The sequence below is a fragment of the Artemia franciscana genome, unplaced genomic scaffold, assembly GCF_032884065.1.
Source record: "Artemia franciscana unplaced genomic scaffold, ASM3288406v1 Scaffold_838, whole genome shotgun sequence".
NCBI classification, from domain to species: Eukaryota; Metazoa; Arthropoda; class Branchiopoda; order Anostraca; family Artemiidae; genus Artemia; species Artemia franciscana.
Window position 1 is genome coordinate 149,609 of NW_027068367.1, and position 72,089 is coordinate 221,697.

The following is a 72,089-nucleotide window of genomic DNA, read 5'->3' on the forward strand; positions in this document are numbered from 1 at the left end:
ATTAAAAACAAAGAATGTGTAACTGCTATAAGTCACATAACAAATCAAAACCTAGATTGGCTACATTTTTCTAACATAGTCTCAGAGTGACAGAACATTTTATATTGTTAGTTTCTAAATTTTTCGGCGTAAACATGAGTGAAGGGACAGCTTAATACTTTCATTTATGAACAGAAAACTTAATAATTCTAAATGAGATCCTTGAGATTGGGTTTGAACAAAGACTTTTAAAATATGGACATAAACATAATAGGTAGAGCCCTAATCTTGGATATGGATCAATGTTTGATATGGTCATTTAGTTTAAGTCCTGTTCGTTTTGAATTTATTTTATTCTTTAATTGTTATGTATGGTCGCTTTGAATTTGAACTATTGCAAGACTTTATTTCTGGTGGTCAAAGAAAAGGCATTTCCCCCTAAAATAGGGTAAAATTTGTTGTATATGATCTAGCCCTATCCGTGGAAAACTCCTTACTTCTGAATCCCACTTGAAAAACAATGAAGTGATTTTTCCTGGATCTAGTCGAAAAATTAGCTCTTTTATAACTGAAAACACTATGTTGAAATTGTATTGTATTGTATCAGATTAACGACGCTTCTTGACTACTAAGGTCCCTGTGTCGGCCCTGCAGTGCATTGCTGCAGCATGATTCGATCACTTGGTCCCGTATTACCAAGCTAAGTTCAAACCCACTGCGCCACCACAGGACACTATGTTGAAATATTAGGTTTGTTATGTTTCTTTGAATTACAGGTATCATTGTGGAGTCGTTATGAGATTGCGTTGCAGAGCATTCCTTATTGAATTGCTGAATGTTAAACGAAGAACTCCAATGAAAGCTACCGTTCATGTAGCACATACTGACATTGTAATTCAAAGATGTACACCCCCTGTTGCTGAAAATGGAGAAATAACTCTTACCGTAATTTTTACTTGTTTCCTTATTGCTGTAATGTTTACTGAGTTCAGGCGTGAAAGGTGCGCATGGAATGGGTATTAATGAAAAATAGACGTTGATAATCAGTCACTGCTATAGCAGTAATTAGTAAAGAGTAGTGGGCCTTCCATGGATTATTTTTTCATGGCTCTGGAAACTATGTACGATACATTCCTAATTCAAGTCTATGAGTGAATTAGCTTTATTTTATTTAACGGCTGAATTCTCAGTCAGTGCTTGGAGACAGTTATACACTGTTGAAAATTGTACCCTATTGACCCCTGAAACGGTTTTTTTCACTTATTTGTCAATTTGAATCAGTAAAACCACAATATATAACATCATTTTCTATCTAACTAAATATCTTGAAGCTGCTTAACTTGTCCATCCTGGTGATTTATTCCATGATAAACGAAGACCACATCTTTAGAAAACAGTTCCTCGAAATATCATAACTACTTTCAGGTTGAAATGGTTTATTGCAAGCTCATACATTGAGAAAAAAAAAGGTATTAAAATAAAAAGTGAAGAAACAGGACGACTTCGTTTACAGGCCACTATATGCTAAAATTAGTAGTACTGCCAACATAAAAATGTCTCCAAATGGAGAAGAGGTGTTTGGTGCCAATGCCCCAGCAACTGTTGTCACTTGTAAGGGGTATTGCAGTAGATATTATCTGTCTGGTTGAAATATAACCTTATGAAGGGCCTTTTGTTGCTACAATATATCTAAAAATGGCAGCAGAAGAAGCTGATGTTAGCCTAAAAAGCATTCTGAAAAGTAGGCATTTAGAATCTGGACCGCTGACGCCATCGTTTATTGAAATTCTCATCGCATACCAACTGTACAAACCTTACAAAGATGTCACTACTGTTCTGCTTAAGTCAAAAAGGAAAAAAGAAACGGCACGGCAAGCGTGCAGTTAGAAGGGTCTGAGAACGTAGAGAGGGCCGTGCACTTTATAACGGTGATCACTGTATTCCAGTAATCAGTATAGTTCGTAATGACAGCGAAATAAAAAGGTCTGAGAATAAACTATATGAGACATGCTTAGTTTCTATAAATTCCTCAGAATGTAAACCTACATTACTAACATTGAAGCCCTACTACCGTGACGAAGCTTCGAACAACTTAGATTATCCCCTTCCTTAGCTAAAACCTGTCACTCTAAGTGCCAAAACGAATTTCCCAAGCCTAATTCTGTGCAATTCCAGATCACTGACGAATAAAGTGGACGAGTTAGAACTTGTCTTACGCATCAACTCGACACCACTAGCAATAATTAGGGAATGTTGGGATATTACTACTGGAACAGGCACTATAAAATGCTATCTGAGCTTCTTCAATACCAGGTGTGACAGAGACGACACACAACGTGGAGGTGGAGTAGGCATCTATTGCCGTGAAGACTTGCCATGCTAACAACTTAATAACTTTTCAGATTCCTGTCATGAAACAATCTGGCTGTGGTGCAGACCGAGAGGGTTACCAAGAACTTACTCGTGTGTCATTCTAGCGGCAGTATACTATCCTGAAGGTGCTCGCAACATATGTGAATTAGTGACGTTTCTGCACCATCGAGTTGACAACTTTCGGAATCAATTCTGTGATCCAGCTTTCATCGTAGCTAAAGACTTTAACTTAACCGACAAAAAGTGGATTTCACATGTGTTGGATCTAAAACAAGTGGTCGATGTTCCCACTCATGGAAGTGGAAGCATACTAGACCTCATACTAACGAATCTTGAGGTGTTTTATGAACCACCAGTTTTCCTGGTACCACTCGCTAGGTCAGACCACAACGTTTTCTGGTGGGAACCAAAGAGCAGAAATCATATACTGAAACCAAAAAAGGTTAAAGTAGTTTACAAACCCCTCAGTGAAAGCTCCATCCAAGAATTTGATAGGTGGATTGCTAACTTTGACTTCGATCCAATTTGTGTTATAACAAATATTAATGAAAAAAAAATGAAAAATTGATGAAAAAAAAGTCGAGACATTATACTCGATTCTGCAGCAAATTTACCATGATTTTTTTCCAGTTGAAGAACGCACGATATGTGAGAACGATGAGCTTTGCTCAGATACTAATTTAAAAAGAAATGATCAAAGAACGATGTGCACCCTCTGTTGCTGAAACTGGAGAAATAACGCTTGCCGTAATATTTTACTTGTTTCCTTATTGCTGTAATGTTTACTGAGTTCAGGGGTGAACGGTACTCGTGGAATGGATATTAATGAAAAACAGACGTTGAAAATCCATCACTGCTATAGCAGTAACTATGTAAAGAGTAGTGTGCCATCCATGTACTATTTTTCCATGGCTCTGGAAACTATGTGCGACGCATTCCTAATTCAAATCTATGAGTAAATCAACTATATTTTATTTAACTGCTGTTTTCTCACTCAGTGCATGGAGAAAAATATGCACTGTTGAAAATTTTATCCTATTGACCCCTGAAACAGTTTTATTCACCTATTTGTCGATTTGAGTCAGTAAAACCACAATATATAACATCATTTTCTATCTAGCTAAATATCTTTAAGTTGTTTAACCTGTCCATCCTGGTGATTTATACTATGATAAATGAAGACCACATCTCTTGAAAACAGTACTTCGAAATATGATGACTACTTTCTAGTCGAAAAGGTTTATGCAAAGTCATGCATTGAGAAAACAACAAAAAAGGTATTAAAATAAAAAGTGAAGAAACACGACGACTTTCTTTACAGGCCACTATATGCTAAAAGTTGTAATACTATGAGCATAAAAATGTATCCAAATGGAGAAGAGGTGTTTGGTGCCAATGCCCCAGCAAGTGTTGTCATTGTTAAGGGGCATCGCAGTAGATATTATCTGTCTGGTTGAAATCTAACCTTATGAGGGGCTATCTTGTTCCTATTTTCTGGTTTTTATTTAAGACCAAGGAAACTTCTGTTTTGCTTCGTGTTTACACTATTTATTAAGCGAGAAAATTATGATTTCTGTTTTTTTCTTATGAAATATTAGAGTCAATTTGTAATCTTTACATGAACTTTTCCTCTCAGGTTTGTGAAGTAAATACTGTAATAAGTTTTTAAATTTGGTGTCGGGATTCTTGTACTAACAGCCAAATTATGGATCTATCTATAAAAGCTGTTACATGGGATGAACTTCGTTGGGGAAATTTAGTGAATTTTGGAGATTATTGTTGAAAGGAGTTATACCAAGTGGTGTCAACTGGGTGGCTGGAAGAGAAAACATTTGCCCTCCGCTTATCTCCCTTGGATGTTTTCTCCTCAACGCTAGGTTTTGAAAAATGTATTTTGAGGTATTTTCATTGAAAAAAAAGATTTTTTTTTTGTAATTCCATTGAAAAAAAAAACTGAAAAAATGACAAATTTGCCCTCTTATATACTTTGTCCTCCTCTCCTATATTTTTGCCAATTACCACCAGAGGTTTATCCCCTTTTCAATCAAAATTTATAAGGTAGTGTAGGTATTACTAATTGATCTACTTTCATAGTGTGCTCTAAAAGACAAACCATTATACCGTAGAAAGAAAAGTCAGTTGATGCAATTTATAATCTTTCTGTTTAGTTTGCAGCTAAGTTAGTCAAGTAAGAAGGATGAAAATTTATGCATAATAATTTTTAAACCCATGAGAACAGACGTAGGCCATTTGAAAAGACTGAAGGTCTAAAGCCATTGTGAAGGTCAAGGAAGCTGAGAAAGGGGACAAAAATTCGAAACAAAACAAGAGCTAAGAGCTCATATAGCACTTGTGACGAGGCAAAAAGAGCTAAGAGCCAAGAGATCATATGGTATGAGCTCTAACAAAATTCTATGAATCAATAGATTGATTTTAAAAGGAAAATAAGAGGCTTAATGCCGGTCAGGATTAAAATAAGAGCTCTGAGTCACGATGTCCTTCTAAATATCGAAATTCATTAAGATCTGATCACCCACTCGTAAGTTATAAATACCTAATTTTTCCTCTCCCTTTAGCCCCCCAGAAGGTCGAATCTGGGAAAACGACTTTATCAAGTCAAATTGTGCAGCTCCCTGACACGCCTACCAATTTTCATCGTCCTAGTACGTTCAGAAGCACCAAACTCGCCAAATCACTGAACCCCTCCCCCCAACTCCCCCAAAGAGAGTGAATCCAGTACGATTCTGTTAATCACTTATCAAGGAAATTTGTTTATTCTCTCCACCAAGCTTCATCCCGATTCCTCCACTCCAAGTGTTTTTCCAAGATTTCCCCCTCCAACTCCCCCCAATGTCAAAAGATCTTGTCGGGATTTGAAATAAGAGCTCTGAGACATGAATTCCTTCTAAAAATCAAATTTCATTAAGATCATCTATTCGTAGATTAAAACACCCCAATTTTCACGTTTTCCAAAAATTCCGGTTTCCCCCTCCAACTTCCCCCAATGTCACAGGATCTGGTCGGAATTTAAAATTAGAACTTTAAAGCACAAGATCCTTCTATATGTCAAATTTCATTAAGATCTGGTCACCATTTCGTAAGTTACAAATACCTCAATTTTCAAAATTACCCCCCCCCCCCCAATTCCACCAAAGAGAGCAGATCCGGTCAGGTTATGTCAGTCACGTATCTTAGACAGGTTTCTATTCTTCCCATCCAGTTTCATCCTGAACTCAACGCTTTAAGTATTTTCTAAGATTTCCGGTCCCCCCTAACTGCCCCCCCCCCAAATTACACTTGATCCGGTTAAGATTTAAAATAAGAGATCTGAGTTACGAGGTCCTTCTAAATATGAAGTTTCATGAAGATCCGATCATTCCTTCGTAAGTTAAAAATACGTCATTTTTTCTTATTTTTCAGAATTAACCCCCCCCCCCCAATAGACCGGATCCGTTCCAATTATTTAAATCACGTATGTAAGACTTCTGATTATTTTCCCCTCCAAGTTTCATCCCGATCCCTCCTATCTAAGCGTTTTCCATGATTTTAGGATCCCCCACCCCAAACTTCCCCCAATGTCTCCAGATCCGTTTAGGATTTAAAATAACTGCTTTGAGACAGGATATCCTTCTAAATTTCAAATTTCATTGAGATCCGATCACCCGTTCGTAAGTTAAAAATACCTCATTTTTTCTAATTTTTCAGAATTAACCCCTCCCCCAACTACCCCAAAGAGAGCGGATCCGTTCAGTTTATGTCATTCATGTATCCAGGACTTTTGCTTATTTTTCCTACCAAGTTTCATCTCGATCCCTCCACTCTAAGTGTTTTCCAAGTTTTAGGTTTCCCCCCTCCCAACTCCCCCCCAATATCACCAGATCCGGTCGGGTTTAAAATAAGAGCTCTGAACCACGATATCCTTCTAAATATCAAATTTCATTGAGATCCGATCACTCGTTCGTAAGTTAAAAATACCTTATTTTTCCTAATTTTTCAGAAATAACCCCCCTCCCCAACTACCCCAAAGAGAGCAGATCCGTTCCGTTTATGTCAATCATGTATCTAGGACATGTGTTTATTTTTCCCACCAAGTTTCATCCCGATCCCTCCACTCTAAGTGTTTTTCAAGTTTTTGGTTTCCCCCTCCCAACTCCCCCCCCCCCCATTTTCCCCAGATCCGGTCAAGCTTTAAAATAAGAGCTCTAAGACACGATGTCCTTCTAAACGTCAAATTTCATTGAGATCTGATCACCCGTTCGTAAGTTAAAAATACCTCATTTTTCCTAATTTTTCAGAATTCCCCCCCCAACTACCCCAAAGAGAGCGGATTCGTTCCGATTATGTCAATCATGTATCTGGGACTCGTGCCTATTTTTCCCATTAAGTTTCATCCCGATCCGTCCACTCTAAGTGTTTTCCAAGATTTTAGGTTCCCCCCTTCAACTCCCCCCAATGTCATCAGATCCGGTCGGGATTTAAAATAAGAGCTCTGAGACTCAATATCATTCCGAACATCAAATTTCATTAAGATCGGATCAACAGTTCGTAAGTTAAAAATACTTCAATTTTTCTATTTTTTTCGAATTAATCGGACCCCACTCCCCCCCCCCCCAGATGGTCGAATCGGGAAAATGACTATTTCTAATTTAATTTGGTCTGGTCCCTGATATGCCTGCCAAATTCCATCGTCCTAGCTTACCTGGAAAAGCCTAAAGTAGCAAAACCGGGACCGACAGACAGACAGACAGACCGACAGAATTGGCGATTGCTATACGTCACTTTGTTAATACCAAGTGTCATAGAAAGGTCTTTACAGATGTTGCAGTTTGAATTGAAACACGTAGATGTTATACTTGATATTATATTTTGCCTCCTTACTTATTTTGTTATTTAGATGCTTTTGTTTTAGGTGATACCTGATGTAGACAATCCGATAGTGACTCCTTCAGTCTCCGTTGAAAGTGATTCCGTCTAGATTATAGTAACCTGTATTACTCAATTCGAAAGTGTCTGATTGTTCAATCTAGGGAAATGTTTATTCTATGCAAGCAACATGTTTTTAATTTATATCTTTTGTTTCCATAGAAAAGTGATAAGCCAAACTTTTCTAAAAGTCTCTCAAATGAAGATATCATTGGGCATGAAACTAATGAGTGTATTTGAGATTTTTACAGTTTTATAGACAGAGGAACACATGGTATCTGAAGCTGTTCAGTTGGGCATTTTTTTGGGGGGAGAGGGGGTTTGAATTTGGTTGACATCACTTTGGTATTTAAGTTACCGCGAACGTCCGAAATTGATGAATGTCACATTCACTGGGGAATAAAAGTGAGTAAGGTTGAACTAGATTGGGTTGGGTTAGATTAGGTTTTTAGTCCATTTCTGAGATTGATAATCTAATTTAACCTAACCTAACTTTTACCATTAAAGTTCACATAAGACTGAAAAAGCTGATTCGTAAAGCTATTTGAATCCAAGCAGAGAAAAAGGAATTTCGGAATTCACCGGTGAATGTCGACATTAACCAGATTTCAGACATTCACAGTAACATATATGTTATTTTTTAATTTGTTGCCCGCTTACAATGAAATGAAGAAAAGTTGAGTACATAGTAAACAAAAAATGATAACATTTTTAACACTAAAGTCTTTAAATACGGTTCGCAATCGTAAAAATTGTAGTACAAAAAAGTATGTAGTTATTTAAATTACACTCAATTTTCGTTTAAAATGGAATAAAATCTAAGAACTTTACCTCGAATAATGTAAATGAATTCATTTGTTATTTACTTTAACATATTATTGACATAATTTTGTACAACTATTACATAAACTACTTTGTTTTTCAAATACCTTCAATCCCAAAAGCAAAAGATGTATCAGACACTTTTTAAAATAATTTATTCGCTGGCACTCCATTGGAGTCCATGAACTCAATGAAAGTCAACATGGGATCCACTAAGGCTCCAGTACTGCATATATGTCTATGCATAATTAAATAAAAATGGGTAAACTTTATTCTATTTTCATTTCATTTTAATCATGAGTTTTCCCTTTATTCTATTTTGATGACATCTTAATTATATATGTAACTATATATTGTACATGGAGTTTCAAAGGATCCCATGCTGACTTTCATTGAGCTCATGAATCCTGGAGTACAAGCGGATAAATTATTTTTAAAATGTGTCTGATAAACCTTTTATTTTTGGACTTGTTGGAGTATAAGAAACGCAATAGCTTATTTAGTAGTAAAATGTAATACTTTTTTGTATTGTTCGATACATTATTATTTTTAAACAAGCTCTGAAAACTATGAAAATTATTGTTTGTAATTTTTTAATTGCTATGAAATAATATTCGTGAATAGAACCTAAAATAATTTCAGTAAAGACATAATTGTGTAGCCATATTTCTACTGTAGTTTTATTAAACAAGCAAATTGAAATAAAAAAATAATATCATATGGCCATTGAGCATGGGTACGAGGATATTTGCTAAATTTGGCTGTGATATACATTTCGCCTGTGATTTAAAAGTAGCCTAGCATGTAGTAAATTCATACCGTTATTTCAGTGAGCAACTATTATCAAAGTAAATTTTTGCTTTATAGCCTAATATTTATTCAGTTTGTTTTACTGCGTCTGTTTGCTATTACCTCCCTGTTTTTTGTTATGCTATAAGATTTACTCTGTTTTATTTTATTTTAATTCTAAAAATTTCAAACAAATAACTGTTTTACTCAGAATAGATAGAATCAAAATGGCTAAGAACTTGGTAGATTCAAGTATTAAAAACTTTCTGAAAATTCATTAAGTTACAAAGAAAAATGATAAAATTTAGTTGATTAAAGAATCAAAAGCATAAAAAATAGATACTTAATTTGGTTATAAGTGTGGGTTTTATAACCTTACAGCCTCTCTTACTTACTGAAATGTGTTTCAATGCATTTCTGTTTAAAATACAATAGGAGTGTGTATGTATCTTTTTTTGCTTTGTAATCTAATATTTACTCTAGTACCCACGTCTGATTGCTATCCCCTTGTCCCCTCTTTTCTTGTTATACCATAAGGTTTATTCTGTTTTGACTTATTTTAATTCTGAAAATTTGAAACAAATAGCTGTTTTACTCAGAACGTGTAGAATCAGGGTTGTTAAATCAAATGCTAAATTCAAGCATTAAAAACTTCCTGAAAATTTATCGAATGTTTAAAATAAAATATGAAATTTAATTGATTAAAGAATTAAAAAATAAAATATAGATGCTTGATTGGGTTGTAAGTGTGGGTTTTACAACCCCATTGTTTCTCTTACTTGTTGAAAGGTGTTTCAACCCATTTATGGGTAAAATATGTGTCTTTTCAATGTATCCTTTAAAGTCGTATCTTGTTTATTCTTTTTCGTATTTGTGTTACGTAACTTTGATATAGTTTTTCGTTATTTTATTAGGTAATAACTGTTGTGAATGGCAACATGTGAATGACATTAATTTCCGTCTTGTTCAATTGGTAGAAACCAAAATAATTTGCGTCAAATATGCTTCTGTCAAACGTTTAAAATACATATGTCTGGTCAAAACCACGCTATAAAATTGCATCTGATTTATTTGGTTTTATTCAATTGATATAAAAAAGAAAGTGCCTGTCAAATGTCTTTTGACAGTGTCTCTATTTCTGTCAAAGTGCACCCTATGAAATTGTGCCTTGTTTAATTGGCTTTGGTCGGTTGATGAACACCAAGAAAATCTCTATAAAATATGTATCTAACAACCTGTTTTTTGTTTCTGTTCAAACGTTTCGTTTAACGCTGTACCTTTTTATTTGGCTTCTTTTTCGTATTTGTGGCAGATATTTTTAATAGGTATAGAATCTCCCATCATTTTTGTTGATAATAATCGTTTATTCAAAGGGCAAAAGTCTCCATGTAGTTTAATTGATAGAAAAAAAAATGTCTGTCAAATATATTACAAGTTTTACCCATTTTTAATTGTTGAAGTACCAAGGACATCAAAGTGAAAAAAATTTGCCCTTGCCCTTATTTGTCGTTTTTGACAGGGGCATTTTTTGTCCTTTAAACCTGTTTTAAGTACTTGTTTACGAAACCATGTGTGGGTTTCGTACCTGAAAATCACAATTTCCTAAGATTTTTCTTTTGGCTGTTTCAATATTACAATGTTTTCAGGGCATTGCGACATTTTTATCAGGGTTGCCTCGTTGAACCGTGATAACAAGTAAGTGAAACTTCTTCGTTAAATTTGACAACATTTTTTGCCCATAGAAATCCAAAAATTAACAGCTTGTTGTTTCCTAAAGACACCTACATTTTCAAAGGAAAGCTATGCATTCTTAAGCTGTTTGATTCCATATGTTTTTACCTTATTTTTGCTAATTCACCCCCATTAACTTTTTTTTTTAATTTGGCACCCGCCACCATCAAATAACTACATATGGGAGTCTTTTTGATTAAAAAATTGAATTCTCGGTTTTCCTGTTTCCATATTATGTTGTGAGCCTTCACTTTTAATTCAAACAATCCAAATTCCATTTTACAGTCCTTGACACTTCAATTAAATAATACTTTTTTAAAATAAAATTCTAATCAAATTAACATTTTAAATAAATATATTTTTTAATTGAATTGTTAATTTTAATTAAACTGTAATCAAAATTAACAATTTTATCGTGATTAATCAAAATAAATACTTTTGTTTTATTGAGGGTTTTTGGTGCACATGCTGTGTTTTCTCTTTAGAGCGTTTTCTCTTTTACTGTGTTTTCTCCTTTTCTCTTTTACATGCTGTGTCTACTCTTTTACATGGTTGAATGGATAATGTTATTTAAATTACGTCAAAATTGCTTGCAAGATGGAGTTTAAAATCTAATAATTAGTTTATTCAAGTTAGTATTTTTCTGGGTAATGGTTCATTCGTTTAGCAGAAATAATGAATTTTTTTTATTGGTAATTTGTTTTGCAGTTTTAGAAAGTATTTCGGTTATTCATTACGCATTAAATATTTTCTTAGTATTGTATTGTTTTTGTTAGTTATGTAAAAACGGCTACTTGCTTGAAATGTTCCTAATCTTCTTAGTTCTATGCTAGTCAGAGTGGGGTTTTTATATCTGGGTGGTAAAAGGAATCCTTAATTTTCAACCGAGCGATTTACTTGGCAATTTGCCAAATGTCTTCAAATTAACAAGAAAGAAACTTGAAAACAATATGTGCTGTTGGTGTTGGTTATGGTATATTTATTGTCATATGGAGGGAGAATTTTTTTCTTCTGTTTTCTTTCTAGCTTAGTGCAAAGAGGATGGGTAATTTATAAGAGTAGAAACTGGTGCTAGTGTCAAGAAAAACAAAATCGATACCGCCTTCTAGTGTTTTAAGTTTCTTGGCATTTATTCAAACTTTGTACATGTGTTTTTTTTTCCAGAAACTTTAATAAGGCACTGATTACTACTCAAATTTTCTAATGACACTAATTACGTTGAGTATTAGGGGACCTATCTTGGATCCAACTTGACAGTTTTTTAAGTAAGCCGATTATTTTTCTCTAGCTTGTTCTTGGATTTTAACTTATTGTATCGTGGACTTGAGTTATTCGAAAAAGGCGATTACCCGTTTTTTTTTTAATTTACTTGTTATTTTTATACCATATTTTGAGCCAGAATTATTTTTTATTTTTGTGTGATTAATTGAAAACAGCGAGATTTCTTGTCGTAGCATTTTTTTTTTACAATTAAGGTCTCTGATTCTCCGTGGTTGACCCAAATTGCAACATGGAGGATCTAGTACCTTAATGAAAATTTCAAGACTTAATTAGAGGAAGATAAACATTCTGGGATTAATGATGGCGGCAAAATGGTGGGAATAATTCAACTTAGCCTCTCCTCAGCGAGATAAGTTGAATTGAATCACGCACCCGTGCTTTGGAGTCTCGCTGGATTTAACATTTAAATTGTTACATTAACCAGTGGAAATACGATTTAAAAATCAAGCCGAAGTCCAAGTTTTCTTATCCAAGACAAAAATCTATTCCCTGCTAAAAGTAGGTTTTAAGTTAGGCGTTCAGTTTAAGTTAGGTCATGTTATATCGTTTGGTAATGATTATATATATATATATATATATATATATATATATATATATATATATATATATATATATATATATATATATATATATATATATATATATACGCTAATCACTTGCCACAGAAATGCTAGTCACTCCTTTTTTTTGAAAGGGAATAGATAAAGTTCAATAGCTTCCCACGGAAGTATTCCATCTATGTTTCTCAAATGAATGTGATAGAATCTATTAGTTAATCGAACAGAACTTTGACGGCTACAAACCTCATCCTAAACAGCTCAAAAACCTACTTGACATAAAACGATTGTGGTCCATCTTGAACGAGTCTATACATTTTTGGCCCTTTACCAGCAGCGAATGGAACGGTACTCTGATTTGATACTATTTGTGTCAAAAAGTTTTTTTTTCACATATGTTTCTCAAATACAGCTTGCTTCCGTATTTCTCTGCCGCATCGCCTAATTATGTTCTTTAAATTGTCATTTTGTTTCTACCTTTCCCTCCTTTTAGATTGTTTCTTTTCCCTTTTATTCTATATTTTGTTTAGTATTCTTTTTTGTCATACTATATGTTTTTCTTATGTTTGTTTTATTAGCTTTTTTTATTCATTGTTACTCCACGTATTATACTATTGCATAGTATGAGCGAAAAATAAATAGTAATATTAGTCACATTGCCTGCCTTATTAGTCTATCATTAGGATTTGAATTCTATTTCGCAACAAGAGCTAAGAGCTCATATGGGACTTGTGACGAGGCAAGAAGAGCTAAGAGCCAAGAGATCATATGGTATGGGCCTTAGCAAAATTCTATGAATCAATAGATTGATTTAAAAGGAAAATAAGAGGCTTAATGCCGGTCAGGATTTAAAATAAGAGCTCTGAGTCACGATGTCCTTCTTAATATCAAAATTCATTAAGATACGATCACCCACTTGTATGTTATAAATACCTAATTTTTTCTAATTTTTCCTCTCCTTTCAGCCCCCCAGATAGTCGAATCTTGGAAAACGACTTTATCAAGTCAATTTGTGCAGCTCCCTGACACACCCATCAATTTTCAACATCCTAGCACGTCAAGAAGCACCATACTCGCCAAATCAATGAACCCCTCCCCCCAACTCCCCCAAAGAGAGCGAGTCCAGTACGGTTCCGTCAATCACGTATCAAGGACATTTGCTTATTCTATCCACCAAGCTTCATTCCGATTCCTCCAATCTGTTTTTCAATATTTCCCCCTCCAACTCCCCCCAATGTCAAAAGATTTGGTCGGGATTTGAAACAAGAGCTCTGAGACATGGATTCCTTCTAAATATCTAATTTCATTAAGATCCGATCACCTATTCGTAAAATAAAAGTACCCCAATTTTCACGTTTTCCAAGAATTCAGGTTTCCCTCTCCAACTCCCCCCAATGTCACAGGATCTGGTCGGGATTTAAAATTACAGCTTTAAAGTCCAAGACTCTTCTAAATATCAAATTTCATTAAGATCTGGTCACCCTTTCGTAAGTTAAAAATACCTCAATTTTCAAATTCCCCCCCCACTCCACCAGAGAGAGCAGATCCGGTCCAATTATGTCAGTCACGTGTCTTAAACAGGTTCTTATTCTTCCCATCAAGTTTCATCCTAATCTCACCGCTTTAAGTATTTTCTAAGATTTCCAGTTGCCCTCAACTGCCCCCCCACCAATTACGCTGGATCCGGTTGAGATTTAAAATAAGAGATCTGATACACGAGGTCCTTCTAAATATGAAGTTTTATGAAGATCCGATCATTCCTTCGTAAGTTAAAAATACTCCATTTTTTCTAATTTTTCAGAATTAAAAATAGAGCGGATCCGTTCCAATTATGTAAATCACGTATCAAAGACTTGTGCTTATTTTTCCCACCAAGTTTCCTCCCGATCCCTCCACTCTTAGTGTTTTCCAAGTTTTAGGTTTCCCCCTCCTAACCCCCCCCCCCAATGTCACCAGATCCGGTCGGTATTTAAAATAACAGCTCTGAGACACGATATCCTTCCAAACATCAAATTTCATTGAGATCCGATCACCCGCTCGTAAGTTAAAAATACCTCATTTTTTCTAATTTTTCAGAATTATCCCCCCCCCAACTACCCCAAAGAGAGCGGATCCGTTCCAATTACGTCAATCATGTATCTAGTACTTGTGCTTATTTTTTTCACCAAGTTTCATCCCGATCCCTTCACTCAAGGTGTTTTCCAAGTTTTAGGTTTCCCCTTCCCAGCTCGCCCCCAATGTCACCATATCCGGTCGGGATTTAAAAGTAGAGCTCTGAGACACAATATCATTCCAAACATCAAATTTCATTAAGATCTCACCACCCGCTCATAAGTTAAAAATACCTCATTTTTTAATTTTTCAGAATTACCCCCCCCCCCCCCCCTACCACGTTGGGGATCGGTTCCGGAATGTCAATCATGTATCTAGGACTTGTGCTTATTTTTCCCACCAAGTTTCATCCCGATCCCTCCACTCTAAGTTTTTTTCAAGATTTTAGGTTTCCCCCTCCCATATCCCCCCCAATGTCACCAGATCCAGTCGGGATTTAAAATAACAGCTCTGAGACACGATATCCTTCCAAACATCAAATTTCATTAAGATCTGATCAACAGTTCGTAAGTTAAAAATACTTAAATTTATATTTTTCCGAATTAACCGGCCCCTCACTCCCCCCCCCCCCCAGAAGGTCAAATTGGGAAAACGACTTTCTAATTTAAGCTGGTCCCGTCCCTGATACGCCTGCCAAATTTCATCGTCCTAGCTTACCTGGAAGTGCCTAAAGTGGCAAAACCGGGACCGACAGACAGACAGACCGACAGAATTGGCGATTGCTATATGTCACTTGGTTAATACCAAGTGCCATAAAAATATACAACCACAAAAATGCAGAAGATCCGGAAGCTTATGCTTGTCCAAGGAACATATGATCAAAATAAAACCAACCATATAAGTTGCATAAAACACGGAAAGAAAAAACAAATGAAAGGAAAAGTTGTGCGGTTTAGCGACAATAAAAATAAATAAATAGCAAATAATAATAAATAAACAATTAATTAATGAGGGGAGTTCCTTTTTTGGCACCCCTACGTTCCTCTCTGCAAAGCTTAATGATCTCAGGGGTGTTCCACACTTACTCCAACTTAATGAAAAACATAAAAAAAAATATACAATAAAAAAATTTAATTACCCCTACTTTCATACAATTAGTGTTCTGATGTTCGCATTGTTAAGTCAGGCAGCCTTTTAGCCCTGAGACACACTTGGCGTTTTCTACAAACCGTTTATTAGAGAAAGCAACATAAAACAAGGATTATAAGGTTCTTATCCGGCTGTTGAGCTAATGCTCGGATTCTACCAGCATGGGTTCCGCTTCAGTTCTCTTCAATTGAGAGGATATCTCCTGTTCACCCAGACCACTTGTAGACTGTTCACTTGTTGAAACGTGAATGTATTCCTCTCCAGTTCCTTCAATCCTTCGCTTGTAGAGTGCCTCTTCTATAAGTTTTGATCTTAACTGAATGGCCTTTTCTTCCAATTTCTTAAATCCTTCTGCCTTTTCACGTAGAGTATTGAAATGACATTCTATCAACTCATAAGCCGCTTTCTTAGACCAATCGGCTCGAGACTATAAAATAGGCCAACACTTAAAAAATCTTATATTGTATATAAATATATCTCGTCTACATGTATTATATCTGTAATAAATCTATAAATATCTTTTGCATACAAAAAAATATGAAGAGAAGCAATGTGCAAACGATGAAGTAGGTATGAGAAAAAAGAAAAATTCTACTTAGTTTTTATTTAAGTAAACACTCATCAGAATAGATTAAGGCGACGGAGGAGCGTGTGCAGCTGTGTTGGACAAAAAGCAAATCAAAAGAGTAATTGAATGCAATAAAGACCAGAGTCGCTCAATATTATACGTATATATAATAATATATCAATCATATCGTCAGCATATATAATGAATAAAATATATTAATGCATATATAAAGACAAAATACATTAAATGAAAAAATAATCTGATGTTAGGATTGCATACCCCAAAAAGCAACAAAAATTAGTTGCATAAAGGACCGTAAAACTGGTGCAAAAAATTAGCAGGGCATGAATACAGAAAAGAGCCTTTGCTAAATTAAAAAAAGAAAAAAAAAAATTAAAAATACAGATTAATTACTCGTTCTAATGATAGTTAGTTTCATTAAAGCTAGACATAGTTGATTTTAAAAAAAAAACACAAGACACCAAAAAGAGTCATTCATATACAGTTACTTATTAATTACATCGTCAGTGTATATGACAAATACTTTTAAAGAAAACAAAGCCCCTACTTTCAGACATAAACACTCCAAAAGCAATAAAAAGTCAATTATATGAATGAGCAAGAAAAAGATACAAAAAAATAAGCAAGGTATGAATAAAGAAAAGAGCTTTTGCTGAATTACAAAAAAAAAAAAAAATTACAAAATTTGTTTATGAATAATAAAAAGAAAAGAAAAAAAAGGTGCATATTAATTATTCATGCTAATGAAAATGGGCTTCATTAAAGCTAGGCATAGTCGATTTCTTTTTCTTTTTTTTAAAGGAAGACACAAAAAAATAGTCATTCATGCACAGTTATTGATTAATTATATAGTTAGTGTTTGTGACAAGTACTTTTAAAGAAAATGAAGCCCAGATTTTCAGACGTAAACACTCCAAAAGCGACAAAAAGTTAACTGTATGAACGAACGAGAAAAAGGTAGAAAAATAAGCAGAACGTGAATAAAGAAAAGAGTTTTTGCTGTGAATTATCAGTAACGAATTCAAACGAAATAAGCTAATAAATTAAATTTAAAAATATCAAGAAAATATGATTGAATTAAAAATAAAGACACAAATAAATAAGCCCGAAATCGTCTGGACACAAAGATAAAGGCAGTAGAACATCGTACGGATGCTGCAAACACAAGGGAGTAACAGATCAGGAGGGACAGTGACCAATTATAGGAAATATTGAATTTCTCCTAATTTGACATATAAGGAGGGCGACATGTTTTAAATAGAGAGATACAATGCCAATGGGATTCAGCTGGGGTGACAGCTTTGCTAAAGCTTGTTACACGCTTATAGAATGCAAGTCTAATATGTTTCTCTCTAATTCTTACTTGTATTATGTTAAATCCTAGTAAAGGGGTGTATACCCCATTTCTTTAATAACATTATCAGATTCTTTCAAGCATGATTGCCAGAGCATCGCGGCGAAGTGATTCGGACATCTTTTTGGCCCACCTTCCTTAATTGCGGGGTAAGGGTTCAATAGCCAGACGAAATTTCGAGCTCAAAACACTCGGCGCTTCTACTTGATTTGCAACTAAACAAATGAACCAACCACCATGTTCTGTTTGCAGTCAAAATGTAACGAAAAGCAGCGGCGGTGCAAAATGCACGAAATGCCATAAGTGGTGCCATCTGACGTGCGGAAAGACAAAATACTCACGTGAACTGGCAAGCATCTTTGTTTGCCCTAGCTGCAAGCCTGCGAATACAAGCTCACCTGCATCGGGAGTCAAAACCCGATCGAACCCAGAAGTAGCCCCTAGTCCAAATCTACCGCCGAAAAACAACTCAACTCCGATCAGCACAAACAACGATATGCCAACAACATTCAGAGGCAAAAACAACATCTCGGATCAGAGCTTGGGACAGGGAAAGGCCACCTTACCTGAAGCGGTCGAGCTCAGCGCTGCAAATGAACTATGCAGCTACTGTCATCTACAGACAGAAAATTCCACGGCCATCAAATGCTTTTTCTGTGGTGAATACGAGCACGCGGGATGTAGACAATTAAACGCCGATCTATTCCTAACAATTAAGAGCCTAGATCCTGATTCACGTCTTTTCAAATACGAATGCGAGAGCTGCAACAAAAGAAACGTATCGTTCCTGCAGCTAAAACTGAGGGAAGCGTTCCAGTTAAATGCACCCAGTCCTTCGCTCCCAGCTCCTGTTCCAACGGAAAGCACCATCCAAAGCTATGATACTACTGTTGATGTGATACTGAAGGCTGATAAGGAAAAACAACTTAGAGAAGGAAAACGGACAAATGTTGCGATCTTTGGTCTCCCGGAGTCAGAAGACACCTCTGACAAAGACTTGGTGATTAACCTAACTACAGAGAATGATTTGGGAGCTCACCTGCAGGACGACGACATTCGTGAGGTCGTACGCGTGGGAAGTCAAATAAATGGCAGTAAGCCACGCGTCTTAGTAGTCAAACTGAAGGACTCAATCGACACAATCAAGAAGCGACAGAAGATTCTCAGCGCAGCCCCAAATCTAAGAAAATCGACCAACGAACTTGTAAAAAACCAGGTCTACATAAACCCTGATCGAACACCAATGCAAAGGGCACAACTGGCACAACAGCGTCGAGCAAAGTCGAGCCAAGGTCAGCAAGCACAGCAACACTCTAATGTTACTGGAAGCACCAATTCCAGGTCCAACGGGAACCAGAGAATGAGACAACAAGCGAGACCATCAAATGGTCCCAGCCAACGACAGCCCCAAAATTGACGAGAAAAAGGCCCAAGCCATACAAATGAATCCAAAAAAAAAATAAAATGCCTCTATTTCAACGCTGACTCTCTCTTAAACAAAATGGAGGAAGCAAAGCAGGTTATCAAACTGGAAAATCCGGATATTGTGGCAATAGTAGAAGTTAAACCAAAAAACTACAGATACTTACCTACCGTCACAGAGCTCAGTATCGAAGATTATTATCTGTATGAACAAAATCTGGAAGAGAATACAGGTAGAGGGATAGTCTGCTATTGTCGAAAAGGCATCAACGTGCATCCAATATCGAGGTCAACCGACACGATTGAGCCCAAAGAAAGTCTGTGGATCTGCATTAAGTCTAAAACGACCAGCGACACTGTCCTTGGGATCTGTTATCGTAGCCCCAACAACACTGACACATCCGACGAAGCTCTGTTCTCGCAAATAGCAGCATTCGCTAAGAACACCAACCAAAAGCTTGCTATTATAGGAGATTTCAATCTCCCTAAGATAGACTGGAATAGGCGATACACCACGGAATCTACCGCAAGCTTGACGAGTAAATTCCTGGACGTTATTAACGAACACTTTTTAGAGCAGCTAATATCTGAGCCAACAAGGATGCGGGGATCTGACACACCAAGTATCCTCGACTTGTTACTAGTAAGCGATGGAGACCTGGTATCAGATATTAAGCAGTTGTCACCAATCGGTAAATCGAATCACTCGGTAATTGTGTTTAGCTTGGAAACGGAGGTTTTGAGGACACGTGTGGCACTGAAACGTAACTACTACAAGGGAGATTACGTTGCTATGAGAAGAGAGCTTTCGGATGTCAACTGGACTGAAGAATTTAGTGGGTTGGAGTCGTTAGACACCATTTACACAAGGTTCACTAAGATTGTAGCCTCAATGGAAGAACAATTTATTCCTATGCACAATAAATACACCCGTGTTGCATTACCTAAAGCCAATATTGAACTGATTAAAGCAAAACAAAAAGCATGGAGAGACTACAAAAGTAATCGACTAAGTAACGACCGAGAGAAAACATTCAAGAGGCTCCGCAACAGGGTTCGAAAAGCAACAAGAAGAGAAGGAAAGCTTAGAGAACGTAAATTAGCTTTCTCCTTGAAAGAAAACCCAAAAATTTTCTGGAAATACGTTAACAGCAAAAGGAAAAACAAAGGTGGAGTCTCATCTCTTTACGATCCCGTGAAACAAAAGCTGGTACACGACCCCATGGACAAGGCAAATTTTCTCAACAACCAGTTCTCTTCTGTTTTTACTCAGGAACCTGAGAACGAAGACCACTTTAGCCGCGAGGAACCAATTCAGGGTACAAACGAATTGATAAGACCGATAGAGATCAAACATAGCGATGTTCTAAAAAAAAACTCAGAGAACTTAACCCAAGCAAGTCCACAGGCCCAGACAATCTACATCCAAAACTGCTCAAAGAACTTGCAACGGTAATAACAGAGCCACTAGTCTACATTTACAGAAAGTCTCTTGAACTCGGTGAGCTTCCCACTATTTGGAAAAAAGCTATTGTCGTCCCAATATACAAAGGTGGGAAACGAGAAGACCCATCAAACTACAGACCGATAAGCCTCACTTGTATTACGTGTAAAGTACTTGAGTCTCTCATTGCAGACCACACCCTAGAACACTTAAAACGAGAAAAAATACTTACCGAAAAGCAGTTTGGTTTTCTTAAGGAACGATCTGCAGAGATCCAACTGCTTTGTGCCACAGATGATTGGAAGAAAAACATCGACAAGGGGTTCCAGATTGATCTCATATACTTGGATCTCAAGAAAGCCTTTGACAAAGTTCCCCATAACCGTCTCGTCAAGAAGCTCAGGAAATACGGTATCTAATCATCCGGGTCCTCATTCAGTCTTCTTCAATGGATTACGGACTTCTTAACTGACAGAAAGCAAGTTGTGTGCGTAGAAGGTTGTCTCAGCAATGTCGAAGAAGAAGTTCTTAGCGGAGTACCCCAGGGGTCAATTCTCGGCCCCCTTCTGTTTAATCTCTACATCAACGACCTAGTTGAGGGCATCAAATCTGACATCCTTCTCTACGCGGACGACACAAAGCTCTATCGCGTCATCTCGTCATGTGAAGACATTCACCACCTGCAGGCGGATCTCCAACGAATCGATGACTGGATGAGGAAGTGGATCATGGAAATCAATACCCAGAAAAGTCATATCCTCACTCTGGGTCCACAAAACTTTTCGTCCTCATACTTTCTTGGTTCCGCTGCACTCACTCTTAGTAGAGAAGAAAGAGACCTAGGCATCTTAGTGGATTCTGAACTGAACTTCAGTAGCCACTATGAAGCTGTCGTCAAGAAGGCTTCCAAAGTTGCTGGTATGATCAGAAGAAACTTCTCGTGCGAGGACGACAAAATGCTTGCTACGCTCTATAAGTCCCTTGTCCGCCCGATTCTTGAGTATGGACATTGTTCTACAAGACCATACTACAACAAGGACATAGATGCTCTCGAAAATGTTCAGAGGAGGATAACTAAATTCTCTCCCAGGTTACGCTTCCTTCCCTACGAAGAGCGGCTTAGAAAGCTTGAAATCCCAACCCTCGCATATAGATTCCATCGCGGTGATCTTATTGAAATGTACAAGCTCTGCAATGGAGCCTATGATAACGTACCAGCCCAGAGAATCGTGCAGTTCAATAAAAATCATCTCCGAGGACATCAGTACAAAGTGAGTATGGAACGTTTTTACAAGGACATGGGCCGATGGACTTTCGGCAACCGAGTTGTTCAGCATTGGAACAACTTACCAGAAAGAGTAATCTGCTCCACAAACCTACGGACATTCAAGAAGGAAGTTGATGAATATTATTCAAGTGACATTTTCTCCTTATGCAAATTTAGAAGAAATGCAAATTAAGATTTTGTTTTGTAGAGGCTTAACGGCCTGCCATCAAATTTGCGAATATATATATATATATATATGATTGTGTCAGCCTTACCATATTAGTTAAACCGCTTGCTTTTCTTTAATAATAATGAAATTTCACTTATAGCCATTACAAGAACAAGCTTTGATCTTTTATTTCTGAAATTGTGAATGATAAATACTGATTTTCAATTATAATGAAAGAGCTTAAAGTAATTAAATTAAATTCTCTTCTTTTTTTAATAAACTCTTAGTTTTTTTATACCTTTGCTGTCTTGCTTATTTATAACGATGTTAGGATTTTTCAAGATTTTGTCAAGGTATCTCTCTCACTTGGTTCAATTCCTTCATTCGAGGCTTATTTAGAGGTGGTTGGGCCTTATGGCTGAGTATGGACACGGAAGCATCGCCATGAAACCCTTCTCCCCCTTACAAGTGAGATAAGATAATTGTGAGACTTTTTAGGGGTTTTTCAAACCTCAAATTGAGTGAGGTTGAGCAACACTATTTTTTTTTATTCCTTAATCTATCTTTTCGTTGGTTGACAGCAACATAATGCTGTTTTTTAAAGGGTGTTTAACTTCTAAACGGGTTTGTCTCTGGCGGTCGATGTATTTGTTTAAAACTTACTATGCAAACAAGAACGCCACTTCCTGGTTCAAATCTACAGATGCCAGCACCGATAAGAACTTGAAAATCCTTATGTATACGATATTTCTTTGCACTGAAAAGATAAATGAAGTAACTGCAGAGAAGTAAACAGCCGTAACTGCAGAGAAGTAAACAGCCAGGCGTATAATTTCAATAGTTTTAAGTTAGATTCCAAAATTATTAAACTTGAAATATTTATAAACATAAAGTTGTATATCTTTAGTTATAAGCATAAAGTTACTACAAATTTCATAGTACAACGAAGCCTCCATAAAAAGAAACCTTAATATATTAAGGTTTTTTCATTCCCCCTTGAATTTACAAAATCTCTACAATAAAGGATGTATCCAGGATTTAATTTATGTGGGGGAATTTACAAAAAAGACCTTTACAAAACTTGTGAAATTTGTTTATATCCATTTTTGTTTATTTTTTTACAGGTCGGATGGGGTTTAAACGAGAGGAAGAGGGATTCGAACTCGGTAGCCCCCTCCCTTTTGGATGTTACCTTAACTGCAATGTTTTACACCTTTCAATTCACCTCTAGATATAAAAGTTATAAAAAGTTTTGCACATTGAAGAAATTTCTTCAAAACAAGCCATTTATCAACAACCCAGTAATTCCATCAACCTCTATCGGATGATGATATGAAGTCACATAAACAAGTAGAAAACCATTTTAAAACTTTTTAAAAGTAAAGTTTATTTTTTTAGATATTTTGGACTAATATTACACAAATAGTCAAATAAAGAGTCAAATAAAGAGTTTTCAGTAGTATTCTTTACCTCTTTTACTTTATATTTCTTGTGCTCAGGTAGTAATTTATTTTGTTTTTATAAAATTCTTGGTTTTATTTGACTTATCAAGTCTTTAATTTACAGGTAATCAGAAAAGTATTATTGAAATTTTTTACGAGATATTTATATGAAATATTTATTTAGAATTTTTTTTCTAATATTTTATTCGAAGTAATTTTTTATTAAAGAAGAGATACTTCGTTTCTTTACGTCTCCTGGGACGTATAAAATAACATAGAAAGAAGATTTTAGTTCTCACGATTTATCGACGCTATTTATTGAAGTCTGTGAAAAAACTTGATACATATCGAAATCCTCGATATAACAAATTTTTCTTTTCACCCGAGAGACTCGAAACATCGAAGTTCCTTTGTATATATTGAGCATGGAAAATGTTTAGGCCAAAAAATATACTTTTTTCGTATTTTCAAAACTTATATCTTTTCCTTCGTTTTACATGCTAAGTTTAGTCTTTAGACACAGAGCAAGAAATCATTGGCTAGTGTATACAGTAAAAAACTTTGAAACAGTAAAACTCTAATGGACTGTCCAAAAACAGAAAATAAAGCTTTTTTCAGCGAAAACAGGGTATTTCAAGACCATCTTTAGGAACATGTCATCATTTTTCTTGAAGAAATAAATCTTTCTTAGGACACAACATTTAAAAAATTACGATGAGTTGATAACTACACAGTTGGAAGAAAAAAAAATTGATGGCAAGAAAACAAATCAAAGTGTTACTCCCGCAATGGATTTATTTACAAATCCAATCATCACTTGCTGCAACACTTCATGTTGCCCACACCACACAAATAGTGAAGTTCAGTCTGTTTATTGCCATCACACGTCAGATAAAACTAATTTAAGCTTATAGTATTACAAAGGTTAAATATTAAATGATGGAAAGCTTAATTTTTTGGCGAAATTTCATACAGTTACAATGGAACATAAGATTTTGCTTCTGATAATCTCGAAATAACAATAATTTTCACACAATTTTGGTAAAAATATTTAAGATCCGTATATTTATGCTTAAAAGTGATAAATTGACTTAAGAAGAGTGGACACACAATTTAGTGTAGCTCCCGCAACAATTTTGTATGCAGGATTTTTGTATCCAGGAGAATTTTATACAGTTATATAGAACTAAACCTTTATGCTTCTGATACTGACTAAGAAACCAAAATAATTTCGACACAATATCAATAAACATACTTATAGTGAGGTCATTAGACTTTCTTTATGGCTTTTTACGCAACGACAGTCCACCATAAAGCCATTGAATTTTTATCATATTGTGACTCGAAGAAGATATTCTAAGATATACTTTTAAATACTATACTACATTTGTACTTCCTTCCATTTGTCCACTGTTTTTGGAAAGAAGGCAGCAAGGTTAGAACAGTGGTTCCCACCCGATTTTATACATTGCCCCACCAAGGGATTTCAAAAATCCAGATCCCCCCTCATGATATTCAAAATTTTAGTTGTATTCAAATGATGGGAGGCCATGAACTTTGAATCTAATCAAAAATATTGTCTGAATACATAATTTTTTATGCTATGTATAACGTATTGTAATACTATCATATATCATTTTGGCTCTTTAAATGCATTTGAATTTGACGCCACACACAACTTTTTTTTTTATTAAGACTCGCCAAAGGGTGAAGGTCCTGTCCATGACCCACCGGTAGGGCCTGCACTCCATGTTGGGAATCACGAGGTTAGAACATATATTCAATAATCCTGTCACTTAAAATAAAAACCAAGTGAATTATCACTTATTTGTATAATTACATTTTATAATCTTTAAGGACTCTTCACCATATATACATCCTGAGACCAATCTGGCTATACCTGATGTTCGAAAAAAAAAGAATCAAGTAAGAAAAATAAAAAACAAAAAGTAGATATTTCAGGAAAGACTTTAACTTAGCCTACCTCAGTGGTCAAAAACAAGGGAATGAAAACAAGAGCTAAGAGCTCATATGGCACTTGTGACGAGGTCGGAAGAGCCGAGAGCTCATATGGTACGAGGTCGGAAGAGCCAAGAGCCAAGAGCTCATTTGGACGAGGTTGGAAGAGCCGAGAGCTCATATGGTACGAGGTCGGAAGAGCCAAGAGCTCATTTGGCACTTGTGAGAAGGTCAGAACCTAAAGTTAAACTTTATCGCACAAGATCCTTCTAAATATCAAATTTCATTAAGATCTGGTCACCCTTTCGTAAGTTACAAATACCTCAATTTTCAAAATTACCTCCCCCCTCCCAATTCCACCAAAGAGAGCAGATCCGGTCCAGTTATGTCAGTCACGTATCTTAGACAGGTTTCTATTCTTCCCATCCAGTTTCATCCTGATCTCACCGCTTTAAGTATTTTCTAAGATTTCCGGTCCCCCCAACTGCCCCCCCCCCCAATTACGTTTGATCCGGTTGAGATTTAAAATAAGATATCAGAGTTACGAGGTCCTTCTAAATATGAAGTTTCATGAAGATCCGATCACTCCTTCGTAAGTTAAAAATACGTTATTTTTCTTATTTTTCAGAATTACCCCCCCCCCCCCCCCGCAATTGAGCGGATCCGTTCCAATTATGTAAATTACGTATGCAAGACTTTTGCTTATTTTTCCAACCAAGTTTCATCCCAATCCCTCCAATCTAAGCGTTTCCCATCATTTTAGGTCTCCCTACCCCAAACTTCCCCCAATGTCACCAGATCCGGTCAGGATTTAAAATAAGAGCTTTGAGCCACGATATCCTTCTAAAAATCAAATTTCATGGAGATCCAATCACCCGTTCGTAAGTTAAAAATACCTCATTTTTTCTAATTTTTCAGAATTAACCCCCCCCCCCCCCCAACTACCCAAAAGAGAGCGGATCCGTTCCGTTTATGTCAATCATCTATCTAGGACTTGTGTTTATTTTTCCCACCATGTTTCATCCCGATCCCTCCAAGTGTTTTCCAAGTTTTAGGTTCCCCCTCCCAACTCCCCGCCCCCATCACCAGATCTGGTCGGGATTTAAAATAAGAGCTCTAAGACACGATATCCTTCTAAACATCAAATTTCATTGAGATCCGATCACCCGTTCGTAAGTTGAAAATACCTCATTTTTCTAATTTTTAAGACTTACTCCCCCCCCCCCAACTACCCCAAAGAGAACAAATAAGTTCCGATTATGTCAATCATGTATCTGGGACTTGCGCTTATTTTTCCCATCAAGTTTCATCCCGATCCCTCTACTCTAAGTGTTTTCCAAGATTTTAGGTTTCCCCCCTCCAACTCCCCCCAATGTCATCAGACCCAGTCGGGATTTAAAATAAGAGCTCTGAGACACAATATCATTCCAAACATCAAATTTCATTAAGATCCAATCACCCGCTCATAAGTTAAAAATACTTCATTTTTTCAATTTTTCCGAATTAACCGGCCCCTACTCCCCCCCCCCCCAGATGGTCAAATCGGGAAAACGACTATTTCTTATTTAATCTGGTCCGGTCCCTGATACGCTTGCCAAATTTCATCGTCCTAGCTTACCTGGAAGTGCCTAAAGTAGCAAAACCGGGACTTTAGGTTTTCCCCCTCCGACTCCCCCCAATGTCATCAAATCCGGTCGGGATTTAAAATAAGAGCTCTAAGACACAATATCATTCCAAACATCAAATTTCATTAAGATCCAAATACCCGCTGATAAGTTAAAAATACTTCATTTTTTCTATTTTTTTGCGAATTAACCGGGCCCCCACTCCCCCCCAGATGGTCAAATCGGGAAAACGACTATTTCTAATTTAATCTGGTCCAGTCCCTGATACGCTTGCCAAATTTCATCGTCCTAGATTACCTGGAAGTGCCTAAAGTAGCAAAACCGGGACCGACAGACAGACCGACAGACCGACAGTATTGGCGACTGCTATATGTCACTTGGTTAATACCAAGTGCCATAAAAATATATATAAAAGACAGATTAATTTTTGAAGTACTGTTCCATTTGCTACATTTTACTTCAAAAATTAGAGTTTTTTCTTTTATATATATACTTGCTTCGTCTTCTTCTTCCGCTTTAATTGTTTCTTCGTTTTTGTCAGTCTTCATCATAAATTTCGCAATGAAAAATATACATAAAATTTTAAGAAAATTTCATCATTTATTATTCCTTCTTGAAGGGCACTGTCTCTTTCAATAATAATTCGAATTTGTTCAAATTTGGTTGGTAGGCTATAGAATGCATAGACGTTCAAGCCATTTTAGGGTTACACCACCTTGCTGAATGTCGATCATTTACTAATCTTATGAGAAAAAAAAAGATATTAAAAAAAATACTTACATATCTCTCAAGTTCATGGGGACATTAAAATGAAACTTAACAAAATCATCCTTTGTTAAAGGAGGGTTGGGATTTGGTACACGGATTCTATCCACTGGTACAATTTCATAACAGGTCACTATAGGATATTTCGGGTTAAAGTGTTGCACAGAAAAGAATTCACCATCGATCAAGATCTCCTGCAAATAAAAAAGGGAGATATTTACAAACATATGCAATTCAATTTCGCAAAAATTAAATGATGGAAGTTTTTAGCATAAACTTATATAAACAATAATATGCACTCCCAATTCTGCAATGACAGATAAAGGTAGCCAACAACAGTTTTATTTTACAAAGATCAAAATAGGTAAGATTTAAGCACAAGCTTAAACATAAACAAAAACATGCACTACCAATTCTAACAAAAAAAAAATAAAACTACACGGTTGGACATCATGTCCTATAGATGTGTAACATAGACTTGGGCGGCTCCATGGAGGGTTTGGGTTCCACTAAAGCAGATTTTCCACTGTAAATTTCAATTATAGCTTCAGCTTTGACCAACTCCTAGAAAAAACTAACTTACCTTCCTTAGAACCAATGGTGTATTTATTTGACGGCTCAATAAGATTATTTGACCTTTAGACTATTTTGAAAAATATAGCTAATCAAAATTCTAATCGAAAGTTTTTGGAAAAAAGGCAGGTAAAGAGGCCATGAAAGGGAAACTTGATACCTTCTAACCACTTTAAAAAATACCCCTTAACATCTCCTGAAACTTTCAACTTAATACCCTCAGCTGTTCTTAAAATGCTGCACATCTATCTTTTGATAAACTGGATGCACCTAGTGCCTTTTGATTTAGTTTAAGATACCCCTAAAAATTCTCCAAAGTTTCACCTTAACATACAAAAATAGATTAGAATTATATTAAAAAAATTTATATCACAGCACGGTTGCCGAATTTGAACTTTACGTCAAAAAAGCACTAGCATATATCTATATATCTATATATATATATATATATATATATATATATATATATATATATATATATATATATATATATATATATATATATATATATATATATATATATATATATATATATTTATATAATATTTTTTCAGGTAAATTTGTATCTTAGGATATAAACGCATTGAAAAAAAAAACAACATCTGGGCAGGATTAAGACCCTTAATCTCGGGTTTTGCAAATGATACATATATATATATATATATATATATATATATATATATATATATATATATATATGGCGCTTCGCGCCACCTCAACACCTAGTTGGTGGGGGCACTTCGCGCCCCCTCCAAGCCCCCTTCCCCCCCGCGCGTAAGTCGTTACGCGCCATTGTAGTTGTGTCCCGTGTTTCCCACCTGTGAATATAGATAGATATTCGTTTTTGTTTTTTTTAGCTTTTTTTTAGCTTTTTTCGCGCCATATTAGTTACGCACCATTGTATTGTGTCCCACCTGTGAATATAGATAGATATATATATGTTTGTAAAACTTAGCGAAAATACAACATTCTTCGCTGTCCCATTGTCTGTGCATATAAATAGATTGTCAGGTTTACCGAATCTTGAACATGCAATATATAATTGTCCTTGGGAAAAACAATCCGTATTCAGATCTATACCTTATTATTCTAATGATTGCCCTTGAGCTTTGTTGATGGTGATTGCTAATCGAACATTCCCTGTGTCCCCGTCGTCATTTATATATCCCCCTGTGCCCCCCGGCGTCCCCGTTGTAGTTGTGTCCCTGTGTCCCGGTCGTCATTTAAATTCCCTGTGTCCCGGTCGTCATTTGTGCCCCGGTGTTTTTTTGTTTTTTTTTTTTTAGTTTTTTACCTTTTTTATTTTTTTCCTTTTTTTAAGTTTTTTCTTTTTAGGTTTTTTCTGTTTTGTTAGCTTTTTTCGCGCCATATTAGTTACGCGCCATTGTAGTTGTGTCCCTATGTCCCACCTGTGAATATAGATAGATATATATATGTTTGTAAAACTTGCGAATATACAACATTCTTCGCTGTCCCATTGTCTGAGCATATAAACAGATTGTCAGGTTTACCGACTCTTGAACAAGCAACATATAATTGTCCCTTTCCAGTCAAGTGGGGCACCTTGTCACTTGGTTAGCCAACCACACCCAAAGTGGGTTGAAGGGGATAAATTTAAAAAAAAGTTAATTCTCTATATATTAACCAACTTACCTTAATGGTAGCACGGTAATATCCAAATAACGTGCAATCAACTTCAATTTCTTGTCCTTCAGCATATGAGGGCGCAGCACCAGTGGTGTCTTTGAGAGGAGGTAGGCGCGCCTTTGCAAACGGATAATTCTTTGTTTCCAAATTTTTTCGCCCTTCCATTACAGTCAACCTGGTGAGAACAGTACAAATTTAAGAACACACATACTAGTGCAATGAATCCATCAAATTTACAGTTCAAGGTAAAAACAGAAGATAAGGAATAAGCCAAGTTTTAGCACAACTATAAGGAAGCACTAACCAAGATCATCTATCTTCATTACTAATGAAATTGAAGAGGATATTCCTCGAGGAAACATAATGGACAAAATATAAAATAGATGAAAATTAAAATAACTCCCTGTTAAGATGGAGCAGAAGAAAGGGAATGGGCTAATGTATAAAAAAGTAAGGCATTATAGCTGAGCTCTTCATTAATGACACCATTATTGTCTGAAAAGAGATACTGCACCCCTCCCTTGTGGTACTCGCTCCTACAGATATTAGGCGACTTGCCTGAATACATCAACCAAGGTCAAATGCCATCAAATAAACGATATTTGAACCCACTGTTGAGACCCTATGACTTCACAACACCTCATCTTTAGCTGCAACAGTATTGCCAAGTCAGCAAATAAAACAAGGAACAGTTTAGCAAGGGTAAAAATAAAGCCTCACACAAGTGAACTACTTAACATCAAGCTACCAGGAAATGAAGAAACAATATTATTCCGGTCGATTATTTGTTTATTAAGGTGGAATGATAAAGTTTAGCATGATTGACTTTAACCTGAAACCTCCTTCAGTTCTGTTAATTCGAACTATAATTGGAAAGAGGAATAAGAATATTTGATGCAAATAGACCAGCGAATTTTTTTTATGAAGCCCAAAGTAGATTGTTTTTAGACTTCAACTGCTGTTTTTCTGAAGAAGACGAGACATGGCTACAAAATTAAATTCCAGCAAAGCATTAAGACATGACAAAGTTTGCTTAGGACTCTGAAAGAAGTACGTAAAGCATTAGCAATGCAGCGTTAAAAATACCTCACGATTGGCAAGATATACAAACTATTCCCATCCACAATGGTGGCATAACACCAGTAGCTCTCTAAGTCTAAGAGAGAATACTTAGCAACACCGTCTCTACGTATCTTAATGACAATAAATTGGTTTCAGTACAAACCACTCAATTGCAACTAATCTCAAAGTTATTGTAGTGAATAAACATAGTGTGTTCAATATATAGGTATAGCCGCATCACTGAGCAGCTAGGTGGCACCAGAGTAAATTTTTGCTGATATTCTTTACCAAAGCTTTTAACACTTACCATTTAGATATATGATGAAATATTTGGGAAGTAGCTGGGCAAATCAGATTTTTATTTTGTGCTGTATGTGAGAAGGCAATAATAATTTATTTTTTTGTACTTTTTTGGGACTTCGTAAGAAGTTGAATGACAGGAGAAAAATTTTCCAGATTGGTTTGAAAAGAAGGAACAGATTGATGTTAAATTAAAGTATAGACATTTTTCTTGAGAAAGGAAACATTGAATGAGGTTGGTTGTTGTGGCAATGGCACACAGGGATCATTTCCTTTTAAATTATTTTTTCCTTTTTTTCATTTGAAAATAATCGCCTATTTTGTTGTTATATTTTCAGTTTGTGCACTAACCATGGTCACTAGGAGCTTTAGTTAATAAATATCATATTAAGAGCCAGATTTGACTTTGTATCACTCATAGTATCAATCTGAATTGCAATGATCAACTGTTTCTGAAAACATTCTAATTAGCAAAAGATTTGCCCGCATATGGGACCCTAAATTATAGTGTCCTTGGGCAATGGCGTCAATTTTCCTCATTGTAAATATAGCTGGAACCATTTAATTTGAATAAAAACTATTTAGCTTTAAGCAAATACACAGGGGCTCAAGCCAGAAAGGTACAAGTCACAAATACATATACCAATGATGACAAGGGAAGCAGTTTTTGTAGCATTGCTAAATGGACCTTGTCAAGGAGCCACCAAAAACTATTTTAACGATCTAGCTTAGCTGTTGATAGCTCTCATTGGGGGAGGTTACAATTAAAATGCTTTTCAGAAATGTTAGTCAAATTTTGTTGAACGAGTTATGAAGAAATTACAAAGTGGAAAATATGCAAATTATTTTTCATAAAACATAAGAGACAATTGTTGAAATACACTTTTATGACTAAATAAACATTTTATATACCATGTCCCTGAACTCAGTCTGATTTCAGTATATGCTATGTTCAATGTAATTCGCCTGAATTAAGGTTTTTAACCATCCCCCCCAAGAAAGTGAAACTCATCATCCGATTCCTGTCTGCTTGCCAGCCATGAAAATCTTAAAATTTATAATTTAGTCACATCAGGCTTTCCAAAAATACATTAATCTTGAGAACATAATTGGAAATATTTATATTACATGATTTACAGTGCTTAATTGGGGTGGTGGTACAGAGGCAAATGATTCCTTCACTTTCTCATGAAAAAAACTTAGATATTATCTATAGCTTTAAGGTTTTATGCTCCTTGTGATACTCCATTCTGAGGGATTGGATATCAAAACAAATCTCTAACTACATCTTAAGAAGATTATCTCTTTATTCCTCCAATATAACAGCTTTAGAGATCCCTTTTATCCCTTGCTCAAAGAGAATGGGTAACTTATATGAGTGAAAATTGCCACTAGTGATGAGAAAAAGATTATCAGCATCATCTAGCGTTGGGCTACACTTGTTTGTTTTTTGTTTTTTTTTTAGTGTAATAATGAGAATCATTAATTTAACTAGTGTAATTGGAAAAAATTAGGATGGCAACACATATCTGATCTCAACTCCTTACAGAAGAATAATTACAAAGCTTGAAAAAATGCTAAGTGTTGCCACATGCTAGATGGCCTTGATAGTTTGTTTTGTTTTGTAGACACTAGCAACAGCTTCTGCTCTTTAAGTTACCCATGCTCTTTGCCCTTGCTTTTGTTCTATATAAGGCTTAAATTTTGAAGCATACAACAGTACTGGAAGTTTTTTAAAAACGCTGAAGTCTGAATTGTGAACCAAGCCAATCAAGCAGAAAGACCCAATAAAGGAAAAATATGGCATAAATAAGCCTAGATAAGCCCCCCCACTTAGTTTATTGTTCCATAATCTAGAACAGACTCTAGCAAAGAATATGAGCCTAAAAGTCAAACCTTGAAAAAAAAAACAAGAGCTAAGAGCTCATATGGCACTTGGGACAACACAAGAAGAGCCAAGAGCTCATATGGTATGAGCTCTAACAAAATTCTAAGAATCAATAGATCGATTTAAAAGGAAAATCAGAGGCTTAATGACGGTCAGGATTCAAAATATGAGCTCTAAGTCAGGATGACCTTCTAAATATCAAAATTCATTAAGATCTGATCACCCACTCCTAAGTTATAAATACCTCATTTTTTCAAATTTTTCCCCTTCCTTTAGCCCCTCAGATGGTCAAATATAGGAAAACGACTATATCAAGTCAATTCGTGCAGCTCCCTGACACGCCTACCAATTTTCATCGTCCTTGTACGTCCAGTAGCACCAAACTCGCCAAATCACTGAACCCCTCCCCCCAACTCCCCCAAAGAGAGCAAATCCAGTACGGTTACGTCAATCACGTAACCGATCAATTGTTCGTAAGATAAAAATACCCCGACTTTCACGTTTTCCAAGAATTCCGGTTTCCCCCTCCAACGCCCCCCAATGTCACCGGATCTGGTCGGAATTTAAAATTAGAGCTTTAAAGAACAATATCCTCCTAAATATCAATTTCACTAAAATCTGGTCAGCCTTTCGTAAGTTGCAAATACCTCATTTTTCCAAATTACCGATTACCAAATTACCGATTTAAAATAAGAGATCTGAGTTACAAGGTCCTTCTAAATATGAAATTTCATGAAGATCCGATCACTCCTTCGTCAGTTAAAAATACGTCATTTTTTCTAATTTTTCAGAATTAACCCTTCCCCCCCCCCAATAGAGCGGATCCGTTCCGATTATGTAAATCATGTGTCTAAGGCTTCTGCTTATTTTTCCCACCAAGTTTCATCCCGATCCCTGCAATCTAAGCGTTTTCTATGATCTTAGCCCCCCCCCCCAATATCACCAGATCCGGTCAGGATTTAAAATAAGAGCTTTGAGACGCGATATCCTTCTAAATATCAAATTTCATTGAGATCCGATCATCCGTTTGTAAGTTAAAAATACTGCATTTTTTTAATTTTTCAGAATTACCCCCCCCCCCCCAACTACCCCAAAGAGAGCGGATCTGTTCCGGTTATGTCAATCATGTATCTAGGACATGTAATTATTTTTCCCACCAAGTTTCATCCTGATCCCTCCACTAAGTGTTTTCCAAGATTTTATGTTTCCCCTTCCCAACCCCCCCCCCCCATGTCACCAAATTTGGTCGGGATTTAAAATAACAGCTCTGAGACACTATACCCTTCCAAATATCAAATTACATTAAGATCTGATCAACCCTTTGTAAGTTAAAAATACTAGATTTTTTCTATTTTTTCCGAAAAAACAGCCCCCCACTCCCCCCAGATGGTCAAATCGGGAAAACGAATATTTCTAATTTAATCTGGTCCGGTCCCTGATAGGCTTACCAAGTTTTATCGTCCTAGCTTACCTGGAAGTGCCCAAAGTAGCAAAACCAGGACCGACAGACCAACAGAATTTGCGATTACTATATGTCATTTTGCATCAACCAAGTCTCGCCAATTTTTATACTACTACTAACAACTCACCACACAACCGAGCCACTTGAGGCCAACACAGCTACGCACACTCCTCCATCCTAATCTATTCAAAAACTCCCTCTATAAACCCTCCCAGAAAGTGCCCATTCCCTTAAATCTTTCTGTATGAACTCCCACCCCAACTGCAGACAACTCGCTTTCTGTTTAGTCTTAGATGATTGGCTGAGAAGGACAATTATAGGCAATCTGTCATCATTCATCTGCAGAATGGGCCCTAGCAATCTCAAATCTCCTCTCATTAGTCCTAGAAAGCAGGATTCAAGCACACTTTTTGAGCACGCTTTGAATTTGTTCTGATATAAATACAAAATCCATAACTACACCCAGGCATGTACACACGATTTTTACATTGGATAGGTCAAAGCTTCAAAAGCTGAAGAAGCCATTTGCCTAAGCATCCACTTCCCCTTTGTATCTCCCTCGTTAACTAATAATAAGCCAAATAGTTGTAAGCCAAATAATAAGCCAATAGACCAAAGATTTTGGATAAACAGATGTTGGTTTTCTGTCATTTATTTGGATTTCTTAATTAAGCTATACGAGTTATGTCAGAACCACCCAATCAATTCTAATCAAGTTTATAATGGACAAGATAGGGTGATTCCCCAAATGCCAAATTACTTTAAGGTAAAAGTAAGCACTATCAAGCAATCATTTACTTATTTTCAACTAACCCATTTCATTTGAAGGCAGTAAATCAAGTAATACTGGATATTTGACTACTCAGCTGTGGAGAGTTCAAGTAATAAATTTATTTGAATGAAAGAGACAACATAATGCTGACATTTTATACAAAATGCTGAATTTCACAGAGATAATGATTCAAGAATCAAACAGTTTGTGGTAATAAACTGTAGTAAGGAGCGACCCAGCTCAATAGTAAAAAAAAAAACTCTAAAAAACGGAATTTCGATACTAAAAGATACATCAAAAGAATCGGATTTGTATGCTAATTTTAAACATATAAGTTTCATCAAATTTAGTCTTACTTATCAAAAGTTAAGAGCCAGAGAAAATTTGCCTTATTTTGGAAATTAGGGGGGAAACCCCTAAGAGTCATAGAATCTTAACAAAAATCACACCATCACATTCAGCGTATCAGACAACCCTCCTGTAAGAGTTTTAAGCTCCTATCTACAAAAATATGGAACTTTGCATTTTTGCCAGAACATTCAGAAATTAAATAAAAACTAGTTTTTTTAACTGAAAGTAAGGAGCGACATTAAAACTTAAAATGAACAGAAATTACTCTGTGTATGAAAGGGGCTGTTCCCTTCTCAACGCCCCGCTCTTTACGCTAAAGTTTTTTAACTGTTTAATAAAGTAGAATTGACAGAGAGTCAAACTTTAGCGTAAAGAGTGGAGCATTGAGAAGAGAATAGCCCCTTTCATACATGGAGTAATTTCTGTTTGTTTTAAGTTTTAATGTCGCTCCTTACTTTCAGTTTTTAAAAAAATAATTTTTTATTTAATCAGAACAAGAGCCAAGAGCTCATATGGCACTTGCGATGAGGTCAAAAGAGCCAAGAGCTTCTTCCCACCAAGTTTCATTATGATCTCTCCATGAGGTCCTTCTAAATATCAAATTTCATTAAGATCTGATAAACCATTTGTAAGTTAAAATTGCCTCATTTTTTCTAATTTTTCTGAATTAACTGTCCCTCCAACTCCCCCAAAAAGAGCGGATCCAGTTTAGATATGTCAATAATGTATCTGGGACATGTGCTTATTCCTCCCACCAAGTTTCATTCCAATGTCTACACTCTAAGCGTGTTCCCAAGATTTGCTTTTTCCCCCTCCACCCCCCCCCACCCCCCCAATGTCACCGGATTTGATCGGGAGCTCCGAAACACTAGCTCCTTCTAAATATCAAATTTCATTAAGATCTGATCACCCGTTTATAAATTTAAATACCTCATGTTTTCTAATTTTTCCAAATTAAGGACTATTTCTAATTTGATCTGGTCTGGTCCCTGATACGCCAGCTAAATTTCATCATCCTAGCTTATCTGGAAGTGCCCAAAACCAGCAAAACCAGGACAGACAGACCAACAAAAATTGTAATTGCTATATGTCACTTGGTAAATACCAAGGGCCATAATATTGATTCAATCTCCAAACAAACCAAATATAATGTGATAACCTAAATATAACATAAATATCTCCTAAAATACTACATGTCTCCTAAGGAGATATACAGTTAAAAATATCTAAACTGAAGTTAGATAAAACTAACTAATGTCCTAGGGAGATATTTGTGAACTAAAAATCCCTAATATAACCTAATAAACTAAATACTGAAAGCAATACTTACATATTTTCAAATGTAACTACAATTTCTGTATCAGTAACATCTGTTAAGATAGCCTAAAAAATAAAGAACAATTGAAAAGCAAAATTTAACACAGGTCAAATAATTTTTTTTCAAAATTACACCCCTCCTACTCAGGATTATTTAGAACAGGATATTTTTGTTTTATCTTGTGTATATGTAAATGACATTCCCTTAACTATCCAAAATAAGATTAACACAAAGCTTTTAAGATTCAATAAAAAACAGCAGTTACTTTGAATGGATGGATTATCATCTATGACTAGAAATTATTAACTTTTGAAACTGCCATTGGACAGAGAAAAAATGGTGAAGTACATTAATGTTTTCTGAAAACCCAATGAGCAAATGGCTAATCAGTGTGTCATTGAACAGATGGAACATGGAAAGAAGTAAAAATTTAAGCTACGTTTAAGCTAGTAAATTAGAAAAAAAGAGACACTTCTTCTTATTCATTTGATACTTGTGATTTATCATTCTGGAAAAAAAAAAAATCAGAAGAGCACTAGACTTGGTTTAAAATAATATATTACATACTACTTGTAACAATATGTAAAATAGACAATGTTGGTTAAAAAATACTGAATTTTAAAAAAATATAAAACTATATGAAATGAACCACTGAGTAGGTTTTTTTTCACCTTTTTAAGGTTGGAATTGTGTTAAAGCTAGAAAAGAGACAGAGAGAATATTTTACTTCGTTTTAGATGGCTTATTCATATGAGAAATTAATGCAAGACTAGGAAAGAGAGTAGAGAAGAGCTAAGAGCTCATATGGCACTTGTGAAGAGGCAAGATGAGCTAAGAGCCAAGAGATCATATGGTATGAGCTCTAACAAAATTCTATGAATCAATAGATTGATTTAAAAGGAAAATAAGAGGCTTAATACCAGACAGGATTTACTAAACCCCTCTCCCCAACTCCCCCAAAGAGAGCAAATCCAGTACGATTCCGTTAATCATGTATCAAAGACATTTGCTTATTCTATCCACCAAGCTTCATCCCAATTCCTCCCCTCCAAGTGTTTTCCAAGATTTCCCCCTCCAACTCTCCCCGATTTCAAAAGATTTGATTGGGATTTGAACTAAGAGCTCTGAGACATGGATTCCTTTTAAATATCAAGTTTCCATAAGATCTGCCCCCCCCCCCAATTACGCTGAATCCGGTTGAGATTTAAAATAAGAGATCTGAGTCACAAGGTCCTTCTAAATATGAAGTTTCTTGAAGATCTTATCAATCCTTGGTAAGTTGAAAATACATCATTTTTTCTAGTTTTTCATTATTAACTCCCCCCCCCCCCAATAGAGCGGATCCATTCAAATTACGTAAATCACGTACCTAAACCTTCTGCTTATTTTTCCAACCAAGTTTCATCCCAATCCCTCCAATTTAATTGTTTTCCATGATTTTAGGTTTCCCCCACCCCAAACTCCCCCCAATGTCACAAGATCCGGTTGGGACTTAAAATAAGCTTTGAGACACGATATCCTTCTATATATCAGATTTCATTGAGATCCAATCACCCATTCCTAATTTAAAAATACCTCATTTTTTCTAATTTTTCAGAATTACCCCCCCCCCCCCCGCAACTACCCGAAAGAGAGCAGATCTGTTCCGATTATGTCAATCATGTATCTATCACTTGTGCTTATTTTTCCCACCAAGTTTCATCCTGATCCCTCAACACTAAGTGTTTTCCAAGTTTTAGGTTTCCCCCTCCCAACTCCCCTCATTTTACCAGATCCGACTGGGATTCAAAATAAGAGCTCTGAGACACAGTATCCTTCTAAATATCAAATTTCATTGAGATCCAATAACCTGTTTGTAAGTTAACAATACCTTTTTTTCTAATTTTTCGGAATTAACCCCCCCCCCCCATAACCCCAAAGAGAGCAGATCCGTTCCGGTTATGCCTATCATGTATCAAGGATTTGTGCTTATTTTTCCCACCTAGTTTCATCCTGATCCCTCCACTCTAAGTGTTTTCTAAGTTCTAGGTTTCCCCCTCCCAACTCTCCCCCCAATGTCACCAGATCTGTTCAGGATTTAAAATAAGAGCCTTTAGACACGATATCCTTCTAAATATCAAATTTGAGATCTGATCAACCGTTTGTAAGTTAAAAATACTTCAATTTTTCTATTTTTTCCGAATTAATGCCCCCCCCCCTCCCCCCAAATGATCAAATCAGGAAAAAGACTATTTCTAATTTAACCTGGTCCGGTACCTGATACGCCTGCCAAATTTCATTGTCCTAGCTTACCTGGAAGTGCCTAAAGTAGCAAAAGCAGGACTGACAGACCAACAGAATTTGCGATTGCTATATGTCACTTGGTTAATACTAAGTGCCATAAAAATATACGAATTGATACAGCTGAAGCTACCAACTATATTATTGAAATTCCAGATGAGATATTGTCCCACTCATCTTGTAATAATGGTGAAAGCATTGAATATCCAGTTTTCAGCTTTGGAGGAACTTCTTGACAACCATGGAGCTGAATTTCACATATACTAAACAACAATCCCTTTTATTTACCAAAAAAAGAAATGGAAGTGGAAAAGAATGCAACTGGACAAAGATTGAGAGGGAAGATATCACTTGGAAAGGAGTTTATTGCCCAGTTTCATAATCTTAGAAGCTCCACTGTGGCACATGTCAAAAGTTTTTTGACAATGAGCTTTTTGCACTCAATGTTGAACAAAGTAATATTTTGTATATGAAACTGAAGGATTCAACCTTCCTCTTGCATGAATTGCAAGCATTGTTTTGCTTTTAGGTGTGGCAAATTCTATACTATCAGAGCACTGGGAAGCAGTATTAAGATATACTTAAATTACTGATAAGATGGGCAGACAGAAGTTTGACAGAATTAAATGGTTCCTTCCTTTTTGTGACAATAATAAAGCTAAGAAACCCAAGGAGCAAGAAAATAAAATCAAGCCACTTCTAGGTTACCTTCACTTAAAGATTCTTGAGGTTAGTCCCTAATAACACCATTTGATAGATGATCAAATGATTCATTCTAAGGGGAGGAGTACCTTGCAGCAGTATCTGCCAAAGAAACCAACTAAATAGGAAATACAGATGTTTATAAAAGAAGGTGTCTCAGGTCTCATACATGATTTTGAAGTTTATCAAGGAAATTGAACTCTTTCAGACAACAACAAATAGCCAGACCTTAGAATAGCATGAAACAGAGTTCTACAGCTTCTTCTTTTATGGGCAATTTAATTATACAAGATCTGTAGGAGATCACTATTTCCAAAGTCTGGTGCTGATGAGTTTGCTGAAACTGAAAGATTTTTTGTTTGTTGGACCATTGATCAAAGTCCAATTAAAGTATTCCCCTGTCCTCTTAGATGGTGGATTGAAAAAGTAGGAAAGAGGGTCAACCAATAAAAATGTCAGGATTAAGTTTCACAGCCAAAAATTATTAATGAAAAACAACCATAGTATGAGAACAGTTGACTAAGCAGTCATGCTGGCAGAGATGTGTCAAACACAACTTTGGATACAGAAATGGCACATGAATTTTTTTTGTTTGCTCATTGATACAGCCATCTGTAACAGCTGGGTACTTTTCAATTCAGATATCAGAGTATTTACTTAAAGAACAAATGAATCAATAGTACTGCAAGCATTTTGGTCCAAAGTTGCAGCAAGACTTTATACATCTGCTTGTGCAATGTCTCAGCATAAAAGTAGGAGACCTTCAGAAGATGTAGAAGAGATTCTGGAGTTCAATGCTTAGCAATAAAAGAATCCAATTACATATTTCCAGGGTTGTCACTAGTCTAAACGTTGGGGGGGGGGGAAGCAAGGGATTTTACTGACTGGCTGGTCATTTTTACCAACAACTAGCATAATGTCCATTTCAGATACAATATGTAAAATCACTCCACAAGTCAGCAAAACTGCTACATTTACCACCTGAGATTTAGATTTCAGTACATATCATGCCACTATTCTAATGCTCTTTATTTAACCCCAAATGGAAAATTATGGCACCATCTGTAAACCTATGGCAGGAGTCAGTAAAACTGCTGTGTTTACAGACCAAGTTCAAACTTTTGTAGAAGACATGTCAGTATTTTCATGGTCTTCATTTAACTGAAAAATCTTCATTTAATGTTGGAAAAATTACAGTGCTATACTTAACTATTTTACTGACTTATTTTTTATCATGTATCTAAAACATTGCCCCCCGCCATACATAGCAACCCTTACCATGTCTACTAAGTCAGATTGAATTGATCACTGGCCAAGGAAAACCAAACAAATCATTGGGTTTTTTTGGCAATGTTTCTAATAAACCATTTTTTCAATGATAGAACTAATGGATCACTTGGATAAAATTCAAAATTTTCCCAAAGTCTAATAACAGTCCATATGGGGTTAAAGACCTTATTAAATCAATCAAGGTAAATGTCTAGGGTTAAATAATGTTTATGCAATGGTTCTCTAGCCAAGTACTATACAAAGCGTAATGAGATAAGCTCAAATACATATATTACAGATCAGAGAGTTTACATTAAGTAGTCTTCAAATTTCATAACCTTTCATTTGATCAAGATCAAAAATGGTGCCCTCTGAGTTATCAAAACTCTTAGCTGCTTTCATCTTGCCTCTTTTTCACTGCTTATAAATTTTTGGTGCAGCCACTAGGCCTATTAGAATAGAGTACTTTACTTCAGTTTGATGCTCCTTAGACAAATATGTGTAAAACAGTAAATCATGGCATCAACCTAATACAAAAAAGGTCTGCATTGCATATACTTCTGCCACATCTATGCTATTACCTTATATTACCTTACCTTAAATCACAGCTTGGAGTAATATAAGGATTTTCCATACTTGTGATGCTCCAGTGATAACAAAAATGTGTTTGGTGTAGACTGTGGCTGTTGATCTAGACTCTGCAGCTTCCTAACTGTAAAGGAACTCCTGGCAGAGCCATTCCTTATCAAGGTGGGACTTGAAAGTGTCAGTTGAAGTTGCAGAAACTGTTTCCTCAGACAATTGATTCCACAGATTGATGACTCTTTGGCTGAAGAAATGACTTCTATGTCTACTCATGGAATGCTGCACAGGGACCTTCATTGAATGTTCTCTTGTACCAGAATGCAAGGACTGTGCAAAGAGACTGGAAGGGTGTTTTTAGAAAGGATTATTTTGGTAAAAATATTATCACTGCTTTTCCTTTGGTATGTCAGTGTTGTTAGCTTTGGATGATGTAGTCTTTCTATGTATGGAAATTTATTCAGGCTGCTAACCATCTTAGTGGCATGATCCTGGACATCCTCAGGCAACTTCTTATCTTTTTTTAATCTTGTGATGGTATCAATCTTCTTTGTTATTAAATAAAAAAGATAAATTTTTTTCTACTGAAAGTAAGAAGCACCATTAAAATGAACTGAAAGTGTCCCCTTTTTCAATACTTTAAAGAGAATATTTTTAGTACTTTCAAAAAAGGTTCTGATACTAATTAAATGACCCTTATGTTTCAGGAATGTTTGATTGTTTATTTTCTCATCATTTTTCAAATAATCCCAGGAAATCCATTCTCCTTCTTTTTAAAATTTCCCTCATCCCATGAACTTACCCTTAACAATTCTATCCTTGCTGTAAATTCCCCCAGAAAATGTCTTACCAACAATTCTACTGGAAAAACACACCTAAACATACATTCACTTGAAGAAACAATTGTTTTTTAATTTAACTTATAATTGTTTTTCATGTCATGCCAGAATCTTACCTATGTATAAATTTTCCCTGGAAACCACCCTTACCTCACCCCCCCTCAATGGAAAGCTGCTACTGCTGAGTTTCCCCCCTGAAAAATCCCCCCAGCATAAAAATACCCAAGAAAATTCCAACTCTATTGAATATTTCCATGGAAAATTTATCCCCAGCCCTAGAAACAATAAATGCTTAGTTTCATCACAAGCTATCTAAACTGGAAACTATACTGCAAAGTAATGCAAAAATATGAACAGTAAAATATTTACCTAACCTAGGCCTACTAATTTTATTTGTTGGCCTGTTCCTTTCTGAACAATAGCCATTAGATATGTTGACTACCTTAATGAGGTACAAAAACTGTGTTTCAAACCTCATAACCTGGTTTAATCCTGACTGAAATGCTTAGAAGAGATTAGAATACCTAGCAAATAGGCCTACAGAAAAATAACAGAGACATATAACTTCAAATCCTACTCAAATTAGTGGATCTGTATTTCTAAATTGGATGTACACCATTTGACTAATGGAAAAAAATAGCATGTAAGCCTATATAAAAAAGTACTATCCAATCTCCCTATAAATACAAATATTTTTGCCATCTAGTTGGATAATTTGGCAATCTCTATAGCAATACTCAAATTTGTCAGCTAGTTCACAAGAAAATTTGCCCCAGAAAACTATTCCTTTTCTAACTAGTTGACAAGTAATTTTTCCCCAGAAACACTGTCTTTCCAACTAGCTAGAGCCAAACATTGCCACAGAAACACTTTTATTAACCATCTAGTTGGCAAGTAACTCTTCCCCAGAAATGTTTTTATTAACCACCTAGCTGATGAAAAACTTTGACCCAAAAAAATATTTCCTTTTCCAACTAGCTGGAAAAAGTTGTTGCCCCAGAAACAATTCTGTTAACTATCTAGTTTGCAAACAACAATGCCACAGAAACTCTTTTGTTAACCATCTAGTGAACTTTTCTGTTTTGCATTTTATTAGCATAAATGCTATATGTTGCTTTATTCATCTGTCTGTTTCTTTTCTGTATGTAAGAATGTTTTTATCTCAGTTTTGATACTCTTTTTTTTACAAACTACCTACACTAGAAGCTCATTTTCAAGATTTTGACCTGCTTCAGGATCTTTGAGTCTGAAGGTATGGTTAAATTTCTAGAAGCTATGAGGCTTACTCCTTTTAAAAGTTGTAATTGAAGCTTTTTCATTACTATCTAACCTTTAGTGTGTCTAAAGGATGGGTCTTTTTTGGTGAATTCAATGTTAAATGTCTGGATCACATTTTTTTTTACAAATTAATAATGGTAAAATATGTAAGATTGTCAAAGTTTTTAGTGACCACAATATATTTTACCCATTACTAAGTGCAGTTCTAAAATCTAGGGGGTTGTTTTTGTTTCTTTGATGGATGTCCCAAAATAGATAAATTCTAATTAAAAAAAAAACCTAAAGTATTTTTCAAATTCTGGGGGAATTCCCACTCAATTGATGCCATTGTTGAACCCTAGATCCATCCCTAAGAAAATAATTTAGCAAGCTCAACTACTTTTCAAGATAGAGAAAAGACCATCATTTAAAATTTTTACAAGCCTAGTTTAATGTTACAGCCTTAATAATCAGCTTTGCTATAGGCCTATAATCCCAACAATAATCAAATTTGTCAACTAGTTGAAAAAAAAAATTTGCCCCTGAAAAATATTCACTTTCCAACTAGTTGGCAAGTAATTTCTCCCAGGCCAGACTTACTTTCCAACTAGTTGGCAAATAATTTCTCCCAGACAACATTTTCTTTCCAACTAGCTAGAAACAAACATTGCCCCAGAAACACTTCCATTAACCATCCAGTTGGCAAGTAACTTTTCCCCAGAAAAATTTTATTAACCAACTAGTTGATGAAAAACTTTGCCCTACTGTGAAACCTACTTGGATACAAACTTTTCTTCAGAAAAACTTCTTCTTCTTGATTGGCTATCTGGAGACGCAAGTGCATAATCTCAATGCAATTTCTTTATTTATTCCACTTAAATCCTAACTATATCCATGCAAGGTTTGAAGCTGAAACTACATTTCCTATTCTATTAATAAGAGAGGCATAGTGGCTTGTACTTTGTGGGGGAAATAGTATAGGCACTTCACCTTCTAGCATAGGTCATTTGTAAAACAAAGAGGTCATTTGTAAAACAAAGAGTATCAAAACTGAGACAAAAACATCCTTACATAAAGAAAAGAAACATGACAGATGAATAAAGGAACAAATAGCATTTAGGCCTTTGCTAATGAAATGCAAGATAGAAAAGATGAAAATATCAATTATGCACCTGTTTTCTTTAAATACATGGGAGGATCAAACCTCCAAGCTTTGAAAAATTCAATCTCACTTTGAGACTGGGTAAGTAACTTGCTAACTAGATGGTTAACAGAAGAGTTTCTGGGGTGACAGCTTTTTCCAGCTAGTTGAAAAAGAAAATTTTTTCTGGAGAAAAGTTACTTGCCAACTGGATGGTTAATGGAAGTGTTTCTGGGGCAATGTTTGTTTCTAGCTAGTTGGAAAGAAAGTGTTGCTGGGGAGGAATTAGTGGTCAACTAGTTGGAAAAGGAATAGTTTTCTGGGGAAAAGTTTTTCATCAACTAGTTGGTTAATAAAATTTTTTCTGGGGAAAAGTTACTTGCCAACTAGATGGTTAATGGAAGTGTTTCTGGGGCAATGTTTGTTTCTAGCTAGTTGGAAAGAAAGTATTGCTGGGGAGGAATTAGTGGTCAACTAGTTGGAAAAGGAATAGTTTTCTGGGGAAAAGTTTTTCATCAACTAGTTGGTTAATAAAATTTTTTCTGGGGAAAAGTTACTTGCCAACTATATGGTTAATAGAAGTGTTTCTGGGGCAATGTTTGTTTCTAGCTAGTTGGAAAGAAAGTATTGCTGGGGAGGAATTAGTGGTCAACTAGTTGGAAAAGGAATAGTTTTCTGGGGAAAAGTTTTTCATCAACTAGTTGGTTAATAAAATTTTTTCTGGGGAAAAGTTACTTGCCAACTAGATGGTTAATGGAGGTGTTTCTGGGGCAATGTTTGTTTCTAGCAAGTTGGAAAGAAAGTGTTGCTGGGGAGGAATTAATGGTCAACTAGTTAGAAAAGGAATAGTTTTCTGGGGCAAATTTTCTTGTGAACTAGTTGACAAATTTAAAGATTGCTATAGAGATTGCCAAATTATCCAACTAGATGGCAAAAATATTTGTATTTATAGAAGATTGGATAGTGCCTTTTTATATAGGCTTACATGCTGTGTTTTTCCATTTGTCAAAGGGTGGTGTCCCTTCTAAATCCTACAGCCAATGAAAGGCAGCTGAGGGTAAAAACAAAGCAAATTGGGGAAAAAGCATAGTTTTTTCTATAAAACATAAAAGCAGTCTTCTATGCATATGCAATCCTCTGAGCCTCAGAAAGAGAGAAGAGATAGCCTAGAGACAAAATGTTGAAAACACCTCAGCAAAATTTTGGTTCTGTATTTACTCCTGATAGGTTATTCATTCTCATAACTTTTTTTGGCTCCAAGGTAGCAAAAGACCTTCCATGTAGAATTTTGCCAGCAGCTTAGCCATATTTTATATGAGCTTAAAAACTCGGCAAATTACAACATGTTATCTTTAGCCTTGCTTATACATGGGTTGAGAAATATACTGCAAGGACCTTATTTTCACAAACCACTAAACATTTCAAAGTACCTCATAATAGTGTCCGTCGTCTAATAAAACTTCTACAAGTAGATCTTCCATCAAGAAACGACCAATACGATTATGAAATTTTCCTTGCCGCTTTTTAGTTCTTTCTTCCTTTTTCGAAGACTAGCGAATAGAAACTTGAAATCCCTAAAATGTCTAATATCTATGCAGTAAATCCTAGCATTTGTCGGGAAAGTAAGACTGGTCAGAGTTACAAATTCTACACAGCACAATCCAATTTTTTTTAAAAGGAGTCTAGGTAATTATTTGATATAGCCCCTGCTTATTTTTCTTCGATATGTTTCTCTGACGCTGAATCCTCATGAAATATACCTAAGTATGATAAAAATAAAATACTTTAGGAATGAATTTGGGCTATATATTTGCACATTTGGGGGGAGGGGGTAGGTATAGCGAGTATGCATACCCAATGTGTTAGGTACAATTATTTTCCATATTATGAAGTAAGAATTTGTTTTCTAACATCACACTGTCAAAATATTCCCCCCCCCGCTTATTTGCTAATATGTAGCCCAAACTATGTATTTTCCATACATTTAGTCACTTCTTTTTGTCTTGTCTCACGCTAAGCTGAAAGGGTAAAATTGTTGCAAACAGTAAAAGTGAATTTACCTCTCGATGCCTTTTTTAATGCTGTTTACAAATATATTAATCGCTTTTACTACAAATTCAGATCTAAGCACGTTATGACCTCTAATAGCACTTTTTGACCTCTTAAAAATCACCTGTATGTGGGGTCATTACAGATCTGTAATAGTTTAGAAACAAATTTGGGCTTAATATTTCCACATCAGGGGGGTGGGAGTAAAGTAGAGCATATATTAAATACGTAAACCATTGCTATATTTTTTTTGTGTGTGTCTTTTTGCACATCGAATTCTGATGAAGGGAACCTCAAAGAAAAATTACAGACTGGGACATCCGGACACAAATCACGACCGGGAATATAAATGACGATCGGGACACAGAAACACAACTACAACGGGGACACCGGGGGCACAGGCGGGATATATAATTGACGACTGAGACACAGGGATTGTTTGAATAGAAATTACAGACCGGGACACCGGGACACAAATGACGACCGGGAAACTGGGACGCAGGGAATATAAATGATGACCGGGACACTCAAAGAGAAATTACAAACTGGGACACCAGTACACAAATGACGACCGGGACACAGGGAATATAAATGCTATTTATATGCACAGACAATGGGACAGCGATGAATGTTGTATATTCGCATGTTTTACGTAGTTAAAAATATATATTTATATCTATCTCTATTCACAGGTGCGACACAGGGACACAGCTACAATGGCGCGTAACTAATATGGCGCGTAACGACTTACGCGCGCGGGGGGGCTTGGGGGGTGCGAAGCGCCCCACCAACTAGGTGTTGGGGTGGCGCGAAGCGCCACCCCAACAGCTAGTATATATATATATGTTTTTAACTACGTAAAACTTGCGAATATATAACATTCTTCGATGTCCTATTGTCTGTGCATATAAATAGATTGTCAGGTTTACCGACTCTTGAACATGCAACATCAAATTGTCCATGGAAATACAATCTGCATTCAGATCTATACCTCATTATTCTAATGATTGCCCTTGAGCTTTTTTTATGGTGATTGCTAATCGAACATTCCCTGTGTCCCGGTCGTCATTTATATTCCCAGTATCCCGGTCGTCATTTGTGTCCCAGTGTCCCAGTCTGTAATTTCTCTTTGAGCGTCCCGTTCGTCATTTATATTCCCTGTCTCCCGGTCGTTATTTGTGTCCCGGTGTCCCGGTCTGTAATTTATCTTTGAGTGTCCCGGTCGTCATTTATATCTCCCGGTCGTTATTTGTGTCCCAGTCCTTAATTCCTCTTTGAGTGTCCCGGTCGTCATTTATATTCCCTGTGTCCCGGCTTTTAGTTTTCTTTTTCTCATTTATTTTTCAGTTTTTTTCCTTTTTTTAGTTTTTTTTTCACTTCAGTTTTTAGTTTTTTTTTAGTTTTTTATTAGTTTTTAGTTTCTTTTTTCTTTTTAGTTTTTTGGTAGTTTTTACCTTTTTTTTGGTTTTTTTATTTATTTTTTAGTTTTTAGTTTTTAGTTTTTTACCCTTTTTTGTTTTTTTTTAGTTTTTTAGCTTTTTTGGGTTTTTTAGTATTTTATTTTTATTTTTTTGTAGTTTTTACCTTTTTTCGTTTTTTCTTCTTCTTTATTAATGCTAAAGCCAAGATTCAAACCTAGAGCCTCTCGGACCTAGAACCTGAAACATTACGCTTTACCAACTCAGCTACTTCGGCTTGAATACGTTCGTTTTGAGCAGCTTCCTCGGGTGTTGCCATTGTAGGTTCTTCAGTCATTTTACCATTAGAAATTTCTCTTTCAACGATCTTCTTACAATTAAAAATTTGTCTTTGAGCGATATTCTTAAATACCTGTGTCCCGGTCGTCATTTATATTCCCTCTGTCCCGGTCGTCATTTGTGTCCCGGTCTGTAATTTCTCTTTAAGTGTTTTTTCTTTTTCTTTTTTTTTAGTTTTTTACCTTTTTTCTTTTTTCAGTTTTCTTTTTCTTCTTTATTTTTCAGCGTCACTATGAAATACATATCGCCGAACCTTTGTTTTTTAAACTAAAATCTGCTAGGCATTTATGACCTTATCCAAGTCAAAATCCCAAACCCAATCATCATCTATATCATTTTCAGTTTTGATAGGTTTTGACTCTCGCTGTCCAGGTGGATTTTCATCTAACTGCGCGGTATTGCGTTCTTTAGCCGCAAGCCTGTTTTCTTGCTGTTCTTGTGATTCCTCGGCACGCTTTCTTTTCTTACTTTCTCTATCAGCCGCAAGTTTTTTGGCATAGACTCTTTGAGCAGCTTCCTCGGCTTTTGCCATTGTAGGCTCTTCACTCATTTTACAATTAAACATTTTTCCGTCTACGATCTTCTTACAATTAAAAATTTGTCTTTGAACGATTTTCTTAAATACTTTTAATGACGTCATCGTCATAACAAACATGGCGACAACTAACTTCATGACGACATGATGACATGACGTCACTCGACAGACCCACAGACAAACAACTTATTTATATATATATAGATTTCAAAAGCATAAATATGTCATTTCCCCCTCAGAAGTGGTCGTATTGTTTTTAGTATCTATGACGCATGCAAAATTGCACAAGAAACAAAGCTAGTATAAAACACCAAGTCTAATGAGTTTATTTACGAAAGGTGGTTTAAGCGCTTTTGTAATATTTAGAGGACAAAAACGCAAATTAACAGTTGCTCAAAATGGAAAAAAATGAACCATCAAATGAAGCAAGAACAAGAGAACGATAAAAGCAATTTAAATTAAATATGTACGAAAATAAACAACCTAGACCATGAAATGCTACCAGACCTACCAGAAGCAGATAGGGCAAAGGGCATTGACAAAAATATACGAAGTAATGATAAACGAAAAAGAAGAACATCAGCAGGTGGACCAAAGCGAGAATTAGAACGTGTCAACGATGAAAGTGAGGAACAAAGAATTGTGCAGTTAGCAGACACACGAAAGCGAGTATCAGAACGTGAAGTGAAGGACAAAGAATTGTGTTGTTAAAAGTAAGAATCAGAGCGAGGCAAAATGAAAGTGAATAAGAGAAATATGTTACATTTCTCTTACGACGTCATTGTACCTTCGAAGCGAACAGACTGTGGCGCAAAACTCAGTACACACCTACAAAGATGCCGTAAACTACGCAAGTGTTAAATATGAGTCATTGGGACCCTTCAACGTCTCGTGTATTTACTGTGGAACCCTCCATTTTCCCGAGGAAAGAGTGGCAAATGAAGGTGATTCATTTGAAGGCTGCTGCGTGCTTTGTCGAATTTCTCAATGTGAATCGGTTTAGTCCTTTTTAGGACGTCACTTGCTCTCTAAAATTTTCCACTAGCAAATCCGGAACTTGAACTCATGTTTTGCTTTAGCTTCATTCAACTTAAGCTATGATCGAGCCATCAACAACTCATTATGTTTTCAGCTTCAAAGTAGCTGGACAAATTTATCATAAAATTAATTTAGTGGCAAATCAACCGCAAATCATGAAGGTGTTATTGATCCACCTTCATATGGCCAAATGTACTTTTTAGACCAAGAAGAAGTTGTTGACGATTACCTTGCACATCCTTTAATTTATATGACTTCTCCTAACCTAATGGATCTCTTGTATGAAATATTGTGAGGCACAAACAGCAATGCCAAAGGTTACATGAAAATGCGAGAAGGGGAAGACGATTTAAATCAACCTGCTACTTCACTGGGACAACAGCCTTGGCTAGAAGACATGCGACAATGGAAATCTATGCATAAAAGCGTACCGGATAGTCTTGCCAGGGACCTGTGGTGAAGCTGCCTGTTTCATGGTACTATCTCTTTAAATGAGCAATAGTTGTGTATGTATTTTTTTCTCGAAATGGGGTCCAACTTTTAATTTCAAATTGGCACCCTGGGTTTTTATGGTCTGAAAAATGATCTAGATAGGTCACCAGTTTCTGGAAAGGTCACGAGAACATTGGTTTAGAGCCTTACTTTTGGAAACACATTTTTCATTTAAATGCCGTTACACGATTATACTCACGTAATAATTATATCAAAAGAAGATAAAAGATAAACTTATTCATCTATCTATATATATAAAAATAAGTTGTTTGTGTACTGACGTCATGTTTGTCGACTGTCGACTGACGTCATGTTTGTCGAGTTGACTGACATCATGTTTGTCGACTGACGAAATTATAGACCGGGACACCGGGACACAAATGACGACTGGGACAGAGGGAATATAAATGACGACCGGGACACAGGGACGCAACTACAACGGGGACACCGGGGCACAGGGAGGATTTATAAATGACGACCGGGACACAGGGACGCAACTACAACGGGGACACCGGGGCACAGGGGGGATATATAAGTGACGACCGGGACACAGGGAATGTTCGATTAGCAATCACCATCAACCAAGCTCAAGGGCAATCATTAGAATAATGAGGTATAGATCTGAATACAGATTGTTTTCCCATTTACAATTATATGTTGCATGTTCAAGAGTCGGTAAACCTGACAATCTATTTATATGCACAGACAATGGGACAGCGAAGAATGTTGTATATTCGCGAGATATAAGTATATAAGGCTTTGTGTATGACGTCATTATAAGATGACACTACAGACCGGGATACCAGGACACAAATGACGACCGGGACACAGGAAATATAAATGACTACCGGGACACTCAAAGAGAAATTACAAACAGGGACACAAATGACGACCGGGACACCGGGACACAGAAAATATAAATGGACACAGGGAATATAAATGACGACCGGGACACTCAAAGAGAAATTACAGACCGGGACTCAAATGACTACCGGGACACGAATGACGACCGGAACACAGGGAATATAAATGACGACCGGGAAACTCAAAGAGAAATTACAGACTGGGACACCGGGACACAAATGACGACCGGGACACCGGGACACAGGGAATATCAATGGACACAGGGAATATAAATGACAACCGGGACACTCAAAGAGAAATTACAGACCGGGACACCGGGACACAAATGACAACCGGGACACAGGGAATAAAAATGACGACCGGGAAACTCAAAGAGAAATTACAGACTGGGACACCGGGACACAAATGACGACCGGGACACAGGGAATATAAATGACGACCGGGACACAGGGACACAACTACAACGGGGACGCCGGGTGGCACAGGGGGGAGATATTTAAATGAAGACGGGGACACAGGGAATGTTCGATTAGCAATCACCATCAGCAAACCTCAAGGGCAATCATTAGAATAATGAGGCATAGATCTGAATACGGATTGTTTTTCCCATGGATAATTAATTATATGTTGCATGTTCAAGAGTCGGTAAACTTGAAAATCTATTTATGTGCACAGACAATGGGACAGTGAAAAATGTTGTATATTCGCAAGTTTTACGTAGTTAAAAACATATATATATATATATATATATATATATATATATATATATATATATATATATATATATATATATATATATATCTATTTATATTCACAGGTGGGACACAGGGACACAACTACAATGGCGCTTAACGGCTACACGCGCGGGGGGGCCACCCCAACATCTAGTTCTAAATAACAATTGCAAAAATATTTGTTAAAATCTTTGAAATACTTGAATCGTTTAGTAGCCTGGCATGTTAACGTCAAAAAATTAAACTAGAATTATCATAACTTGGAGGGAATAGGATCACATGCTTATTTCAGAGTGAAACTCGGATTTAATAAATAATTTAAGATAAAAAAAAACGCCTTGAAAAAGACCCACTAACTAAAATTTGGAATTATATGCGGGTAGAAGACTTACTATAACAGGGATTCAAACGAATCGAAACGAAAGTGAAGAACAAAGAAACGTAAGGTTTGAAGAAAAGTAACAGCGACAGTCAGAATAAATTAAAAATGTAAGTGAAAATACAAGAAATGTGTGGGTAGAAGGCATGCAACACTGAAAATCAGAGCGAGTGAAAACGAAAGTCAAGAACAAATCAATGTGTGGTTAGAAGACAAGCAACAGCGATAATTAAATCGAAAGTGAAGAACAGAGAAATATTAGGTTAGAAGCGCAAGACTGTTGCAACCATTGACGCCAATTAAATAAAAAAAAACTAGTTTTTTTAACTGAAAGTAAGGAGCGACATTAAAACTTAAAACGAACAGAAATTACTCCGTATATGAAATGGGTTGTCCCCTCCGCAGTCCCTCGCTCTTTACGCTAAAGTTTGACTCTTTGCCACAATTCTACTTTTTAAAACAATTAAAAACTTTAACGTAAAGAGCGTGGGACTGCGGAGGGGACAACCCATTTCATATACGGAGTAATTTCTGTTCGTTTTAAGTTTTAATGTCGCTCCTTACTTTCAGTTAAAAAAACTAGTTTTTTTTTATTTAATTTCTGAACGTTTTTGAATTAATGCATGTTTGATTTTGGCTCTCCGCACATAAATTATTGAAATGAAATTAGTATATTCATTTTTTTTTTTGGCTAAATGGCTTTCTCTTAGTTTTGATCAGACGCTTTTGAGAAATAAGGGGTGGGGAAGGAGGCCTAGCTGCCCTCCAATTTTTCGGTTACTTAAAAAGGCTACTAGAACTTTTAATATTCAACGAACGATTTTATCAGTAAAAAATATACGTAACTTAAGAATTAACTTACGTAACAAACTTTTATATTCTTATATTTTTATTATGTGTACGAGGGGGTTTGTACCCTCGTTAATACCTCGCTCTTTACACTAAATCGTAAGTTTTATCCCAATTCTTTAAGAATGACCCCTGAATCAAAAAGGCCGTAGAATAAATAGTTGAAATCACTAAAAATATTTTAGCATAAAGAGCGAGGTATTTATCTCGGTTTGTACCCTCGTTAATACCTCGCTCTTTACACTAAATCGTAAGTTTTGTCCCAATTCTTTAAGAATGACCCCTGAATCAAAAAGGCCGTAGAATAAATAGTTGAAATCACTAAAAATATTTTAGCATAAAGAGCGAGGTATTTATCTCCTCCTAAATACCTCGCTCTTTATGCTAAAGTATTTTTAGAACCCCTCATATGCGTAATAATCTCTGTTCGTTTTAAATTTCAATGCTATTCCTTACTTTCATTTGAAAAAACGTTTTCATGTTTATTTTTTCATTGTTTTTTTTTTTATAGTAATGCTAGAAAATCCTGCGCCCTTTTCATTGAATTTTTCTTCCCCCATAACATATTCCTCAAAGGAAAGATCCTCCCACAAAGCCCTCTCCCATCAACCCCGCCCCCCAAACCAAAAAATCCCCATGAAAACGTCTGTACACTTCCCAATAACCATTACTATATGTAAACACTGGTCAAAGTTTGTAACTTGCAGCCCCTCCCTCAGGGATTGTGGGGGAGTAAGTCATTCCCAAAGACATATTTATTATGGTTTTGGACTATGCTGAATAAAATGGCTATATTAAAATTTTAATCTGTTGACCTTTGGAAAAATATGAGCATGGGAGGGGGCCTATTTGCCCTCCAATTTTTTTGGTCACTTAAAAAGGGCAGTAGAGCTGTTCATTTCCGTTAGAATGAGCCCTCTCGCGACATTCTAGGACCACTTGGTCGATAAGATGACCCCTGGAAAAAAAAAACAAACAAACAAATAAACACGCACCAGTGATTTGTCTTCTGGCTAAAAATACAAAATTCTACATTTTTTAGATAGGAGCTTGAAATTTTTGCTATAGAGTTCTCTGATATACCGAATGCGATAGTGTGATTTTCGTTAAGATTCTATGACTTTTAGGGGATGTTTCCCCCTTTTTTCCAAAATAGGGCAAATTTTCTCAGGCTCGTAACTTTTGATGACAAAGACTAAAGTAATTGAAACTTATATATTTAGAATCAGCGTAAAAATTCGATTCTTTTGATGTATCTTTTAGCATCAAAATTCGGTTTTTTAGAGTTTCGTTTACTATTGACCCGGGTCGCCCCTACTACAGTTCCTTACCACGAACTGTTTGAAAAGAAAATAATTCGGTATTTCGGGGCTTCTGACATTATTACTCCTTTGCGGAAGTTAGGCTCAAAATTGAAAAAGGATTATATTTTTTCTCTGGGCCCCTTCCACCTCTTAGTTCGTTTATTTTCCCGTCAGTTTTCACCTGTTTTCGCTTTATAGTTGTGTTATCTCTTAGCAGTTCTTTCGTTAGTTGAGTTATGGTTGTGGTATATATGTTTTATCGCTCGTATAGTTGTGTTATTTTCAAATTATACTCCATAATAGAGAGGCTCCGAACACCCAGCATTGTATATTAAGCTCTTAATTTGACGTTTTTTTCTAACGTGACCAGATTCGTCCTGCGCCCTTTTCATTGAATTTTTTTCCCCATGGCATATTTCTCCAATCAAAGATCCTCCCACATAGCCCCCTCCCTCAACCCTACCCCCAAAACCAAAAAAATCCCCCTGAAAACGTCTGTACACTTCCCAATAACCATTATTATATGTAAACACTGGTTGAAGTTTGTAACTTGCAACCCCTCCCCCAGGGACTGTGGGGGAGTAAGTCATCCCCAAAAACATAGTTATTATGATTTTTGACTATGCTAAACAAAATGGCTATCTCAAAATTTTGATCCGTTGACTTTGGGAAAAAAATGAGCGTGGGAGGGGGCCTAGATGCCCTCCAATTTTTTTAGTCACTTAAAAAGGGCACTAGAACTTTTCATTTCCGTTAGAATGAGCCCTCTTGCGACATTCTAGGACCACTTGGTCGATACGATGACCACTGGGAAAAAAAAAAAAAAAAAAAAAAAATAATAAAAAATAAACACGCACCCATGATTTGTCTTCTGGCAAAAAATGCAAAATTCCACATTTTTGTAGATAGGAGCTTGAAACTTCTACAGTAGGGTTCTCTGATACACTGAATCTGATGGTGTCATTTTCGTTAAGATCCTACGACTTTTAGGGGGTGTTTCCCCCTATTTTCCTAAATAAGGCAAATTTTCTCAGGCTCGTAACTTTTGATTGCTAAGACTAAACTTGATGAAACTTATATATTTAAAATCAGCATTAAAATGCGATTCTTTTGATGTAGCTATTGATATCAAAATACAATTTTTTGGAGTTTTGGTTACTATTGAGCCGGATCGCTCCTTACTACAGTTCGTTACCACAAACTGTTTGACAAGGTATGACACAAAACCCACAACAAACACACAACGGTGCCGTAAACTACGCAAGTGCTAATTAATCTTTTCATGTAACCCTATCCCGTTTTAGCACTTTATCGACACAATAGTTATTTTTTACATCGTAACATTCCAAGTTGCAATTTTCATATTCTTTCATAATTGAAATTATTTTGGTATCAGGAAAAGCAATGGTCCCAGAACTAATGCAGGACGGAGACTAACACATCTTCTTGCGTCTACGCTGTAGTGCTGAAGCCCGGCTTAAAACCTGACAGCAAGAAGTCCCTGGGACCTTCAGTTGAATGGAGGCTTTTTGCAATCCTGGAATTATCTTTGTTTCAATATGGTTGGAGGACCAGCCCGAGAAGAATTTTCCATTAATAAGAACCCGTTTACTTGGATTCGAATTTTTTGAGGGGTGCAACTCTTCAAGTTTACCGTTTGATTTCCTTATTGCTAATTAAAGGTTTAAGAAAAGCTAGACATTTCTATCTCTATATCAATTTGCCTGGGAACCAAACGTGTCGAACATTAAGAGTCATAGAGTAATTTGTTGCCTCATATTTTTTTTTACCTGTTTTGCCAGAAAAAAAGAACTATGCAATCGTTTCTTTTTGGAAAAACTTTTTCCCAAAAAATAATCAAAGCAATTTGTGAAAACGCAAAAACGGCAGTTGGATAGGAACAGAGAGAAGGATTTTTTTTATTTTTTTATTCTAATTAATGAGAAATTTTACCATTGTGCTAAAAATTTTACTTGAAACACTTACAAAAATCTAATCTGCCAGTAATTGTAGGTTTTTGGTGTTTAGCCAATGAAATACAGTTGCCTAGCGGCTATAACCATTTAATTGGATATTTAGTTAGGAACGGCACTGGGGAGTTGACCACCTGTATGAGAATTGCCATAATCTCTTTCGTTTGCTTGCTTTTTCATGGTCGCAAAATCTAGTTAAACAAGAAAAATCTTGTTTCACTGTACAAAGTAATTGCATTTAGCGTGCTGCAGTCTTGAACCGATACTGAAGAAAATAGAAACTGAATAGAAGCGAATCTATAATGTTTTAGTAAGGCTGCTAGTAATGACCGCAACCGAGCAGAACTTCAAAAACTCAAAAATAACCACACTGATTCTAATCTAAATATACTTAAAGTTCTGAATTTTATAAAGGGTGAGCTTTTTGGATCCAGCCTGAAATATACAAAAATGCTCAAAACTTGTTCTTAGGGGAAAGAAACTGTAGGAAAATGTCATATACCCCTATCTGTTTTTTTAATGAATTTTCAAAATGTACACTTGGAAAAAGGGAACATCTCTTTCATATCTGGAATTAATTTACCTACCGGAGCATAAATGTGAATGATTTCCCAAATAGTTAGCTTGGTTGTCCTAAACTGAGGCACGCTACTTAGATTTTGCAAGCAACCAAACATAAGTAGCAGTAACAACTGGACTTTTAACAGTTATTACAGAAAAAGTAGTCATGTATTATTTTTAGTAGCAATAATTAATAAAAAAAAATACGTCAAACAAAATCAATTGGTAGCACACCAAAACCGTTGCTTGTGATGGTGTACTACTAACAACAAAATAATAATAACTGACCGGAATGCGTGCATTGCATGCAATAAATCTACACTGAGCACTCGTATAATGCTAAGAGCAGTGTTAGGTTCGGAGTCAAGTTCCGTTTCAGAGGCTAGATTTCACGTCATCTTTTTTCTTCTTTTATTTTGTTGTTATACCAAATGTTTAGGTTACTCAGACAGAATATTTTCTCTTTTTTTCCGAAAGAAGCCAATATTTTCTAGTTCTGGTGCTAGTTTTATTGCTCCCTGAATGAAATTATTTAGAAACTATTTTCCAGATCAAAATTTTGATTATAAAATTAGTCTTCTTCTTTTCATCCTAATGTTAAATTAAGTTCTTTTGTGCTTTGATAAAAGTAGTGAGTGATCCTAATTTCCAACTATCCCCGTCTTCGGTTGTTTGTAGTGATCACTAAGATCATCTGTGTACTAACTCAGATCCTACGTCTCTGCCGTTCTTGAGTTTGCTCTCTTTAGAAACAACACGTCAGTTAGTTATTTATTCATCTGCGGCGTTTTTTTTTAGCTGCGGCGTTTCTCCTCTATTAGAAATTCTTTTGAAATAGTCAAACGCTTGCAAAGTAGTTTTTATTACAGCTAATGTAGGTTTTCCCCTCATGACTTTGCAGGATGTTTTACTTTGCGTAGTGTGTATCCTGTAATAGAAATCATATACCTAGAACTATATTGATTCCAATATTGATGTACAAAGCGTTAAAATTCCGCAGGAGAGCCATTGAAGCCACGGCCTCTACCTGTGAGCTATAAGAGGTTTCATGAAAATTTGTGGAAGGTATATTTTTTGTTCTTTTTTTACAGAATTTGGTTCACTTCAACCCGCAGGCTTAAACCCAAGATTCTATTTAAAAGAAGGATGTGAAAACACGGAAAAAAAAAGAGGATTGAAGTATACTGCCAAAAAGGTTAGGATTTTGGGGCCATAACCTTTCCTTCCTTCTGTGTTCGGGCTTGCTCTCCCTCCCTATGTAGTTATTCTCATGTGCTTTTGTCTGAAGAATGCGTAGAGCTGCATTTTAGAATGGACTTGATTAAATTTGGTCCTACTAAAATAACAATAATAACAGATTTTTGCCATTTTTTTGTTTTAATTCTTGTTTCCAGGGCATACCCTTGTGACTATAAATTTAAGACTACTGAATCTCGTGCTTTTACCTTAAAACCTCGGATTGATTTCTGAAAAACTGTTAAATAGTCAGATTGACTTTATAACCATGATAGATAAAGTTTAGAATTTGAAAGTTTTACTGCTGATAAAAAAAAAAGATTTTTGTTAGAAAATGACATGCATAAAGTCAAGTCTGAGCAAATCCTTTTTTACCGTTTATTCGATTTCAATTAGTTTGGAGTTATCTGTTGTGTGTAAAAACCTTCTGATCATATATTTATTGCTGCTTTAATTTCCTGTCATTGAATTTCCAGCGATTCAAATATGATTTTACCAAAATCGCCAACATAAAAAAATTGGTTCAAAAGAATTCTCACGTTAAGCCAAAGTTTTAAAACATTCGGTTTAAAAAAAAAAAAACTTAGTTTCAAAATGGGTTGATCGGTCAATAATGACACATATGTTACCTTTAGATCTAGTTCATCTTTAGGAGAATCCGTACCTCTCTCCTCCCCGAAATCTCTTGATATATTTCAAAATCTTGCCACATATTTGGAATTTTCATTGACTGTTTCCACTAATTGACTCCATCCCCCCAAGATAAGATGTCATGCACCAAGAATTGTCACGTCCTAATCATGTTACGTCTTAATAAGATGTCACGTCCTAATCGTGCGTTGATGATATTATCGTCGATAAACTGTTTATTTTTTTATGTAGGAGAAGTGAAAACTATAAAACGTACTGATAGGGAAGAAGTTATGGTAAAAAAAAGGGTAGAAATGTCATCATGCTCTAATGGTTATCCGTAGTGTTTTGCCTTAAAGAGTTATATGAGGTGTTTGATTTTGAGCTTAATCCAATTGATTTAGTTTTAATAGCTCACACAGAGATTGTGTCGTATGTGACACGACGATAGATTCGAATTTAGTCTTTGTTAACTTGTTGACACATGTCACTTTTTTTTTCTTGCAGTATAAGTTATTCAGGAAGTTAGACCAAAGTTCAATCTTATTCGCTTATTAAAAATTTTGAACCCTGCAGTCCCTCTGGAGAATCCATCTCTTGATCAAACTCAAACAGGAATGAGAAATATAAAATAGCTTTAATTTGTGCAAAGAGAAAAATCAAATATGCTAGTAGTTGTTTGCATCAACTTATTCGGCATGTAATATTATGTATTAGCAAAGGAATTTGAATATATTGAGGGTTGATGTAATGTTGAGCAGAGTTTGTATTATAAGTTGGCGCCGGAAGAAAGAGCCGTGATTGCTCAAAAATATGTTTTCTGGAATAAATAGTTTTATGATTATTATTTTATATCGCCTTGAAGGAGGTTCGACTCATGTGTCCCTAAAAGTTTCTTGGCCATTTAGGAAGTTTTTCTTTATTGGTTCTTCTTTTTTTGTTTTTCACCCTTGAAACATTTACAACGGGATGAAACAGTCACACTCTGTTAAGTTTTATAGCACGGTGGTTTTTGCGTTACTCCAAAATCGGGTTCTGAGCAAGGAATCTGAAAGGCTATTCGGGGACTTCGCAGGTTTTTGCTATTTTGATATTATTTAGAAGTAACTTTTTGAACCTCTAACTTATTTTCTGTTACTTTCAACTTCGAATCAAGTCCTGTTTTAGGAGTAGCAAAAAACCTGCCTTCATCAATCGCTTCATAGTGTGTTCTCAATTAAGAACTCGTCAATAACTCGTTGAAAATGTGATTTTAGCGTTGGGACCAAGGCTACTCAAATGAAAGTCGGTATTTATGTTAGTTTAGCTATTTATCCTCTTGGTTATTAATTTGTTTTCGGCTTCAAGGCTCATAAACTAATATTAAATTACTAGACTCCTATGAATGTTTAGGGCTTTTTGAATACCTTTAGAACGACGTTATTCAGTACAAGGATATGTAAAAAATGTCTCAATGAAAGACAGTACGAAGCTCTCAGGCTTTGTTCGTTGAACTACCTTGTGTGGTATAAATGTACTGGGTAAAACGTATTGCGCCCAAGGAACAATCGTGAGGGGGGTAAAGGGTGTGTAAAGTCCTCTTCTGTCCTCTGGCAGAAGACAGCTTATGTCTTGGACAATGAACTTTCACCATTGCACTAATGCTATAAAATTTAGGAACGAGTAAAGGATGATACAGCTTTTGTATTTTTTAATTAAGGAGCAAGGAGTGTGATACAGGTATTTATAAACGTACAATATTTCACTTAATCTAGGAGTTAGCAAGCAATAAGAAAATAATAGAAATATTGAAGTCTTTTTTTTTTAAGTTAATTCGTTATTTTAGCATAGAGAGAAAGTTAAAATAAAATGTTTCTTCTATTTCTTTTTTTCTTTTTTGTTTTCACATAGAAACTTAAACATTACCTACGCTGTTGATTCAAAAAGTTTCTCAAAATATGTAAAAAAAAACACAGTTGAATCAATTAATTACATGAGTTTATATGAGCTTCTTATTTAGAGTAGCACATGATAATGACAAGACATTAGAAGAATTTGATTTATCCTTAATCTTATGGTTTATTTTTGAACGGATAAACCAATACACCTTTTTTTTCTAGTAATTGACTATCAGCATAAGAGCCGATTTTGACGTATTTGCATTCAACGTGGGAAATTAAACTCAAGTACCAAAAAAAAGAAAGAAGAAAAAAGACCAGGAATGGTGTATACTATCTTTATGAATGATTTGGAAAAGAGTCTGAAAACGAGGTAGACGACAAAAGAGACCTATAGGCTAAAATCCTCACAATGTATCTAATTTGTATAAAATAACAGTATTTTCGATAATTAACATGTACAGTTTTTTTATCAAGGTCTTACTAGCATTAGGATGTAAATATTTTTTGTTGGCTAGTTAACCATCCCTTAAAACAAGTCCTATCAGTTTCAACTTCACGCACCAAACTGTTCCTTACAAAGTGCTGTTGGGCGAGGGAGGAGGTCTTGTTGGCCTGTAGTCAATTCTGGCTATTAAAAAGACCATTTCATTTTCCAATCGAATGATCATTTTTTGAAGTTTCTACGACAACAAATGACCATCTCAAATTTGTATCAGATGCATTATGGGAAAATACGAACTGAGGGGAGGGGGGGGGTTTATCCCGTGCACGGTCGCTGACTCTTAAAAAGGGAATTGAAACTTCTGATTACCAATCCAATGAGCCCCTCCGAAGTTTATACGACCACCCTTTCTGTAAAAACATTATATGGCCCCAGGGCATAACTTACAACCCTTGCCCTGATGGCTGGGGGGATGTCACCATCAAAGACATAATCTCTGGACCTTTTAACTACACTGAACCAAATGGCTATCTCAAAACTTTGATTGGATGTGATTGGGGAAATGATGAGCATGTGAGGGGGGTTAGTTCCCCTCAAATCACTTTTGGCTATTAAAAGGAGCACAATCCCCTTCATTTTCCAATCGAATTAGCTGTTTTTGAAGTTTCTTTAATAACAAATGGTTTGCTTAAAATTTCATAAAGTTGGGTTTTAGGAAAATAAGAGGTGTAGGGGGGGGGGTAACCACCCTCCGTTCACTTTGAATCTTTAAAAGTAACTAGAACTTTTAATAACCAATGAGTCCCATCCGAATTTTATACGATCACCCTTTCCTTATAAACCTTACATGCCCCCAGGGTATAACTATCAACCCTTGCCCTCAGGCTTTGGGGGGGTCCATCCTCAAAGATATAATATACGGATCTTTCAACTACGTTGATCAAAATGGTAGTGTCAAAATTTTGATCGGATGTATTTGGGGAAAAAGTGGGCGAGGGAAGGGTGTTGGTCACCTCAATCACTTTTGACTATGAAAAAGGGCACTAGGCGTTCCAATTTCCAATCGAATGATCACTTTTCAAAGATTCTTCGACAACTCCTTCGAAACGAGGTACCCTGGTCTAAAACCAAAAAAAAAATAATAATACATTGTGCCCACATCGCTCTTTACTTAGGCAGCGTTACTGTGCTGCCTATGGTTTCCCAACGAGTCATTTTAGATAAAGACATATCGTCTTCATATCTAGTTGTAGGTTTTTGGTGACCTCTATTTAGGGCTGCCGGCATATGGGATCCCCAAGACCTTGAGATTTCTGTCCTGAGTGACGAAGACCACACTGCCTTTCCATCACAAATACGAACAACAAATAGAAACAACAGGGAATTTTAGTCAACATGCCAAGTTTACACATTATTTATCATCTTTTTTTTTCAAACCTGGAAATATCTTTGCAAGTAAGTCTTGGGATATTGCTAAATTGTCAACTGATTCGGAAGAAAATAGGAAACTGAGTAGATATGAATCTATTATGCTTATGCAACCGAGTAGAACTTCAAAACTCAAAAATGTTCATACTGATTCTAATCTGAATATATTTAATGTTTCGGAGTTTATAATGGGTAATTTTTTTTTGTATCCAGCCTCAAACCTGAGAAAACCGATAACAGTTTTTCTGCAGAGAAAGGAGATCAGGGAAATCTCATTTTCTCTATAGGATATTTGTTTTTTGAATATAGTTTCAAAATATACATTTGGAAAAGAGGAACACCTATTACCGGAGCTTAAATATGCATGGATTCAAAAATCGGTAGCTTGATTATCCTAAATCATGACACTATGTAGATCTTGCATTGAACCAAGTATAAGTAACAGTAAAAAAAAAAGGACTTTTAACAGGTGTTACAGGAACAATAATTTTGTTTTTTTTAGTAACAATTTATTTCCGGAAAAAATTCAAACAAAATCAATCGGTAGCACACCAAAATCGTTGCTTGCGAGGTGTGCTACGAACTAGAAAATTACAATTACTTTGGGGCATACGTAATTGTATAGTAGTAATACTCAATGAGTGTGCACTTAGCAGACATGTAATGCTAAGAGTAATGCTAGGTTTGGTATTGGATATCGTTTCGATAGCCAGATTTCACGTCGTCTAATGAGACTTTCTTCTTTTTTGTTGTTGTTTTACCTAATGTTTAGGGTACTCAGACATAATATTTTCTCTTTTTCTAAAAGTAGTTGTTACTCACTAGTCCTGGTGCTAGTTTATTGCTCTTTATTTGATAAACAAAGGAACTGTTTTTTATATAAAATAAATCTTCGTACAACTGATCTTATTTTCATTATAAAATTAGTCTCTTCTTCTTTTCTTCCTAATGTTAAATTCAAATCTTCTGTGCTTTGACGAAAGTATTGAATGACCTTAATTTCCAAATATCCTGTCTTCAGCTGTTTTTAGTGAAATTTTCATCTTCAAGAATCTGTGTACTAACACAAATCTTGTGTCCCTGCTGTTCTTACCTTTGTCCTTTTTAGAAACAAAACGTCAATAAGTTAGTGATTTATATGAAGTGTAATCATTAGCTGTCGCTTTTCTTCTCTATTAGAGATTGTTTTGAAATAGTCAAAAGCTTGCAAGGTAATTATCTTATAGCTAATGTGGCTTGTCCCCTCATGACTGTGCAGGCTGGTTTAACCAGAATATTTGCGTAGTATACAGCCCATGTTCGAAATCTTCTTAGTTGGAAGTATATTGATTCCTATATTGGTGCACAATACGTTCAAATTCAGCAAATTCACCTTTATTAATTTACCCAAAATTTTTGTTGCCAGTTTTGTTTTGTTTTTTAAACCTCGATTTTAGGAGACACCTTTGTGACTATGTGATTTTAAGCCTGAATCAGGTGCTTTGACGCTATAACCTCAGAATGACTTCAGATAAGCTTGTCACCTAGTCATTTATGGTTTTGTTTTTTACAACGTGCAAAAAACGCTGTTTTTGCGTGTTTGTTTTTTTACAAGGTTGCTGCTGTTGGTGCAACCACAATAACCGTAATAGAGAAAGTCTTGTGAGGCGAGAGGATGCAATATTGCCGAAAAAATAAGGTGATTAATGATAACACACTTCATATGTCTCTGTCGTTCTTAAATTTGTTCTTTTTAGAAACAAAGCGTCATATATTTATTTAATCATCTGAAGTTTAATTATTAGCTGCGGTTTTTCTTCTCTATTAGAAATTCTTCTGAAATAGTCAAACAGTTGTAAGGTAGTTTTTCTTATAGCTTATGTAACTTTTCGCCTCAGGACTGTGCTGGCAATTTTACCTAGTATATTTGCGTAATGTATAACGTACACAAATTACTTGTTTATCTAATCATTTCAAGTGTATTCTGAATATCCAATAGTATTACCTTGTGATAGCGTAGTGGATAAAACCATGCCTGTGAAACTGGGAGACCATGGTTCAATCCCGCCTGTCGTAAGGAGAGAATAAACCATGACTGCAGATTACAATTTTTTCTAATTATGTCAATTAATTTCTGTAAGTAAGTGAAATTCGCAGAGCGATACAAAATGAACAGATGAGTATGATTCAATGTTTAGAAATTTTTTGGGGGAAAAGTACATGGTCAACAGAACCAAGTTAATCAAACAAAAATGCTATAAGGTGAATTTTCGTTAATTTGTAGCGAAAGTTTTATCACCGAAAATCTGTTTATAGTAGAAACTGTCTTAGTTGGAAGCAGATTGATTCCTATATTGGTGTAAAGAAGGTTCAAACTCTGCAAGAGAGCCATTAAAGCCAGGACCACCACTTTTGCGACATAAGAGCTTTTTATGAAAATTTGTGAAAAATAAAATTTTTTGTGTAAATGTAGATCTAGGTTAACCCCGTTCCCAAGCTCGAACACGAGATTTTATTTGACGGGAGGGCCCCCTCATACGTTCCCCCTTCAAACATACCTTTTCTGTACTTGAGTGTGAAGAATATGAAGAATATGATTAAATTTACCTTTAGAAATTTATAAACAAAAATTTTCGCCAGTTTTGTTTTGTTTTTTAAACCTTCTTTTTAGGAGACAACTTTGTGACTGTGTGATTTTAAGCCTGAATTAGGTGCTTTGATGCTATAACCTCAAATTGACTTCCGATAAGTTTGTTACCTAGTCATCTATGGGTTTATCCTTTACCAAGGTATACTTTGTTTTTGGCTTACTATGGGCGTGTTTGTTTTTTATAAGGTTGCTGCTATTGCTGCAACCACGATAACCGTAATAAGGAAAGTCTTAAATGCGGAAATTTGACAGCTGATAAAAACAAAGATTTTTGTTAGAAAATCACTATTACAAAGTTAAGTTTGAGCAAATTCTTTATTATTATTGATTCGATTTCAATTTATTTGGGATCACGTCTTGTCTACAAGGATCTTCTGGCCATAAATAGCTTTAGATCAGGTTCATCCGTAAGGGTCCCTTCCCCCCCCTCTTTGGACCTCATCAATTTTAATATCTGGCCCCATATCTAGAAATTTCACAGACTGTTTCCACTGATTGAGTCAGTTCCCTCAAAATAAGATGTGACGCATCTAGAATTTATGTGTTGAAGACCACCCTTGCCCGTATGAAGTAATATATCTTCCATGTAAAATGCAAAAAAAGTTAGACTAGGAATCGTACTTTGAAATAATTAAATGGCTCTTCAATGGCTCTGGTGGTGCAGCCAGTTGAGGAAGTTTAACTTTTCCTAAGGCGCAACTCATTCCCAATGTTTCACCATTAAATTTCAAGCCTTGCAATAGGGACAAATTTAAGACGTAGTCCCGATTTGAACACATCTACTCAGGCTATAATCTTCGACTGGGCTGTACCTGAATGCCAGGCGGTAATTTTCACGCTACTCCTGTGATTCATTGGCACGCTTTCTTTTGGCGTTATCTCTTTGAGCCTCAAGCTTGTTTTCACGTCGTTCTTGTGATTCCTCGGCACTCTTTCTTTTGGCATTATCTCTTTGAGCCACGAGCCTGTTTTCAAGTTGTTTTTGTAATTCCTCGGCACGATTTTTTTTTGGTAACTAGCTGTTGGGATGGCGCTTTGCGCCACCCCAACACCTAGTTGGTGTTGGGGTCCCCCCAAGCCCCCCCCCCCGCGTGCGTAAGTCGTTACGCGCCATATTAGTTACACGCCATTGTAGTTGTGTCACTGTGTCCCACCTGTGAATCTAGATAGATATTTATATGCTTTTAATTACGTAAAACCTGCGAATATACAACATTCTTCGCTGTCCCATTGTCTGTGCATATAAATAGATTGTCAGGTTTACTGACTCTTGAACATGCAACATATAATTTTCCATGGAAAAAATCCGTATTCAGATCTATACCCCATGATTCTAATGATTGCCCTTGAACTTTGTTGATGGTGATTGCTAATCGAATATTCCCTGTGTCCCCGTCGTCATTTATATATCCTCCCTGTGCCCCCCGGCGTCCCCGTTGTATTTTTGTCCCTTTGTCCCGGTCGTCATTTATATTTCCTGTGTCCCGGTCGTCATTTGTGTCCCGGTGTCCCAGTCTGTAATTTCTCTTTGAGTGTCCCGGTCGTCATTTATATTCCCTGTGTCCTGGTGTCCTGCTCGTTATTTGTATCCCGGTCTGTAATTTCTCTTTGAAAGTCCCGGTCGTTATTTATATTCCCTGTGTCCCAGTGTCCCGGTCGTCATTTGTGTCCTGGTTTCCTAGTCTGTAATTTCTCTTTGACTGTCCCGGTCTGTAGTGTCATCTTATAATGACGTCATATACAAAGCCTTATATACTTATATCTTGCGAATATACAACATTCTTCACTGTCCCATTGTCTGTGCATATAAATAGATTGTCAGGTTTACCGACCCTTGAACATGCAACATATAATTGTCCATGGGAAAAAAAAAATCCGTATTCAGATCTATACCTCATTATTCTAATGATTGCCCTTGAACATTCCCCGTATCCCGATCGTCATTTATATATCCCCCCTTGCCCCCCCACCCGACCTCCCCGCTTTAGTTGCGCCCCTGTGTCCCGGTCGTTATTTATATTCCCTGTGTCCCGGTCGTTAGTTGTGTCCTGGTATCCCAGTCTGTAATTTCTCTTTGAGTGTCCTGGTCGTCATTTATGTTCCCTGTGTTCCGGTCGTCATTTGTGTCCTGTTGTCCCGATGTCCCGGTCTGTAATTTTGTCAGTCGACAAACATGATCTCAGTCGACAAATAATGTTCAATCCTCATAATGACGTCAGTCGACAAACATGACGTCAGTCGACACAAAGCATGACGTAGTCGACAGACACACAAACAACCTATTTTTATATATATACTAGCTGTTGGGGTGGCGCTTCGCGCCACCCCAACACCTAGTTGGTGGGGCGCTTCGCGCCCCCCCAAGCCCCCCCGCGCGCGTAAGTCGTTACGCGCCATATTAGTTACGCGCCATTGTAGTTGTGTCCCTGTGTCCCACCTGTGAATAGAGATAGATATAAATATATGTTTTTAACTACGTAAAACATGCGAATATACAAAATTCTTCGCTGTCCCATTGTCTGTGCATATAAATAGATTGTCAGGTTGACTGACTCTTGAACATGCAACATATAATTGTCCATGGGAAAAACAATCCGTATTCAGATCTATACCTCATTATTCTAATGATGTGACCCTGTGTCCCGGTCGTCATTTATATTCCCTGTGTCCCGGTCGTCATTTGTGTCCCGGTGTCCCAGTTTGTAATTTCTCTTTGAGTGTCCCGGTCGTCATTTATATTCCTGTGTCCCGGTGTCCCGGTCGTCATTTGTGTCCCGGTGTCCCGGTCTGTAATTTCTATTTGAACAATCCCTGTGTCCCGGTCGTCATTTATATATCCCGCCTGTGCCCCCGGCGTCCCCGTTGTAGTTGTGTCCCTGTGTCCCGGTCGTCATTTATATTCCCTGTGTCCCGGACGTGATTTGTGTCCGGGTGTCCCAGTCTGTAATTTCTCTTTGAGGTTCCCGGTCGTCACTTATATTCCCTCTGTCTCGGTCGTCATTTGTGTCCCGGTCTGTAATTTCTCTTTGAGTGTTTTTTTCTTTTTAGTTTTTTTTTTAGTTTTTTACCTTTTTTCAGTTTTCTTTTTCTTCTTTATTTTTACTTATTTTTATTATTACTTTATTTAGTACTTATCGACGAACCTTTGTTTTTTTAACTTAAATCTGGTAGGCATTGATGACCTTATCCAAGTCAAAATCCCAAACCCAATCATCATCGCTATCATTTTCAGTTTTGATATGTTTTGACTCTCGCTGTCCAGGTGGATTTTCATCTAACTGCGCGGTTTTGCGTTCTTTAGCCGCAAGCTTGTTTTCTTGCTGTTCTTGTGATTCCCCGGCACGCTTTCTTTTCTTACTTTCTCTATCAGCTGCAAGCCTGTTTTCTTGCTGTTCTTGTGATTCCCCGGAACGCTTTCTTTTCTTACTTTCTCTATCAGCAGCAAGTTTTTTGACATAAACTCTTTGAGCAGCCTCCTCGGCTGTTGCCATTGTAGGTTCTTCAGTCATTTTACAATTAAACATTTTTCCGTGAACAAATGTCTTAAATACCGTTAATGACGTCACCGTCATAGCAAAAATGACGACAACTAACTTCATGACGTCAGTCGACACAGAATCATGACGTTACCTGACAGACAGACACACAGACAGACAACTTATTTTTATATATACAGATAGATAAGATATAATCTGGCGTAACAGACATAGTGTAACAGACATAAAAGACAGACAACTTATTTATATATATATAGATTTTTATATATATAGATACAGTTTCTTCTTTAGTGTTTTTTCTTTTTTAGTTTTTTCTTTTTTTAGTTTCTTCTTTTTATTGATTTGTTTTCTTCAATTTCTCAATGTTCATTCTAACATTGACACTTGGAAAAATCTTTACGTGCCAAGCATGCTAAAGCTCCAACAATTTAAATTAAACCTCAAATTTGGGGTATCTGTTTTAAGGTTTTCGAATTACTTTAATCTATTGTCAAAATATATTGAAATATTTGTGCAATTCCCAGTTTTTTTTTTAGTTTTTTTTTTTTTAGTTTTTAGCTTTTTTAGTTTTTTTTTAGTTTTTTATCTTTTTTATTTTTTTACGTTTTTTCTTTTTAGGTTTTTTCTTTTTTTTCTTTTTTTAATTTTTAATTTTTTTTTTTAGTTTTTTCTCTTAGTTTTTTTTTAGTTTTTTTACCATTTTTCTTTTTCGAATTACTTTTATCTATTGTCAAAATATTTCGAAATATTTATGCAATTTCCAGTTTTTACATTCTAGTTTGTTTTCTTTTATATATATAGAAGATATAATCTAGCGTAACGGACAGACAACTTATTTTTATATATATAGATAGATTTCACTTTGAGAGGAAAGCCTGTTTTCACGTTGTTCTTGTGATTTTTCAGCACGCCTTCTTTTCTTCATTTTCTTTTTTCTCTTTTAGCCGCAAGCCTTTAGGCATTAACTCTTTGAGCAGCTTCCTCCGCTGGTTCTTTGGCCACTGTAGGATTTATACTAAAATTTCTCGCACGATTTGATTCCTCGACTGTTACTTCTGCTATTGTAGGATTTACACTAAATATTATCTTTTAATCGCAACGCTTATCTATATATATAAAAATAAGTTGTCTGTGTGTCGAGTGACGTCATGTTTGTGTGTTGATCGAAGTCATGTTTGTCGACTGACGAAATTACAGACCGGGACATCGGGACACAAATGACGACGGGGACACCGGGACATAGGGAATATACTTGACGACCAGGACACTCAAAGAGAAAGCGACCGGGACACAAGGAATGTTCGATTAGCAATCACCATCAACAAAGCACCGGGACACAAATGACGACCGGGACACAGGGAAAATAAATGACGACCAGGACATAAGTAAAAAAAAACTAAAAAAACTAAAAAAAAGGTAAAAACTACAAAAAAAAACTAAAAAGAAAAAAAAACTAATAAAAAACCAAAAAATCTAAAAAACAAAAAAAAAGAAAAAAGAAAAAAAATAAAAAAAGGAAAAAAACTGAAAAATAAAGGAGAAAAACAAAACTAAAAAAAATTAAAATAAAAATAAAACTAAAAAGGTAAAAACTGCAAAAAAAACTAAAAAACTAAAAAAAGTAAAAACCAAAAAAAACTAAAAAGAAAAAAGGCGAAAACACAAAAATTTATTTCATCATATACCAATTCAAAACGAATGTATATACAGACCGGGACACCAGGACACAAATGACGACCGGGACACAGGGACACAACTACAATGGGGACGCCGGGGGCACAGGGGGATATATAAATGACGACGGGGACACAGTGACTGTTCAATTAGCAATCACCAACAACAAAGCTCAAGGGCAATCATTAGAATCATGAGGTATAACTAAAAAAAACTAAAAAAAAACTAAAAAAAAGAAACTAAAAACAAAAAAAGACCAATTCAAAAACGAATGTATATACAGACCGGGACACCGGGACACAAATGACGACCAGGACACCGGGACACAAGGAATATAAATGACGACCGGGACACTGAAAGAGAAATTACAGACTGGGACACCGGGACACAAATGATGACCGGGACACAGGGAATATAAATGACGATCGGGACACAGGGACACAACTACAACGGGGACGCTGGGGGGCACAGCGGGATATATAAATGACGACGGCGACACAGGGAATGATCGATTAGCAATCACCGTCAACAAAGCTCAAGGGCAATCATGGGAATCACAGGGACACAACTACAATGGCGCGTAACGACATGTGCACGCGGGGAGGCTTAGGGGGCGCCAAGCGCCACCCCAACAGCTAAGGTATATGAAGTCAACTTATTTATATATATATAAGACTAGCTGTTGGGGTGGCGCTTCGCGCCACCCCAACACCTAGTTGGTGGGGTGCTTCGCGCCCCCCAAGCCCCCCCGCGCGCGTAAGTCGTTACGCGCCATATTAGTTACGCGCCATTGTAGTTGTGTCCCTGTGTCCCACCTGTGAATATAGATAGATTTATATATGTGTTTCAAACTACGTAAAAATTGCGAATATACAACATTCTTGGCTTTCCCATTGTCTGTGCATATACAAAGCCGTATGTACTAATAATGACGTCATATGCAAACGCTCTTTTTACAAACAAACAAGCATGCATACACACAACTCGTTTTTATCTAGATAGA

At 36.1% G+C, this 72,089-nt stretch overlaps 1 protein-coding gene across 1 annotated transcript; it reads right to left on the reverse strand.

Moving 5' to 3' along the window:
* Window positions 1-15,724: 15,724 nt before the first annotated feature.
* On the reverse strand, window positions 15,725-46,675 carry LOC136043694 (fragile X messenger ribonucleoprotein 1 homolog). Its single transcript, XM_065728586.1, has 6 exons — window positions 46,566-46,675; window positions 37,078-37,130; window positions 29,919-30,087; window positions 27,708-27,886; window positions 22,565-22,658; window positions 15,725-16,083 (listed from the first exon to the last, which is right to left on the reverse strand). Exons 1-6 carry the CDS (start codon window positions 46,614-46,616, stop codon window positions 15,796-15,798), a joined length of 834 nt encoding a protein of 277 aa, XP_065584658.1. The 5' UTR covers window positions 46,617-46,675; the 3' UTR covers window positions 15,725-15,795.
* Window positions 46,676-72,089: the final 25,414 nt, after the last annotated feature.

Coding starts and splice junctions, on each gene's coding strand:
- LOC136043694 (XM_065728586.1), bottom strand. CDS start 46,616: ATGGAAGATCTACTTGTAGAAGTTTTATTAGACGACGGACACTATTAT. Junction 30,088..37,077: donor GTAGTTACATTTGAAAATAT/GTAAGTATTGCT, acceptor TGTTCTCACCAG/GTTGACTGTAATGGAAGGGC. Junction 16,084..22,564: donor GTGGCGTTCTTGTTTGCATA/GTAAGTTTTAAA, acceptor CCTATTTTATAG/TCTCGAGCCGATTGGTCTAA.